Genomic DNA, 72,089 nt, shown 5'->3' on the forward strand with positions numbered 1-72,089 from the left:
CCTGTCTTTCCCTTGACCCATCCTTACCCAGCCTCAAGGATGCTGGCTCACTCATTCTTTCCTTTTTAATCAATAGTCTTTATAGCCTCTAGAGGAAAGAAAAAATTGCTCATATAGCATGCACTGACTCCAATGCATTCCACAATTTTGTTTTCACAGTAGAGGACCTCATATCTGCATACTGGGATTGAACAAATATGTGAATGTGTGCAGATGGAAAGAACTAGATTTCTCACTGTTCAAGTGAGAGGTTATAGATAAGCAGGAAAGAGCTGTTGGCCAAGAAAGAATTCACTGAAAATTTAAACAAATAGGTATTTATTTGGGCAACTAGAATTGCAATTCCAGAGACAGATTCAGGTAAAAACCTGACTTGTGTTGTGAGAAAAATTAAGAGGCTGCCAGGGAGAGTGGTAAAGGAAAAGCGTCATGAGTACAGCTGTCATTTAGGTCCTCCATGCAAAACAGGGGTTTAAAACAGGTTAACTGCAGGGTACCTGGGTGGCTCAGTCAGTTAGGCATCTGACTCCAGGTCAGGTCATGATCTCTCAGTTCTTGAGTTCGAGCCCTGCACAGGGCTCTGTGCTGACAGTTCAGAGCCTGGAGCCTGCTTTGGATTCTGTGACTCCCTCTCTCTCTTCCCCTCCCCTGCTTGCACTCTGTCTCTCTCTCTCTCAAAAAATAAATAAACATTAAACAAATGAACAAACAAACCAGGTTAACTGGGATTGGTTGGATTAATATGCAAATGAGGGATTGAAACTTGTCAAATCACATTGGCTCCTTCCCAAATGAAGAATGAAAACAATTCAGGGGCCATAGTGAGGAAGGAGTTAAGTTCAGGCTGAGCTTAACTTTTCACAGCTGGCAAAAATTTAGTTTTTCCCATAAGGATGCACATAAATTTCTCTCCTTTGGCCTCCTAGCTAGGCTTGCTTGCTCCATTTTGAAATCTCCTTTTACAAAGTCTAGAATAAACCATGGGACACTGAATTAATGTATACATCATTATGAACTCATGTTTAGCTTAGACACTGAATTAATGTAGACATCATTATGAACTCATGTTTAGCTTAATATAGATACAGAGGGATTATGACTAAAATAATTATAGGTATGTGTGTAGATGCTGGTTACTATACACACATATATTTCCAAGTACTGAGTACTGAGAAGGGATGATACCCCAGTAGTAAGGAATAAACCAGCTCTCAGATCTTGGTTTACAATCAATTTCCCAATAAAAGAAATCAGGGGTCATAATAAAAATAGCTGAATCTAGGTCTGGGTCAGAGATTATACAAAGTGAGCCTGAAGCATGTGATACATAGTGCCCTACAGTAAGGATGTGCTTTCAAAAAAGGACACAGGAGCTGACTGAGAGAGGTCCCAAAGCTGGAAGGTTATGAACAACAAAATAGAAAGCATGGCATTGGATTACAACCCAAAATATAATATAAATAGTTATCCAATATCCATGAGTCAATACTGATATTAATAAATGATGTTGGAAAGAGAGAGAGAAAGAGAGAGAGAGAGAGAAATATGACCAAGACAAATCTTCTTACAGAAAAATTCCAAATAACTTATAGATACTGTCCCTTCAAGGAGGTAGAGTGTAACTCCCTATTTCTTTCAATGGGCTACACTTAGTGACTTCCTTACAAAGAGAAGAGCATGGAAAGGGAAAGAAAAAGAGGACCTTTATATGGAAAACCTACAAACACTGCCATAGCCAGTTGGTGAGAATCAGTGTCGAACAGTGAGGTCATGTTGATAGCATGTACCCTTGATATAATAGGATGAGAATGGCTTTATTCCTGTGATTTTCCTCCCCCCAAATCCATAATCCCATTCTAAGCACTAGAAAAACACACCACACAAATCCCAGTTGAGAGACATTCTACAAAATACATAACTAGCACACCTCAAAACTCTCAAGGTCATCAAAAATAAGTAGTCTAAGCGTCTATCACAGTCAAGAGGACCCTAAGGAGACAAGACAACTGAATGTAATGTGGTGCCCTAAATGGAATCCAGGAACACAACAATGACATTTAGTAAAAATTAAGGAAACCTGAATAGAGTATGGATATGGACTTTAGTTGATAATAATACAGGGGCACCCAGGTGGCTCAGTTGATTGAGCATCCAACTCTGGCTCAGGTCATTATCTCACTGCTCGTAGGTTAAAGCCCCAAGTTGGGCTCTGTGCTGACAGCTCAGAGCCTGGAGCCTACTTCATATTCTGTGTCTCCCTCTCTCTCTGCCCCCCCTCCCCCACTTATGATCTCTCTGTCTCTCTCAAAAGTAAATAAACATTAAACATTTTTAAAATTTTTAAATAAAAAACAATATCTTAATATTAATTCTTTAATTGCAACAAACATACCATACTAATGTAAGATCCGAACCACAGAGTAAACCACATGCAGTAAACATGGGAAATTCTCTATACTATCTTTGCAACTTTCCTGTAAATCTATAACTATTCTAAATTAAAAACCTATTAAAAAATTAAGTGCATGCCAAATATAAGTTACAACTAATTGAGCTAAATATGTCAAAATGTTACCTATGACATCATATATAATCCCCTCCACAGCCTCATGAGGCTACTATTATTTTACCTAATTTTAAAAATTTTATTTTGATGTTTATTTATTTTTGACAGAGAGAGTGTGAGCAGGGGAGACACAGAATCCGAAGCAGACTCCAGGCTCTGATCTGTCAGCACAGAGCCTGACTTGAGGCTTAAACCTATGAACCATGAGATCATGACCTGAGCCAAAGTCGGACACTCAACCAACTGAGCCACCAAAGCACCCCACCTAATTTTTAGATGAGAAAACTGAGGCTTAGAAAGCCACAGAAACTTGCATAAGATCACAGGGTTTTCAAAGATTTGAAATGGGTTTCATTTGACTGGGGTCTGAACATGTACTTGTTCTGTTAAGGAAGGTTTGGCCTCGGATTCACACAGATGTGTGTAAAAATGGGATGTGATTTCATTTGTTTTTAAAATAAAGTAATACATTTACATGCAAATTAAAAATCAGGTAATCCAATAGGTTGTAATATGAAAAGAAATGTCTCATTCTAAATAATCAGCGTATGCATTTATTTCTTTGTCTCCTTCTAGACATATCTATTCACTTCCCCAATGAAGCACAATGGACCACGTTCACCATCCCATCCCACCCTCCCTTTTATTTAGACATGTTTTATTTTTCATGCTCCTATTGGCTTACCGCTATAACTTTAAATACTATAACTCAAACCCAGTTTCTTCACCTGCCAAGCTGAAGCAACATTTCCTGACTTCCCATTAAATAAGAGATCACATCAGCACAACATAGCTTCTTTTGGCTTAGGATGATTTTGTTTTCATATTTTATTTGTGGCAGCTTTACAGGAAAAAATAAAGCAACGACTTTTTATTACTATTTGTGTTATATCATGGAACACATGGTATGTAGTAACAAAGTATGGTCTGCCAGACATTGTAAAGTAAGCTGCTGAAAACACACTGGACCCAGGGCATAAGCTAGGCTAGCCTCCCTAGAGGTGACCAAGGGTCCAGGCTGGTGAGAGAACGTCTATCGCAACTGGAGACCACAGGGAGCCGGGCACTCTGAGGCAGGGCTGACCTGACCTGAGGCCACTGGGTTCAGTTCAGTTCCCAAGTGAAAATGTCCCTTCTGGAAGGCTGCTATGACTACTGGTTGGAAGAGGACAGAGCCCTGTTGAATAGCTCACCCAGGAGTCTTTCAAAGTCCCTCTGGGAACTCTTTAAAACATCACAGCTCGCTTTCTTAAAAAATTTACATGTTTTTCACTTAGCCCAATTTTTAAAAATTAGACAAAAGAACATATTAAATATCAAATACTCTGTCAAAACAAAATTACCTAATTAGAAAATGTTGAAAATGTGTAACTATTTAGCATTCATTAAAAGTGTGTAGAGTCAAAAGAAAAGTGGTTGTACTTAACTGTTTTGGATATCCCTATAAATATAAGATTTTGGATATAAGATGTTTTGCACAAAATGTGAAGTCTACATTTTTAATTATTTATTATAGAAAAAAATGTAAATGTACAATATTAAAATGAAATCTTACTGAATCCACACCAAAAAAACATTAACAATATTAACATTTTTGATGTACAGACATATTTAGAAAATGCAAAGATGTCAAATGCAGACCTTTATGATAAAAATAATGATCAAATTGGTAGATTTTTTTCAAGGTAGGAATTTCAAAATCAATTTTTGCAGACTGGACACTGTAGTATGCAATAATATATAAGTTGAACAGTTACCAAGGGGAATCCAAGTACTGACTGGGGAATTGAGGAGACCAAATATTAAGTAGTATTCTTGTCAAAGAAAATTTGTTTCAGTCAAAACTGTTGTTTGGTGAGTGTCCACCTTTGTATAGAACAAAAATAAAAATAGAAGAAAAGAGATTCTTAGATATTACACAATCAACCAAATGTTGACATTTTGCTTTTTTTCTTAGGTAAAAATGAGATTTTTCCACACAGAATTCTCTCACACAAACATAACTGAACATCTAAAATCAAGGATATTTAAAACTTATCAGCCAAATATGGAAGTGCAACCAATGGTATATCAAAATTCATAAGACACTGCTTTATACAATAAATAGCATGCTTTTTCACTTCAAAAAGAGAAGGCATCTAATCTTTTTTTTTTTTAAAGTACAGATTTCATGGCAGTACAATAGGTAGATACTTGGTAAGTTCCTCAGAAAGTATATTTTTATTTCCCCACAAAGTGGATTTTTCCTTTAGCTATAGTAATTTTTTAACATAGTACTCATTCTTGCTCTGTTTAAAAAGAAAAAATTAACATTTATTTATTATTGAGACACAGAGACAGAGCATGAGCATGGGAGGGGCAGAGAGAGGTGAAGACACATAATCTGAAGCAGGCTCCAGGCTCCAAGCTCCAAGCTGCCAGCACAGAGCCCGACACGGGACTCAAACTCACGAACCATGAGATCATGACCTGAGCCAAAGTCAGAAGCTTGACTGACTGAGCCACCCAGGCACCCCCACTCTTGCTCTTGAACAAAATAAGTCTCTTTCCCCAAAATGATTTTCTTAAATGGAGGCATTTTAATTGCCTCTAACATGCAATCTTTCTGGAGAGTCTGAAAAAAAACTTCATAGTCTTTGACAATTTTAAAATTCCAACTCTAAAGATTTATCTTAGGAAAATTACTAAGAATAATCACCAATTAGAATGTTTATTTTATTATTGTTTACGGCAAAACATGGAAGCAACATTAAGTCCCCTGAATCAGGGAACTCGTTACACAAATCATGATGCATTCATATAATGGACTATAATAGTGTTGATCAATATTTATTAGCACAGAAGAATATTGACAATTGTACTATTAATTAAAAGATCAGGTTATAAAGTATTCTGAAATTATCCCATTTTGTGACTTTCTTTAGAAAATTTGGAAATAGATCCTGAAATTATTAGCAGGAGTTATTTTTAGGCAGTAAGATTTTTGATCGGTCTTAATCATCTTCCTTATGCTTATCTACATTAATACATCTTTATATGGGTATGAATCATTTTTTTAGAGAGAAAAATTACACATTCAAAATTATAATTATATACAATTATGCTCTATCTATATACCTATATAGTGAGATATATGCTAGCAGAGGCAAAATTAGGTCACAGCAGTCAGGAGGATTGCTAAGGTTTCAAAATTGGCATCTTGTGTTTTGGGAATCATAGACAAGCTGACACTCTGCCCTGAGACTAAGCAATAGAATTCATTGGGCTGGGTACTTAGTTAAAAACATATTTTCAGTTTCCCCCAGGAAAATGGGAATCAGCTAAAAATTATCACCTGGAACTTACACTGATATGCAACTACATTGAGCCTCAAGCCTCAAGGCCCCCAGGCACCTCTACTTTATTTCAAGTCTGCCCTACCCTGGGGCAACAGACTCTAGGCATGGGCCCAGACTGTCTTCTAAGGTACAGTCCTTTGGGACCTGGGGTTTCGTACTTGGCTTATGAGTTGTTTCATATGATCATCTCACACCTGGAAGTCCAGCCAAGTTGAAGTCCATGTCATTGGCAAGTACCCCATTTGTATGTGAAAGGACCATTTCCACCTGGAAAGTTCTTCCCCTCGTTCCACACCCAGCACCAAAGTCTGCTTGTCTTTAAAAGCCCTGTTGAAAACAACTACCCCAGAGGCCTGTTCTCCCTCAAGCAGCATGCTCTGCTTCAGATTTCTCTTTCCAAGACCCAGGAAACCACTTTTGATCTGCACCATCAGAATGAGTCTCTCCCTTCTGTCCTTGACTTTTTGTACTCTTTTCCTCCTTTGAGTTCATACAAAGTGAGAAAAAAAGAAGTATGTCAATCACCTTAAAATTATATTTATTATTATACATATTTCAACCTACAACGTACATTGCTTCTCGCACTAGATTGTAAGCTTTTCTAGAACAGGAACAAACCTCCTATTACATTGAGGAACACAGAGCACAGTATAGAGTAGGTGCTCAACATATGCTTACCACACTGAAGCTGTCAGTGCGAGGATTATGCAACAACATGGGTTGACAGCTATGAGGATACAGAGACAGAAATCTCAAACCATGTGTCTTTGAATCACCAGCATCTTGAAACAGTCAGCATCTTGGGAGGAAAGAAGAAGGTGCAGTCTCCACCTCAGCCCTTACAAGGGACCTCAGGGGTTCATAGCAGCCATAGCTTCAACTCCAAGTTTTTGCTGAGATGAAGGAGTGGGTGGAAGACAGGAGCAGGAGTGCAGCTTATAGGGGCCAGGAAGTGTTTCCCAGTCCAAATGAGAAGGGGGGACCCTGAGCTTCCCAGCGGAATAAAAGCAGAAACCTGGGTAGGGAGAGAGAAACTGTATCTGTGTCCCTCTCCTTCGGGCCAGTCACCTTAGCACTCCTCCTCTTTGATGTGGTAGACTGTGGCACCACTGAGGCAGCAGGGTTTCTTGCAGTGAGCCCTCTGAGAGTGTCCCAGACTCTGATCTCCTGGCTTCTGGGAACTGGAATCACTGACCTGGACTCCTGGACGGGGGTCATAGAAAGGAGGAGAGTAGGCAGGTAGGGAGGGGTTTGGGCACTGGGGAGGGGTACATTTGGGAGCAATAGGGGGCTCCCAAGATTGCTGCTTCTGCTGTGACATCAGTGGGCTAGTGAGTGGAAGCTGGAAGGAAAAAGAGCATTGGATTAGGTCAGGGCCTTGATTCTTTTCTCCATGGGCTGGGACTGTCAAAATGAAGCTGGCATTTACAACCTTCTAAAATCCATCCCAGGAAGGACAAAAATGGGTCTGAGAGGATAAATTGGGGGAGTGAGCCATGGTGGGAACCCTCAGGGGACCCACTCACCAAAAACCAAGCTAATAACTTATTCTTCTTAAACAAAATGCAGCTGAGTTGAGCAGACCATCCACCTTCCCAGGCCAGTGTCCATCATGTTCAAGTGTGAAGGAGAAACAAATCTCTACTCTTTCTTCACTCAGTCTTACTTTGCTCCGAGTGTCCTAAGCCTGCTTGTATCTTCTTTGCCTCTTCATCCCTCTGTCTTCTGTAATTTTCTCCCATGTTAAATAATTTGAGGTCTTTTGCAGGGACCACTTCCCTTCCCTAAAGCTCTCTTACCTGGTGAGAGGAGAAATCAGGCCTGCTTTTGCAGCACCTGGGTGAGGGACATCCAAGTGTCTCCCCACCCAGAAGTAGTATCACCCTAGAGGAGGATGCGTGGACAAATCATCCAAGAAGGAGTCTGGAGGCCTTTTATACATCCTCCAGTGAAGACTTCAGGCTACATGTTATTGGAAGACAGCTGTGGGTGGACTATTTATGTGAATGTTTCACAATTCCCAGGACTGGATTCCTCAGTGGCACGCAGCAGGATGTGGGTCAAAGGAATCCCATGTGAGTGAACAACCAGAGGCTATAGCCTTCAGAGTGGCCTGAGTGGGCTGGGTACATTGGCCAAGTCTAGATGACATCTCTGGGGACCTGAGAGGGACATGATGACTGTGGAGATGTCTCTAGGATTGATAAGGAAGGACTAGGTTAAATGCCACCCAAGTGTGAGGAAGACACTTCTGGTCTACCCCTACTCTCTATCCATGCTTTCTTCCACTCAGCTCAAGGCCACCACCTCCATGAAGACTTTCCTGGTCCTCCAGACCACATCTGAGTCCTCCCTCCTCTGAATGTCAGAGATACCTCTCATAGACTTTTTAGCTGCTCATAATCAAGGTGACCTACATATTTGTCCTATCATCTTTGTTACACAGTTACTTGATGACAAGATCTTGCCTTTATCATTCTAAATTCCTAGGGCCTGATTCTGTCCTTGACATAAATGTTCATTAATACTTGTGGGATGGAATAATCTATGTGCCATTAAAATAGACTTTGCATGTGGGGAGAACCAAAAATAGGAGAAAAACATAACAAAACCCACTTGTTTTTTGTTTTGTGGGCCAAATCTCAACTTCTTGTATCCCCACCTAAGACTTCTGGGAACACCCTTTCATAAATAGTACAGAGAAATTGGTGGGTAGACCTCACCTTAAAGATCAAGCTGTGAATAGTGTGGAGAACAAAACACTCATAAACCCTGCTACCTCTTAATGCAAAGTGGAGTTGCTTATGTAATTATAGAGAGACCCCAAGGAAAAGCTTTTTACAGAGTGAAAAGTTTTCACTTATCTTCTATGAAAATTGACATCAGCACATGGTGGCTGTGCTTATGGTAGGAACATTCTCATTGAAATACAGTCTTTCACTTCTGGAGGCTTCTGTCTCAGAATAGCTGCAGACATGCCTGGCTAAGTGAAAAGATCCTGTTGAAATTTCTGGTGGTAGGGACAGTGTCTTGCCTTCCTCTGTGTTCTCAGTGCCTGACACAGTAGAGACTCAGGAAACAGGTAAGTGGAAAAGGTAAGCTATTACAAAGTATTTTCTGATTATAGGGGCTGTCCTCAAAGACTTCAAGTCATACATTGTACAAAGGTGAGCAAGGTCAGTGTGTGGGATGACAGGTAAGAACTTAACAAGACTGGAGAGTGGGACAAGGCCAGAGGAACAGCTGCTGGAGTAAATCTGCAGGACAAGACTACCAGGGCTCACCTGCTTCATCTTAGAAGGCTCCCAGGGGGAGGCAGGCTTTGGCATGTAGTTTGGCTGAAAAGAAGAGTCTATATAAGTGAAACAGAAGGTGAGATGGTAAGAAGCCTTTCTCAGCCTATTAGAACAGGACCCTGGGGAGACAGCACCTGAGTTATGGGGCCTCAGAGGACAGAACCCTTCTTCCCTAACTTCCTTCTCCCTCCTATCTCTCCTTTTCCCCCTTTCCCTCTTCTCCTCCCTGTCAGGCCTCAGAAGTAGTCCTAACTGTTCCTCAGAAAGGAGTGATGGACAGTAAGCACTGGGAGGGCAGAGTAACTCTTGTCTTACTATACAGCGGTTCCTTTTCCCCACCCAGACTCATACCACATAAGCCCACACTCTGATACCTCATGCACCACAAATGCATTTCCTTGAGGTTAACTAACAACCACCCAACCCACACCACCCCTACCCAAGGGCTGAGGACTCTTTCTGGAGGCTCTTTCCCCCTTCCTCTCCAGTTCCCCCAGACCACTCCTCATAATGCTTGCCCCTGGAGTCTCAGAGTCCAGTCATTTTCAGTACAGTGAATTCCATCACGATGTTGGGGATTGACCCCACGAGGATTGGCACATTTAGTGGAGGAGGCAGCATCTGGCTTTGTCCACTCCCTGAAGTGAGCCTTTTTGAAGTCCTTGAGCAGTCCCTCACCCTACTAGACTTCCAAGTCCAGCCAATTCCAGATCAGGACCCCAGACATGTGTCTCCCTCCAGTGCCACTCCATTTCTCCCTGGCTGAGGTGTCCATGGCATGATTCTATGATTCGGTATTTGCTAAGCACCTACTCTGTCCTGGATACAAAAAGCAGTAAGAGCCCTGCTTCATGCTTCAGAGCTTTCACTCTAGAGATAGTGCAAACACATTACACATTAATAGATAACACAAGATGATAAGTGAAAGATGGGCAAACAGAGAGGCAGGTGAATTCTGGTTATGGGTTGAAAATGGTACTAGTCCACCTGCATGTACCACATCAGAATGATAATATTTTGAATGATGTTGCTCCTACTATTATTAGCATCCCATCCTGGGCTGGGGACAGGAGCCCATCCCTGATAATTATCCATCCCTTCTCATTCCTAGTCCCAATTTGTTGTGACCCTATTGCTCTGAGTAATAGATGTCTCTTCCTTCCTTCCTCCTTCCTTCCTTCCTTCTTTCCTTCCTTCCTTCCTTCCTTCCCTTCTTTACTTCTGTCTTTTTCTTTTTTGTGCTGGTTCTTCTTCTGAGAGTATTCTCCCCCTCTTCTCTTTGTCTTTGGAAAACCTTTCAAGAACCAATCTAAATCCTCACATCTTCTGTAATGGGTTCCCTGGTAATGCCTGACCAAGAAAATCTTCCAGAGGCTTTATTGCTTGCTGCACATGTAATTTATTATTGTGCACATTTTAATGTGAGATTGTAAACATTTCAAGCATGAGGCTATGTCTCATATATATCCTATTTCTTTTCAGTGAATGCAATGGTTCATTATGCATATTAGTTATTAGGTATTGAAAAATTCTTGTCATCAACATTTGTAAAAACAGTTTACAGAATGCTTTCCATATATTATGTCTTGAATCAATTAATTTCACATGACTATGAACTCAGGCCATGACAAAATCAGAGACTTAAAGTGAGGTGGATTGCCTACATCACACTGTGGACACTTCAACTACATTTCCTGAATACTATGATATTTTTATTTAGATTGTACCAAAAAATTCAATTTGGAGTCAGTATTCAGGTACTTCTTATTTCAGAACTCATACTTGCCTTTTTTTCCTAGGAATAGATACTAAGAGATCTTCTGTCCTTAGAGTTTTCCTCCTGGTACAACTATAGCCAAACAACCATAATCCTGACTTGTACCCATGGCTACAAGTAACATCATGAGGACAAACCACTGGGTCTAAATTCTTGGTTTCTATTTCGGTAGAGGAAATTGTCACTAGCAAAGGATAGGCTTAGTGTAACTTATTCATCATCAAAAGGCTCAATCCCTTATGTTCTCTTTTTCTCCCATCCAAAGGAGAGAAGTAGAGGAGAATTTTCTGGTATTTAAAGAACAGAAATAAAACTGTGCTCAAAGTTTAAGTTATCCATACTCTTCATAAAATAATTTTTTAAAAATGTAAAATAAAATATAAAATAAATCTATACATACATAAAATCTTAAGATGTATAGTTTTCTTAAGTCTCAAAGAAAATCTAAACCAAATTGAACCAAAGATTTTACAGGATGACTTCTGGAACAACAGTATGAAGAACTCCGTCTCCCCAACAAAATAGCTCTAACTGTTGACAATTACTTTAAAAAAAAAAACTTTTAAAGTTTCTATAAATTGTCCTAGGGCAAATTAAGAAAAAATTTATTCAAGAAAATCTACTAAATGTCAGTAACAACTAAAAGCCAAAATGTCTCAAAACATCTCTAGCTCTATGTTGCAGAGGCTAAATCCCAAGATGGGGCAGCCAAGACACAAGGCTCCTGTCTTCTACCCAGCTCCCACTGAAGAGGCAGGCAGTGATCCTACCTCAGTTGCAACAGACCTAGAATCCTGGAACCCTTATCACCTTTGCCTCACCTCACTTTTAGGATAGAAAAATCCATGGTGAAGAGGCAATTTAAGAAGATTAGAGGTTGCCATCCCAGTACAATGCCCTGCTCATACAACAAGGATGTCTCTCCAAGAGAAGCAGACAAAACTGTTCCCAAACTCAGCTCCAGAGCAGTGGCTCAGAGATTTTGACCAGCGGAAGGGGTAAACCAAAAGATCAAAAACTTTGAGGTTCTTGCCAAAGGAGCTTCCTTTATTCAGAACAGAGTTTGGGAGAAGTTCAAACCTAAAACCACTCTGAAAAATAAGGGAGATTTTATTAAGAAAAGCTGCTTATCCATAGCAGCAATACGTTGAATCACAGCAGGACAGCTAGTGTACCAGAGAGAATCAAGGAAAGCAAAGTCCTTCTGGGTTCAGAGCAAACCTCAAAGATCCCCTCAAAAACTACCTGCAAAGGGCATTGGACCTAATTGGATCTGACCAATTAAGAGATTTGAGAGTTCAGAAATAAACCCATCAATGCCTGGTCAATTGATTTTTGACAATGTGTCAAGACATTTCACTGAGGAAGCAATAGTCTTTTCAACAAATGGTGCTGGGAAAGAATGTAAAAGAATGAAGTTGTTCCCTACCTACAGTATTTAAAAAAATAACTCAGAATGGATCCAAACCTAACTGATGGGCTTAAAAATATAAAACTCTTCATGTATGAAAAAATCTTCATGACCTTGTAGGGAAACATAACCTCTGTTTTCATGACAATCTAATCTGAGGTAGATATTTATAGCACCTGACATTAGGAGGTATCCAGTATAAGCGAGGAGAGACAACCCCTGACCCATTTCGAACTGGAATATTACATTCCTCAGAAATATAAAATCCTCTTGTCTGAGAATTCCTACTTAGAAAACATGGTGGTTATGTGTCACTTTGGCCAGCAATCAACTCCATACATGTTAGTATGCTAGTTGACTTTTTGGAAGAGATCCCCCAACCCGTGTAGTGTTTGAGCTTTCTTGTTAATGACATCAAAGGAATATACATCCCTCTTCTAGCTTTCTGAAATAGCCAAGGAGCAGATACACGCTGAAGATCAGCCATATGGATGAATCCTCATGAGACTTTGAATCTTGAATGATTAACTAAAGACACAGGGACATCTAGAGGTCATATTAATCACAGCAGTTGTGATGGGTTCTTACTATCTGCTCCACCAGACATTTGTGTTTTTTCATGAATTAAAATATAAATTTGAGGTATTGGCCACTTATCCAGTTTATAATAAGACTATCAAGACTATATCAAGATTATCAAAAAATGAAATCTTGCCATCTGCAAAAACATGGATGATCTAGAAGGTATTATGCTAAGTGAAATAAGTCAGACAGAGGAAGACAAATACCATATAGTTTCACTAATAAGTATAATCTAAAAAACAAAACAGGGGCGCCTGGGTGACTCAGTCGGTGAAGAGTCCGACTTCAGCTCAGGTCACGATCTCACGTGAGTTGGAGCCCCGCGTAGGGCTCTGGGCTGATGGCTCAGAACCTGGAGCCTGCTTCCGATTCTGTGTCTCCCTCTCTCTCTGCCCCTCCCCCGTTCATGCTCTGTCTCTCTCTGTCTCAAAAATAAATAAAACATTAAAAAAACAAAACAAACAAAAACAGAAACAGATTCATAAATACAGAGAACAAACTGGTGGTTGTCACAAGGGAAGGGAGTAGAAAACAGGCAAAATAGGTGAAAGGGATTAAGAAAGTACAAACTTTTGGTTATAAAATAAATAAGACAGGGATGAAAAGTACAGCATAGGGAGTATAGTCAATAATATTGTGATAACATTGTATGGTGATGGTGGTAAGCACACTTTTCTTGGGTAAGCATTATGTAATGTATAGAATTGTCAGATCACTATGTTGTACATCTGAAACTAATATAGTATGTCCACTAAATTTCAATAATAAAAAAGACTATCAAGGAAAAATAAACTCAAAATAAAATTAATTAAATATCATGTGAAGTTTTTAATTAAAAACATTTTGATAAAAAAATCAAGACTATTTTACAAAACATAGATATGAAATATTTGACTCTAAAAAACTCAGGGAGAGAAAAGAAAGAAGTGACTAATTTTTTTAAATTCCCTGATTCCTTTAGTAGGCATTTTTAATTTTTACAATCTTTGCCGCGTGCTATATGGATGTTTCTAGTTAGAATTAACCAAGATTCATGGGCTATTTGTAAAAAGTTCATGTACACTTTTCTAAACAATTTTTTTGGCTGAAGGAGAAAGAAATTCAAAGGTGAGTTGGGGCAATGTCATACAGGGGGAAGGAGGAGGAGACCAATGGAGGGATGGAATATGCATGTGTCCCTGCCTTGTCCCAAGGACTAAGCTGCACCCTGAAGAAAGCCCAAGTCCAAGCTCAGGGACAGCTTCATAGGAGTTGTCTGGGAAATGGTGTCAGAGTATGAGGCAGAGCTTTTCATAAAACAGACATGGTGAACTTCTCTGAAAGCAAAGATATAGAGGACAGCTGTATCAACAAAATTGCCTAAAGTCAGTGTCCTTTAAGTGGAGATGGTAAAATGGGCATTCACAAAGTGTGACAAGAGTCCATGCTCCACACCACTCAGAATTCTGAAAATGTCCCACCTAAGAGCCAAGTCAGAGTGATAGAGCTCTTTGCTGAGCAAGAAAAGAGTCCCCTTTTGGAGGAACTTTGCAGATAGTTTTTGAACAGATATATATTATCATCATACATCATGTATTATATATGATATACAAATAATATATAATTATCTCACAGAATTATATATATAATAAATATTTGATATGTAAATATTAATAAATACATATAAATATATAAGTATATATATGTGTGTGTATGTATTTGTGTGTGTGTGTATATATATATATATATATACATATATACATGCATATATGTATATATATATAGTAACCTAACTGCTGAAAACAAATAAGAAATTTTCTATGATTAAGAATTCAGGACACTGTCCTCTTAATTCTTCCCCAGGGAGGAGTCTGCCAGATGTCTCCCTGATTTCGGGGATAGGAAGTAGGACCCAAGTCTTACCCAGGAAATGGCAAGGAAATGAAACCAGCTGTGTCACCTAAGCAAGTTCCTCTACAAGTGTGAGTCAAATAATGTACATTAGTGCAGTTTCCTGTGACCAAATGTCCATCACAGTGGAAAGAACAACTGGTCCTGAGCCATTTCATCCTTTGTTTAAGAGAAGATTCTGGAATCAGGTGTGACCTTGCTGCCATAGGAGAGACATCATTCACATCACAGATAAAGGAAAGGAAGAGTCAGAGACTAGAATCTGCTAAGTAATTGCATCTAATAAATATCAGAAGAAAATCGCACCCCATGTAGACTGTGCCCCTTCCCCCAGTGTCCAAGCAGCAATCAGAAATGCATTTAGAAGACTAGAAGAAACAACAAACATCAGGAAGGAAATGGAGAGGCTCCCTTCTCCTGCTGTGATCACCCAGCCCACAGGACTGACAAATGTGCCATTAAACCAAGTTTGGCATTGTGACTATTTCTTACACTGAATATTTTAATTCCTAAACTGAGACTGGGTTTGCGCTTCAAAATAAATTATTTCATTTACTTGGAAAGAGCTTTAAAGTCACTAGGCCTTCCTAGGTCTTTAGGAATTAGAAGAAGATCATCCCATTGAATAAAATTTTAAAGATAGTAGCATAATATTAAAAATTTCTATTTTTATTACATCCCATAAGCTATGTTTGCTCAATCTGATGGTTATAGTCAGATTGCTTAACATCCACCTGCTTGAGGAAGTGCTTAGGTGACCAGATAAGGCTTTACAAAAGGATGATATTTGAGGTGGGCCTTCAAGGGGGAATAGAATTTAATGAGGATGTAAAATGTTCTGGATACTGAGCTACAGATGGTAAACTCTACTGCTTCCCAGGTAAAAGACATCAAGATGTATAAGTCTGAGTTATCTCTAGATAAGAGTCAATTGTTGAGTGTGGGAAAAGCATGAGTTTTCTTGGAGCACCATGAAGGGCAAACCTTGGAAATTAAGTTGGAAACACTTTCTGTTGGGTCTTAAATGCAGGATCTTAATGCACTTAAGAAGCATGTGCATTATTCTGTAGAGACCCCTGCTTCTCAGAAATGAAGTGGCAAGCTCACAAATGTGGCACAAAGGGTATGTTTGGGGGAAAAAAGGTGTAGAGGATTTAATGGAGCCAGAAGAGGAAGAAAGGTTTGCTGGGAGGTGAGTACAAGAGCAATTTTTACTCCCAAATGTTCTGGACCTAAACGTATTACAAAAGTGGTGGGTGGGAAACATGTATTTTCAAAATATGTCTATTTTTTTCTTTTTTAATTTTATTAATTTGATTTTTTCTTCTTCTTTTTGTGTATGTGTGTGTGTGTGTGTGTGTGTGTGTGGTGGGAGAGGAAGGATCTTTGGTGGGGTAGGTCAAGAGCACCAGAATGAGTACATGGAGGGAGGACAACATGGAGTTGGGGCCCTGAAAGTGACCAGAAGCTCAAGCATTTATGTTTACAAAAAGGTAACCTAACTGCTGGGAAACAAAGGGAATAAGAAATTTTCTATGATTAAGAATTCAGGACACTGTCCTCTTAATTCTTCCCCAAAGACTTGTAACCAGAGACTTGGTTACAGCAATCTGCTTCAGAGCCCAGACAACATGGTACAAAACAGAGTGGGAAGCCTTTGTCTTTCATGCTACACCTCCATTTACCACAGTTTAGGTCAGATTGCCCTCTGGCCCCTGAGGTTCCAAGGCCACTACCAACAGAGGACAGGGTGGAGGAGAACAATGATAATCCAGGAAAGAAATGGTCCTTTCAGAACAACATGCTGAGCAGATTCCTGATTTTATTGTTTTACATCAGCCAGAGAGCACTGTGGAATAAGGTACAACATGAGTTACTTTGACATGGGGATGAAATCCAAGGCCAGAAGATGGGGGAGTAGGAGACAGTTGATTTCTAAACCCCACAGAAGTCATCTTGTCTTTGCAAGTTCAGAGTCTTCTCTGGGACCTCTCAGACTCTGAGTTAGGCCTAGGAGGAGAAAGATGACCTTCTCAGCAGTTCGTTGCTTCCAAGTCTGCTCTTCTTGGCTCAGGCAGGGTCCATGTCAGCAGCAGCTTCCAGATGACTGACCGCTGCTCCCTCCACAGCAGCTGGAGCCCCCCGAGGGCTGGCTGCAGCATCCAGAGCCCCCTGAGGGCTGGCTGCAGCAGTCAGAGCTCTGGTGCCTGTGGCGGTGGGACCTGCGTCGCCTGTGGTGCCTCAGACAGCAGCCACCACCCCCAGAGCTACAGCAGCCACCACCCCCAGAGCTACAACAGCCCCTGCCCCCAGAGCTGGAGCCACAGCAGCCCCCAGAACTGACATTGCAGCAGGAAGAGAATGGGGGACACTTGGGGGGGCACTTGGGGGCAGGACACTTGGGGGGACACTTGGGAGGAGGCTGGCACTGTTGCTGGTTTTGCTGGCAGGACATCTCGGCAGGAGGGGTCAGGAGCTGAGGAAGAGTCACACAGTCAGACCCAGGACACAGAGCCCCCCACCCCACCCCTTCCTGTTCTCAGTATCATTTCTAGAGCCTTTATTTTTAACATTTTAAATGGAGTTGTTGATAATTCAACACTGGAATTTTCATTATTTCTAGTGGTTAGGCAAATGCTCTCACACTACCTCCCTTGAGTCATAATTTCTGTTTGAGGTAGGCAGGGATTATTCTGTATTTCACAAAAAAAGGAAACAGAGGCAAAAACCAGTAAGAAGAAAATCTACTATGATTAATTATCTGATAAGTGAAGGTGGTAATTTCTCCCATCTTGTCAACCAGAAGTCTCAAATTGTCCAGTCTGGAAACCAGATCAGAATGTAAATATTGTCTTGAAGAAAGCAATTAAGGATCATAACTTTATCAAAGGTTTTGTTCTGTAAGGAATTGGACATGCTGATAGAAATGATCTGGGAGGCTGACTGGTCTCACTGGCTCACTTTCTTACTGAGATAGCTAAAGAATGGTATGTTTGTGGAGGTGGGAGATTCAAACTTCGACACCCCAGCTCCAGTCTGATGCTCTGGCATTTCCATCACACCCAAGGCCTCTCACTATATCTTGGCACAGTGAGTCTCAGCTTGGTGTGTCTGACTTCTTTGAAACAGACCCCAATTTCATCTCAGATCCATAGGTATGTAGGTTTTAGAACTGCCCCAAATATCCTCTGATTAGCCCTTTCTCTGTCATTTGAGAACTACTATTCCCAGCTGAACTTTGCAAAGAGTCACAATTTAAGATTTTACTCTCAAAGGTGACATCCTCTTGTGAAAGCAATTCTAGTGGAGACTGATGGCCAGCACTTTCATTCTCTCTGACCTGACAGCCCTCCCAGCTAGAGCTCAGTTTGGTATAACACAAAGACACTGCCATCCACTCTTCTATCCAGCACTCAGTAGACACAATTCCCCATGCATGTCCTCCTTCAGTCTTCCTGAGGCTTCTCTCCCTGTTTCCACATGGCCTCCAATCCCCAAGGCCTTTTCTCACCTGCCCCTGCAGCTCTGGTCTAAGTTCCCTCCCAGGGGACACTTACCGTGTGCAAGCAGCACTAGTCTGTCAGCACCTCAGGAGAGGAGTATACGAAGGTGCTCTGAGGCCAAGGCCCTTTTATCCTGGCTTTGAGCTCTGCCCCTAAGCTGTGAGACAGGACCTGGGCATGAGGGGACCTCCTCCTGCCACCCACATTGTCCTGTCACCTGTGACCAGGTGGTGACTGCCAGTTGGTCCCAGTTAGCAATAGGGTTGCTTAGAAAAAGGATCAAGGGAGAAAAACTGCAATCATCCCCCACCTGACTCTCCCATTGTCCCTGCAGGATACCTGCCTGGCTCAGTTTTGGAGCTTGAGTTCTATTTTCTTGCCTCCCAAATCTTAATTCAATGTTTCTGGACAATCTGGTTTAATCCAAGTTTCATAGAATCCTCCAACTCTTTATTACTTTTATGTAAGTGTGTGTGTGTGTGTGTGTGTGTGTATGTGTATCCACGCGTGTGTGTGTGTGCTATAGCAACCAGGAACCTGCTTGAGGAGTGTAACCCTGGAGAGAATCTTGGTTCTGCCACCTATTAGCTGCATGACCTTGTGAAAAATACCTCATCCTCTTGTTCTCAGTTTTGTCCAACTACAGTGGAGATCATATAAAGATAACTTTCTTGGGGCGCCTGGGTGGCGCAGTCGGTTAAGCGTCCGACTTCAGCCAGGTCACGATCTCGCGGTCCGTGAGTTCGAGCCCCGCGTCAGGCTCTGGGCTGATGGCTCGGAGCCTGGAGCCTGTTTCCGATTCTGTGTCTCCCTCTCTCTCTGCCCCTCCCCCGTTCATGCTCTGTCTCTCTCTGTCCCAAAAATAAATAAAAAACGTTGAAAAAAAAATTAAAAAAAAAAAGATAACTTTCTTGTTGGAGGGGTCTGAAAGTCAGTGAGCTAATGCAAGGGAAATTTCTGATAGTTTTTAACATGCTATATTCTCTAAGAAAATGTCAACACATTCATTTTTTTAAATTACAGTTGTTTTCTAAGGAGAGTGAATCTGGTTAGAAAATACAATCCTCTTCTGTTTTGTTGAGCTTATTGGTAGGTTTTAATAAGACATTGTGAACCAGGAGTGAAGTTTTATAGAGGAAGGAGAGAGGGAAGACCTGGTCCACCAGTGAGATAAATAATTCAGATTTTCCAGGTGTCATGTCTAAGGCTAAACTGAAGTCCATATATGGCAGTGAAGAAACAGTGAGACTGTGTAAGACTGGACACTGCCCAGTGTAAAGCAGCCAGGGGAAAGACATCCTTAGTGGAGTGGAAGATGGAGTGTGTTTAAGAACAAGAGTAATTAATACATCATATAACTTTTGTCTCTTTCTGTTTTATAAGCATCTCCCAACACTCCTAGTCTCTTAGAGCCTCAATTCAGTTATATGAAAACAGGCTTTTCAAAATAATATTGGTATTTTCACATTTTTAGGAGATAAAGAAAAGAGCCAGAGTTCACATCTGGGTTGGTAGTAAGTCGGATAGCAAGACCCCCATCTATGGTGGTGCAAGGTTATTAAACAACTAAACCACTTATCAGATGAAGTAGAATCAGAGCTAGGGAGACTGTATGAAGGGAGTCTACTGCCCTCCAGGCTTGTGAAGAATTCTGGAATTTCCTAGACCCTGAATGGAATGTTGATTTGAAAATATCCTGGTTACTTGGTGTGTTACGAACCCTACTAGTATGTGGTTGAGGTATGTGTGTGCATGTGTGTGTGTCTATGTGTTCTTCTACTTAGAGATATTATAGAGACCATGAGAGACCACATATATGACTATATGTACGTGGGTGTGCACACATACACATTTGTATATCTTGCCATGTTCCTTCTAGCATCTGGTATCCCCTCATGTCCAGCCTTTCCTGAATTGTTCTGCCTCTTGCCTGCCATATGTCCCCTACATTCTGTTCCTCCTTGTGTTTCAGTTCCTCATTGATTTTTTTTTTTCCACATTGGGTTCTACCCCTCTCCCTCAGGAATAATTGCCTCAGACCATGATGAGCTCCAGTCTCTACTGGCTGATGGTTGAAGCCTGTGCAATAGGACCCTTGTTACATCTCCAGTTTAGAAATATTCTTCTTAAGCTATTTTCTCTACCTTGAATTTATCCTCCCTGTTAAACTTCCATGATTTATTTCATGATCCATGCACTCGTAAAACTGTGCTATTCACAGTTCACTGTGATTCCCTGTATGAGTTTTTTTCTTCTTCTTCTTCTCTCAAATCCACTTATAATAAACTCTCCTCGAATCCCCAGTTTGGGTCTTACATTTCTATATCCCTCATCAGCTCTAATATGCATTCAATGAATACTGAGTTTAAAAATTTATTTATTGGGGCGCCTGGGTGGCTCAGTCGGTTAGGCCTCCAACTTCAGCTCAGGTCACAATCTCGCGGTCCGCGAGTTCGAGCCCCGCGTCGGGCTCTGGGCTGATGGCTCAGAGCCTGGAGACTGCTTCCAATTCTGTGTTTCCCTCTCTCTCTGCCCCTCCCCCGTTCATGCTCTGTCTCTCTCTGTCTCAAAAATAAATAAACGTTAAAAAAAATGTATTTAATACTAGCATTAGCTTTACTTTGATTGTGACCTAAGCCATTATCATCAGAATTCTCACTCTGAGATATTCACATTATTATGTCCTAGACTTATCACCCTACAGAAATCTGCTGGTGAATTATCTGGGTGTGGCTAATATTGTTTCAAAGAATGTAACCAATGTGAGTGTAGACAAGATATTGATTACTGGCTCACATAATCCTGAATTACATGATTCAGGAGCCCAGCTCATCCATTCCAAGTGTGATGAGACTTGGAAGCTATTTTGTCCATGCCCTAACTCCACAAAGAGAAACACCCAAAATATCAACCAATCTGTTTGGGTTTAGGTGACAAGATAGCAGCATGATGTAACACTGAAGTCGGGCACTAGATCTCAAGGGCTTGGGTATCATTTTAACATAAACAATGTGCACTAGCAAAGGATGAGTTTTCTGAAAGCATATGTTTTGTTTCTTATGTTGTCAGGCTCTCATAGTCTCAGGAGATAGGAAGGAAGAATGCTGAGACCTAGTAAGAATTCAGACTCAGTGTCCCCAAGCCAGCAACTTCAAGTCTCTATAGTAGCAACAATATCAATACTCCAAAACTACTAGACTATTTACCTAATTATTCCTTTATAAGTAGTCAGGTAAAATATTTTAAGCATGGCAAAAAATATTGACAAATTTCACACATAGAAAAATAATCTGTATGGCAGAATGCATCATTTTTAAAAAAGATGGAAAAAATAACCATATTAGGAAAAATAAAACACACAGCCCAGTAGCAGAATTAAATTTATAATAAACAGTAAGTTCTTACAATTTTATAGAAAATACATAAAACTACAAAACATTCTACAAAACTATCTACAAAATCAATAGATTTTGAAATTTATTGCTTTATGTTTCTGCATACAAATAACCAAAGAATTACATACAAAACAAGGATGAATTTTCAGGGATGAGTTCTATTAGATTTATTCCTTTATACTGAACTGGAAAAGACTTAAAATGTATCACAAAACTCAGTATTGCTGAAGGTGATCGGAAATAGGTCTTGTGTTGTTGGAAATATAAATTATCATAATCATCTAGTTGAAAATTTGGTGAATTGTTATTCAACAAATAATTGTTGTATATACAAATTAAAATCTAAAATGAACATACTCTTTTATATAGCAATTGAGCTTCTAATAATGTAACCCAAGAGGAAAAAAAATATTTGATAAAGAAAATCATATGCATAGGAATGATTACTACAAGAAATTAAAATAATAGTAAGAATTAGAAAAGTTGCAAGAGGGGCGCCTGGGTGGCGCAGTCGGTTAAGCGTCCGACTTCAGCCAGGTCACGATCTCGCGGTCTGTGAGTTCGAGCCCCGCGTCGGGCTCTGGGCTGATGGCTCGGAGCCTGGAGCCTGTTTCCGATTCTGTGTCTCCCTCTCTCTCTGCCCCTCCCCCGTTCATGCTCTGTCTCTCTCTCTGTCCCAAAAATAAATAAAAAAAAACGTTGGAAAAAAAAAAAGAGAAAAGTTGCAAGATATAAGATCAGAATACAGAATAAATTAGGTATAAATTTATCAGAAATAAATAATTCAAAATTATAAAAGTTGCTATTTAAAATAGCAAAAATTGGGGCACCTGGGTGGCATACTTGGTTAAGCGTCCAACTTCGTCTCAGGTCATGATCTCACAGTTCATGAGTTAGAGCCCTGCATCGGGCTCTGTGCTGACAGCTTGGAGCCTGAAGCCTGCTTCAGACTCTGTGTCTTCCTCTCTCTCTGCCTCTCCAGCACTCTCAAAATAAAAAATATTTAAAAATATTATAATTATTTATTATAATAATTATAATTATATATAATAAATATATAATATGTAATAAATATATAAATATAAAAAATCTCTCAAAAATAAATAAATATTAAAAAATAAAATAAAATTGCAAAAATTATAATGTCTAAAATATTATTGTAAAATATTTTTGATAAAATGAGGAAACTTTACTGAAAGGCATTGCAGAATAAATACCAAAATAGAGATATACCATATTCATGGATGGCTGGAAAGGAAAATTATTTTTTTTAAAAATTGACTATCCTTCATATAGGAATGCATATACTTAGCGGTATTTCTATCAAAATTCTAAAGATATTTTGTTTTCCTTTATTTTCATTTGTAGTAAGTGGCAAGGTGCCTCTAAATTTTATACGATAGAGCAAAGCTCTAATAATCACCAAGACAATATTAAGGTGGGGAACGAAGTTATACAACTTATGTGATATCACAATTGATTACGCACCTATAGTAAATAAGGCAGCAGGATAGTCTCACGGGGATAAACAAATTGACAATGAAAAGAATGATCAGTCTAATTACAGAGCTATACAAATGTAGAAACTCAGCCATGACTGAGGAGGTATTTCAAGTTAGGGGGAGAAATAAAATATTTGATTATGATAGACAACTGATTATCCATTTGGGAAAAAAATGAAATAAATATCAAATGTACAAAAATTCCATTCCAAGTTAAAGAAAAACCTTAATTTTTAAGAGAAAATGAGTTTTTACAACTTTTTAAAGAAAGCAGAAAAGAACAGATTTCTGAGCTTATCAATGGTTGAGATTTCTTAAAGTCATGAAACGTGCAAATAGCATTGTTAATGTTGCAGAGATAGAGCTATATTAAAAATAAAACACCTGCTCATCAAATGACACCTTTAAAAAGCAAACAAGAAAACAAATTATTGAGGAAAGATGTTCACAACTCATGTAATAATAGAGGATTAGCAACCAGAATATGTGAAGAACTTACAGATCCTAACAAAAAGAGACAAATAGAAACAATGTTTTTTAAAAAGAACAGATAATTCATGGAAAAGGAAACTAAAAGGACCAACAAGCATAGAAGGATGCTGGTTATCTTTACTAAGCAGGAAACACATATCAAAAAAACAAGAGCATATGGATTCACAGGCATCAAATGGCAATCATTTAAGTTTAGCAACAATGTACAGAAAGAGTGATTCTTATAAACCATAAGTGGAAATAAATCGACAAGAACAAATCAGAGGATGTGTCTGATCTAAAATTCAACAGTTCCACTTACATATGCTTAACTTGGAGACTCTCTCCCAACAGATATGCAAACACACACACACACACACACACACACACACACATCCCTATAGCTGCAATATTTATATGGCAAATAGCGCAAACAACCTGAGTGCCATTCCAAAAGAGACAGCATATCAGAATCATGCTGTACTCACAAGATAGATACTATAAGGTTGTAAAAATGAGTAAATGACAGCTATAGTTTCAATTGTAGACTGAATTGTAAACAATTTCAATTCAAAGATCAATTTAAATAATTCACAAAAAATAATGTTTAAAGAGAGCAAGTTACATTAAATGTGATGGTGTTTATAAAGTTGAAACCACACACAGTATAACATGTAATGTGTCAGGATTACCAATATGGAATAAAACATGAAGGAATATATTAAAAACCTGGCTTAAACCAGGTTAGATGTAGTCATTAAATTAACATTTGGGAGGAAAGAAAGGAAGCTGGAGCTGGGGGGGAGGGGTTCCAAGAATGAGAGGCTAGAACCCTGAGTGGCAGATGATGGTAGGGATTCACACTCCATCCCCATTTCTAAGCAGCCCTATTCCTAGCTGGAAGCAGCTGCCCTGGGCCCCATGGAGAGGCAGGAAGGAGCTGCCAGTCACCACCTGTCACAGGACCATGTGGGTGGCAGGAGGCAGTCCCTTCATGCCCAGATCCTGTCTCACAGGCTGGGGCAGAGCCCAAGGCCAGGATAAAAGGGCCTTGGGGACTGAGGCCTTCCATACACTCCTCTCCTGAGGTGCTGACGGACCTTGTGTTGCCTGTGCACTGGTAAGTGTCCCCTGGGACAAGCAACAGAACCACCTTCCTTAGGAGGACTCCAGGACAGAGTGTGTGTGTGTGTGTGCGCATGTGTGTGTGAGTGTGTGGGTGTGTGTGCGCACATGTGTGTGAGTGTGGTGGGTGGCAGTGAGAAGACTGTGAGACTGGGTTCATATCAGCATGGAAGGAGTCTCAGAGACACTGAGGGACAGGCAAGGAGCAAGGCTGGGAACACGAGCAGGAGGAACTACATGAGAGTGACAGCACTCTTAGAGAAACCACACTGACCCATAGTTATTGGTCTCTGGTTGGAATAATTTGCAACACTGACCAACATACCAACCTGTAACTGTTGTCAAAAGGGAAGTTTCTCTTTGAAAGCATAGCTGTCCCTCCAGGAAAAGTAGAGATAAGAACAGTGACACTCAGCCAGCAGAGAGGAAACCACAACTGACTGACTTACTTTAAGTGCTCAGACTAACGGGGCTGCAGAGTTGAGTAGGAACAACTCAAATCTTGGTGCTGAGGTGTAACTTTGAGATGAGTGTCCACAAGATGCCAGAGAAGCAGACTCAGTCAGGGCCTGGTGCAGTCCCAGCTTAGAGTAACCATAGTTACCCTCAGCCAGTTCTCCCAGCCAATCTCCAACATTCTGTGCATTTGTAAACTTCTATGTCCATACAGGACAAGAATATTTAGAATATTCTCCAAGAGGGAATGACTGTTTCCCCTAAAAATGAATTCATTTATAAACTGCTACCTAGATTAATTGTTTCAATGATTATTGTGGTTTATGTCAGTAGAATATCTCCCCTAAATACTACATGTTTGATTCTGAGAACTTAACATCTTTGCCTCAGTTCTCTACTTATATAATAGGTTAAAACACTTTGTTAGAAAATTAGGTTCAAGGAGATGATATGAGAGTATTTGGACAACTATGAGAAATAATGAGATTTTCTGTGTTGAATTATTAAGGACTACATTAAATAGTTCATCAAATAAAGGCTCTAGAAATGTACTAAGAATAGGAGGTGGTGAGGCAGGGGGTCTCTGTGTCCTGGGTCTGACTGTGTGACTCTCCCTCAGCTCCTGTCCCCGCCTGCCAAGATGTCCTGCCAGAAGAACCAGCAGCAGTGCCAGCCCCCTCCCAAATGCCCCCCCAAGTGCCCCCCCAAGTGTCCTCCAGTCTCTTCCTGCTGCAGCGTCAGCTCTGGGGGCTGCTGTGGCTCCAGCTCTGGGGGCGGGGGCTGTTGTAGCTCCGGGGGTGGTGGCTGCTGTAGCTCTGGGGGTGGTGGCTGCTGTCTGAGCCACCACAGGAGACACAGGTCCCACCGCCACAGGCACCAGAACTCTGACTGCTGCAGCCAGCCCTTGGGGGGCTCTAACTGCTGTGGAGGGAGCAGTCAGTCATCTGGAGGCTGCTGCTGAAGTGGATTCTGAGCCAAGAAAAGCATATTTGGGGGCAGCCAATGCCAAATCCTTCCTCCTGCTCCTGCTCCTCCTGCTGGGCCTACCCATGTGGCTGAGGGGTCTGACCTCTGGCCCAGAGGATCGCTGTGTCTTGGTGTCCGGAAGCCAGAACTTCCCCAAACCCATTCACTCACCTTCTCGCCCAAATGTGTGGCTGCCCTGGGAACCCAGAGCACAGACCCAACGTCCTTCTTCTGCTTACCTTGTGGCAAACCCAGCCTAATGGGAAACAATAAAACTAGAACTCTTTGTTCCTTCTTTTGCCTTGATTGTTTGTTTCTTTTTATACTTATGTCATCCTTCTCATATCTGCCCTCACTCCTTCCCCTGAGTGTCTACAGAACTTACTCAGATTTGCCACTTGCATCACTACTGTCCTTAAGAGCAAAACAAATTTCTGTTGGTTCAGTATCCAATCCAGGAGCCAACATTGCCTCTAGCTACTGTGATTCCTTAGTTTCCTCCTATCTGTGGCAGTCCTTTAGGCTTTTTTGTGTTTCATGTACTGACATTTTTTGAGCCATTGGTAGAACAACTCTCCATTCACATTCATCTGATATTTCTTCTTGACTAGATTTGGTTTTGCATTTTTCAGAGATTCCACAGAAGTGGTGCTGTGTCCTTCTCTGAAACTGGTATCAAGCTTCCTAAGGTCTCTAATTGCCCTATTCTGGTAATATAACTTGACCACTTAGATGACTTTGGCTGAGTTTCTTCATTATATACTATTTCTCCTTTTTCTGTTTTTCCTTTTATTTCTTTTTTTTTTTTTTTAGAGAGAGAGAGTACATGTGGGAGAGAGAGACAGAGGGAGAGAGAGAGACAGAGAGGGAGAGAGACAGACAGAGAGAGAGAGAATCCCAAGCAGGCTCCATGCTCAGCACTGAGCCCAATGCCAGGCTCAATCCCACAAGCCCAGGATCATGACCTGAGCCAAAATCAAGAGTCGGATGCCCAGCTGACTGATTTCCTTTTAATCAATAAAAGGTGTAACACTACTTTTCCTTTTTTTTTAAATATGAAATTTATTGTCAAATTGGTTTCCATACAACACCCAGTGCTCATCCCAAAAGGTGCCCTCCTCAACACCCATCACCCACCCTCCCCTCCCTCCCACCCCCCATCAACCCTCAGTTTGTTCTGTTTTTAAGAGTCTCTTATGCTTTGGCTCTCTCCCTCTCTAACCTATTTTTTTTCTTTTCTTCTTCCCCTCCCCCATGGACTTCTGTTAAGTTTCTCAGGATCCACATAAGAGTAAAAACATATGGTATCTGTCTTTCTCTGTATGACCTATTTCACTTAGCATAACACTCTCCAGTTCCATCCACATTGCTACAAAAGGCAATATGTCAATGTTTCTCATTGCCACATAGTATTCCATTGTGTATATAAACCACAATGTCTTTATCCATTCGTCAGTTGATGGACATTTAGGCTCTTTCCATAATTTGTCTATTGTTGAAAGTGCTCCATAAACATTGGGGTACAAGTGCCCCTATGCATCAGCACTCCTGTATCCCTTGAGTAAATTCCTAGCAGTGCTATTGCTGGGTCATAGGGTAGATCTATTTTTAATTTTTTGAGGAACCTCCACACTGTTTTCCAGAGTGGCTGCACCAATTTGCATTCCCACCAACAGGGTTGGGGGAACCCACCAAGAGGGTTACCATTTCTCCACATCCTCTCCAGCATCTATAGTCTCCTGATTTGTTCATTTTAGCCACTCTGACTGGCGAGAGGTGATATCTGAGTGTGGTTTTAGTTTGTATTTCTCTGATGAGGAGCGAGGCTGAGCATCTTTTCATGTGCCTGTTGGCCATCTAAATGTCTTCTTTAGAGAAGTGTCTCTTCATGTTTTCTGCCCATTTCAACTGGATTCCTTGTTTTTTGGGTGTGGAGTTTGATGAGCTCTTTATAGATTTTGGATACTAGTCCTTTGTCGGATATGTCATTTGCAAATATCTTTTCCCATTCCGTTGGTTGCCTTTTAGTTTTGTTGATTGTTTCCTTTGCTGTGCAGAAGCTTTTTATCTTGATGAGGTCCCAATAGTTCATTTTTGCTTTTAATTGCCCTTGGGGATGTATCAAGTAAGAAATTGGTGCGGCTGAGGTCAGAGAGGTCTTTTCCTGCTTTCTCCTCTAGGGTTTTGATGGTTTCCTGTCTCACATTCAGGTCCTTCATCCATTTTGAGTTTGTTTTTGTGAAAGGTGTAAGAAAGTGGTCTAGTTTCATCCTTCTGCATGTTGCTGTCCAGTTCTCCCTGCACCATTTGCTAAAGGACTGTCTTTTTTCCATTGGATATTTTTTCCTGCTTTGTCAAAGTTTAGTTGGCCATCCTTTTGTGGGTCTAGTTCTGGGGTTTCTATTCTATTCCATTGGTCCATGTGTCTGTTTTTGTGCCAATACCATGCTGTCTTGATGATTACAGCTTTGTAGTAGAGGCTAAAGTCTGGGATTGTGATGCCTCCCGCTTTGGTCTTCTTCTTCAAAATTACTTTGACTATTCGGGGCCTTTTGTTGTTCCATACAAATTTTAGGATTGCTTGGCCTAGCTTCGAGAAGAATGCTGGTGCAATTTTGATTGGGATTGCATTGAATGTGTACATAGCTTTGGGTAGTATTGACATTTTAACAATATTTATTCTTCCAATCCATGAGCATGGAATGTTTTTCCATTTCTTTATATCTTCTTCAATTTCCTTCAGAAGCTTTCTATAGTTTTCAGCATACAGATCTTTTACATCTTTGGTTAGGTTTATTCCTAGGTATTTTATGCTTCTTGGTGCACTTGTGAATGGGATCAGTTTCTTTATTTGTCTTTCTGTTGCTTCATTATTAGTGTATAAGAATGCAACTGATTTCTATACATTGATTTTGTATCCTGCAACTTTGCTAAATTCATGTATCAGTTCTAGCAGACTTTTGGTGGAGTCTAACGGATTTTCCATGTATAATATCATGTCATCTGCAAAAAGTGAAAGCTTAACTTCATCTTTGCCAATGTTAATTCCTTTGATTTCCTTTTGTTGTCTGATTGCTGATGCTAGCACTTCCAACACTATGTTAAACAACAGCGGTGAGAGTGGACATCCCTGTCGTATTCCTGATCTCAGGGAAAAAGCTCTCAGTTTTTCCCCATTGAGGATGATGTTACTGTGGGCTTTTCATAAATGGCTTTTATGACCTTTAAGTATGTTCCTTCTATCCCGACTTTCTCAAGGGTTTTTATTAAGAAACGATGCTGAAGTTTCTCAAATGCTTTTTCTGCATCGATTGACAGGATCATATGGTTCTTATCTTTTCTCTTATTAATGTGATGTATCACATTGATTGATTTGTGAATATTGAACCAGCTCTGCATCGCAGGAATGAATCCCACTTGATCATAGTGAATAATTCTTTTTATATACTGTTGAATTTGATTTGCTAGTAACTTACTGAGAATTTTTGCACCCATTTTCATCAGGGATTTTGGCCTGTAGTTCTCTTTTTTTACTGGGTCTCTGTCTGGTTTAGGAATCAAAGTAACGCTGGCTTCATAGAATGAGTCTGGAAGTTTAACTTTTCTTTCTATGTTTTGGAATAGCTTGAGAAGGATAGGTATTATTTCTGCTTTAAATGTCTGGTAGAATTCCCCTGGGAAGCCATCTGGTCCTGGGCTCTTATTTGTTGGGAGATTTTTGATAACAGATTCAATTTCTTTGCTGGTTATGGGTCTGTTCAAGCTTTCTATTTCTTCCTGTTTGAGTTTTGGAAGTGTGTGGGTATTTAGGAATTTGTCCATTTCTTCCAGATTGTCCAGTTTTTTGGCATATAATTTTTCATAGTATTCCCTGATAATTGCTTGTATTTCTGAGGGATTGGTTGTAATAATTCCATTTTCATTCATGATTTTATCTATTTGGGTTTTCTCTCCCTTTTCTTTTTGAGAAGCCTGGCTAGAGGTTTGTCAATTTTGTTTACTTTTTCACAAAACCAACTCTTGGTTTCATTGATCTGCTCTACAGTTTTTTAGATTCTATATTGTTTATTTCTGCTCTGATCTTTATTATTTCTCTTCTTCTGCTGGGTTTGGGGTGTCTTTGCTGTTCTGCTTCTATTTCCTTTACATGTGCTGTTAGATTTTGTATTTGGGATTTTTCTTATTTCTTGAGATAGGCCTGGATTGCAATGTATTTTCCTCTCAGGACTGCCTTCACTGCAACCCAAAGCATTTGGATTGTTGTGTTTTCATTTTCATTTGTTTCCACGTATTTTTTAATTTCTTCTCTAATTGCCTGGTTGACCCATTCATCCTTTAGTAGGGTGTTCTTTAACCCCCATGCTTTTGGAGGTTTTGCAGACTTTTTCCTGTGGTTGATTTCAAGCTTCATACCATTGTGGTCTGAAAGTATTCATGGTATGATCTCAATTCTTGTATACTTATGAAGGGCTGTTTTGTGACCAGTATTGATCTATCTTGGAGAATGTTCCATGTGCACTGGTGAAGAAAGTGTATTCTGTTGCTTCGGGATGCAGAGTTCTAAATATATCTGTCAAGTCCATCTGATCCAATGTATCATTCAGGGCCCTTGTTTCTTTATTGACCATGTGTCTAGATAATCTATCCCTTGCTATAAGTGGGGTTATAAAGTCCCCTGCAATTACCACATTCTTATCAATAAGGTTGCTTATGTTTGTGAGTAATTGTTTTATATATTTGGGGCTCCCGTATATGGCACATAGACATTTATAATTGTCAGCTCTTCCTGATGGATAGACCCTGTAGTTATTATATAATGCCCTTCTTCATCTCTTGTTACAGCCTGTAATTTAAAGTCTAGTTTGTCTGATATAAGTATGGCTACTCCAGCTTTCTTTTGACTTCCAGTAGCATGATAGATAGTTCTCCATCCCCTCACATTCAATCTGAAAGTGTCCTCAGGTCTAAAATGAGTCTCTTGTATAGAGCAAATAGATGGGTCTTGTTTTTTTATCCTTTCTGATACCCTATGTCTTTTGGTTGGAGCATTTAGTCCATTTACATTCAGTGTTATTATAGAAAGATATGGGTTTAGAGTCATTGTGATGTCTGTAGGTTTCATGCTTGTAGTGATGTCTCTGGTACTTTGTCTCACAGGATCCCCCTTAGGATGTCTTGTAGGGCTGGTTTAGTGGTGACGAATTCCTTCAGTTTTTGTGTGTTTGGGAAAACCTTTATCTCTCCTTCTATTCTGAATGACAGATTTTCTGGATAAAGGATTCTCGGCTGCATATTTTTTTCTGTTCATCACATTGAAGATTTCCTGCCATTCCTTTCTGGCCTGCCAAGTTTCAGTAGATAGATCTGTCACTAGTCTTATCAGTCTCCCTTTATATGTTAGAGCATGTTTATCCCTAGCTGCTGTCAGAATTTTCTCTTTATCCTTGTATTTTGCCAGTTTGACTATGATATGTCATGCAAAAGATCGATTCAAGTTACGTCTGAAGGGAGTTCTCTGTGCCTCTTGGATTTCAGTGCCTTTTTCCTTCCCCAGATCAGGGAAGTTCTCAGCTATTATTTCTTCAAGTACACCTTCAGCACCTTTCTCTCTCTCTTTCTCCTCTGGAATCCCTATTATACGTATATTATTGCGTTTCATCGCATCACTTAGTTCTCTAATTCTCCCCTCATGTTCCTGGATTTTTTTACCTCTCTTTTTCTCAGAGTCCTCTTTTTCCATAATTTTATCTTCTAATTCACCTATTCTCTTCTCTGCCTCTTTGATCCGAGCTGTGGTCGCCTCCATTTTATTTTGCAGCTCATTTATAGCATTTTTTAGCTCCTCCTGACTGTTTCTTAGTCCCTTGATCTCTGTAGCAATAGAATCTCTGCTGTCCTCTATACTTTTTTCAAGCCCAGCAATTAATTTTATGACTATTATTTTAAATTCATTTTCTTGAAAATGAATTACATTGCTTAAATCGTTTTTTGATCATTTCGTTAGCTGTTGCTACTTCCTGGAGTTTCTTTTGAGGAGAATTCTTTCATTTTGTCATTTTGGGTAGTCCCTGGAGTGGCACAGAACTACAGGGCTCTTCCACTATGCTGTCTGAAGTAACTTGTGTTGGTGGGTGAGGCCGCATTCAGACCTGATGTCTGCCCCCAGCCCACCGCTGGGGCCACAGTCAGACTGGTGTGTACCTTATCTTCCCCTCTCCCCCCTCCCAGGGGCAGGACTCACTGTGGAGTGGGGTGGCCTCTGTCTGGGGTACTTGCACACTGCCAGGCTTGTGGTGCTGCTTCTATGAGATCTGGCATATTAACTGGGGTGGATCTGCAAGGTGCACAAGGGTAGGAGGGGCAGGCTCAGCTCGCTTTGCCTTCAGTGGTCAGCTGCGGGAGGGGCCCTGTGGCACCAGGAGGGAGGCAGACCCGTCTGTGGGATGGATCCACAGAAGCACAGTGTTGGGTGTTTGCACGGTGCAAGCAAGTTCACTGATGGGAACTGGTTCCAATTGGGATTTTGGCTGGGAGATGGGAGAGGGAGCTGGCACTGGCCAGCCCCTTGGTTCCCTGCCAAGCTGAGCTCTGTCCTCTAGGGCTCAACAACTCTCCCTCCTGTTGTCCTCTAGCCCTCCAGCTCTCCAAGCAGAGCTGTTGACTTATAACATTACAGATGTTAAGTCCTGCTGGCTGTCAGAACATACTCCATCCGGCCCCTCTGCTTTTGCAAGTCAGATTTGGGGGGCTCTGCCTTGCTAGATGGGCTGCCCCTCCACCGCCCTGGCTCCTTCCCACCAGTCCGTGTAAGGCGCACCGCCTCTAGGCCCTTCCTACCCTCTTCTGTGGGCCTCTTATCTATGCTTGGCTCTGGACAGTCTGTTCTGCTAGTCTTCTGGCAGTTTTCTTGGTTATTTAGGCAGATGTGGGTGGAATCCAAGTGATCAGCAGGATGCAGTGAGCCCAACCTCCTCCTACACCACCATCTTCCACTACTTTTCCTTTTAATAATAACCTATGGGAGATAATTTATTAGTATTTAAATACTTTTATCAAATATTTACCCAAAACGTTTTTGGCATCTGTTGATTCTTTTATGCGACAGTGTATTCCTATATGGTTGCCGGTGTCATCAAGTATAATTTGTATTTGATCCGTTGATTTTATATCCTGCTTCTTTGATGAACTCTCATACCTAATTTCCTGCAATTAACATTCCTATTGCATTTATTGCTCCCATACCATATCTTTATGTAATTATGCTAAATTCCTAGAAAAATTGTTGTGGAAAAAGATATGATCATTTAAAATTTAAATTGATTTGGGGTGCCTGGGTGGCTCAGTTGGTTGAGCCACCAATCAGCTCAGGTTATGATCTTGTCATTCACGAGTTTGAGCCCCATGTTGAGTTCTGTGCTGTCAGCTCAGAGCCTGGAGCCTGCTTCAGATTCTGTGTCTCCCTGGCTCTCTGCCCCTCCCCCACTCATGCTCTGTCTCTGTCTCTCTCTCTCTCTGTCTCTCTCAAAAATAGACATTGGAAAATTTTTTTTAAATTTAAATTCATTTCATGCAAGTAAGTACCAAATGGCTGTCCAGAATAACTATGCTAATTTATATTGCCACCCCAAAATATGAGTGTGTATTACCACAAATTCTCACATACCTTGAGTTTTGCTAACCATTATAATCATTGATATTTTGAAACAAATAAGTGAATCTCATAAACCGCATCCCAAAACACAAGATATTTCTTCATTATTTTCTTTGGTATTTTTAAAACATTAGTTTTGAAAATATTTTCAAATTTTATTTGTGTGTGTGTGTGTGTGTGTATGAGTGTTAGAGAGAGCGAACGGATTACATCTCTATCCATTAGATTTTTTAAGTTTATTTATTTTGTGAGAGACAGAGACAGTGTGAGTGGGGGAGGAGCAGAGAGAGCGAGAGGGAGATGAGAATCCCAAGCAGGCTCTGCGCTGTTAGCACCAAGCAGAACATGGGACTTGAACTCATTAAACCATGAGATCATGACCTGAGCTGAAACCAAGAGTTGCATGCTTAACCGATTGAGCCACACATGCTCCCTTAGGTTTTTCTGTATTTATATTTCCCTTTTAAGTTTTAAGATATACATTCTATTAAAATAAGGATATTAGTTGCTTACATAACCATGTGTTATATTTTTCTCTAGTTCATTATCTCTTCTTGTGCCTTGTATGGGACCTTTTTCTGACACATGAAATTAAATTTTCAGTAACTTACAAACCTTTCCCCTTATATATTATGGAATTTGTGCCATAATATAGGTTAAAAAAACCTTCCCCCACTTCATAATTAAGCCACAATCATCTATGTTTTCTATTTATTTTAGAATACTGTTTATCATTTCTATTTAAAAGGAAGATTTGCAGAGATGAAGAAACTAAAATTTGTTGAGTGCTCATTCATAGCTCTGAAGGGATGAGAGTAGGAAGGCACTGAGGGAAACTAATTCAGTCTGGATGGCTTCCCATGCAATCTCAGCAGTGCCCCCTCCAGCTCCCTGAGAGATGAGAGAATGACCATGCAAGAGACAGACCCCTTGGATGAAGAGGTGACCTCAGAAAGCCTTCAGTAATCAAACATGTTTACTGAACGGTCCCAAAGCCATTGATAGCTAATAGCCATTGATAGCCAAAGTGTCAGTCCAAGTGACATGGTTGTAACCATGCTACTGACTCATCACTGAGTCCAAGTAGATGGATAGTTTATGTGCTGCTTTGCCTGGTGGCAGAGGAAGGGACCAGATGACTTCCTAACCCCATCATTCTAGGCATCAGGAGCTGGGCTTCTGTGTGAGCCAAGGCATGGATATCCTGGCCACTTCCCCATAAGAAAGCCCACTGAACAACCTGAACAAATGTTATGGCCAGGTGAGACAGTGGCTGATCTCTGAAGAAGGTGTGGCCATCACATCTCACTGGGCCTGTCTTGCAGTGTGGTCTCTCATGAGGTTGACCAGTCATAGGGAATAGCTGTTTGCAAACTGCCAAGTCAGTGCTTATGCTAATGAAAGGATTTTTAATTTTTTTTAACGTTTATTTATTTTTGAGACAGAGAGAGACAGAGAATGAACGGGGGAGGGTCAGAGAGAGAGGGAGACACAGAATCTGAAACAGGCTCCAGGCTCTGAGCAGTCAGCACAGAGCCCGATGCGGGGCTCGAACCCACAAGCTGTGAGATCATGACCTGAGCCGAAGTCGGATGCTTAACCGACTGAGCCACCCAGGCGCCCCTGAAAGGATTTTTAAAAGTCTATTAGCCATGCACGTGTGCAGAAGCATGTACTAGCTGCTGAAGGGGGATGAGAAATATGAGGCACAGTTGTGTTGTTAAAGGGCTTATTAAAATCTCCTTTGTATGCTAATGTTACATAAAGGATACCTGAGCAAGTGAACTGCATTGTCTCAGAAAGGAAAATATCATGGAATAAAGCATAGGAGTAGGGTAGGGAGAGACATGGTTACAGTACAGCCAAGTGCCAGTTCTTCTTGGGAAGCCAACAGAAGCTGATTAGTTGTATGTGTCATACTGCACAGAGCCCTGACTGTCCCTAAAACATGCTGGCCTTGATCCTGAACACACTGGAGCCCTGGATGAGGCTTCCTTAAGGTAAGGGGTAATGATTTCTGGGGTGGGTGGTGGTGGAGAGAAGCATGCATGCATCCCAGTGAAGCATAGCATTAAGGAGAAACCATTAGAGATGAGAGATGGTGGAACAACAGGGAAGGCCATGCACCTTGAGATATCTGATGGTGAGAGTACCCAACAAGATGGATTCTGTCTTTCTCTCTCTCTCTGTAATTCTATGTAGATCTGTATCTGTGTCCACATCTACATCCATATCTGTATCTATGCTTATATCTACATCTCTATCATGTGTATATAATATGTATAATTATCTACCTATGTAATACACAAGTGTACTCACATGTGTGTATCTATCAGTTAAATGATCTAACACACCCACAATCATGTGCACGTGTACAGTTCACCAGCTATTTGTTCTCCTTGCACATTATGACCTCGGTACACATATTACTGAGTCATGTCGGCCTGATCTCAGGTCTGGAGAATTATTTTGGAAACATGTGGAGGGAGGGCTTTCTTGTCATAATTACTCAGGTTTAATTTGTCTTTATCTAATTAATTTGCTTATTTTTTAAATATGTTGCTCTTTAGACATGGAAGGAGCACCTGCTATGTGCCAAATTGACATTAGTCTTTATCTTAACTCTCCTAAAAATGTTCTCAAAAATTCCTTCAAAGAACCTTGTGTCTATGTAGAAGGAAAGCAGTGGCACTGGAGATTCCTACTAAATCCAACCCCCTTCCCCCCATTCTATAAGGTCTTCCTGCTTCCTCAGCCTGGGGGATTCTGTCTATGGGGTCTTCCCCCACATACACCCCAGCCTGGAACCCTCTTGCTGTCTCTTCCCCCTTCCCCTTCCTGCTTTCTCATACATGGACTCACCCTCCTCCTGCCTGTAAGATCCTTGGAAAACAGATTCTCATAGTCCTCCACAAGGCAGTGAGGCTTTTCTCTCAGGATCCTCGACAGGGATATTGTTACATGAAAATGTATGAAAGACCTCAGTGGAAGAAATAGTCATTTAAAAAGTCAGATGCAGCTCACCTGGGAAATAGCTGTGATCTGAAAACAATCCACTTCCTTTTAATTATTGATGGATAATTTTAATTATAGATGGATATCTAGTTGACTTCTGAGGGTCCACTGTGTTTTCCTTCCATGATCTATTGGCCCTCAAGACACCACTAAGAGCAATTTTTATCACTTGCCTTAATGTTGAGGAAACTGAGTATGAGAAAATTTCAGTGATTTTCACAAGATCGCACAGCTAATAAGTGGTAGGGCCAGGATTCTGTCCCAGGTGGGTCTCACTACTAATCCAGGCTTTTAACTGTGATGGTGTGGGCACCCACGCACACGTGTGCATGCATGGGGGCGTGTACACACACACACACACACACACAGACACACACACAGATACACAAACACAGACACACACACTGGATCTGCTAGGGCGTTAAGGACAAAAGCAGAGACATGTAGAGGTTTCTGTGGGTCTTCATTCTAGGAGTCTGGGCATAGAAGAAGGAGGGGTTGAGGGGCTAGACTCCAAGAAGGATGTGTGAGAACAGGCAGCTGTAAGGATAATGAGGTGGCCATTACCAACAGGTAACCACCTGTCACAGCAGCATATGAGTGTCAGGAGGCTGACCTTCCATGGTAAGGTCCTGCCTTACAGGTTGGGTGGACACCAAGGCCAGGATAAGAGGGCCCCTTGATTCTTTTCCTTATGAGATCCATGAAAAGCTCTCCCAACCCCATAAATAATTAATACCAAACTAGTAACAACATCTTGCTCATAACTGAGCACTATTTATGGAAGGCATTCCAAAATCCTAGTGTGAAACATAAATTTATGTTTTACCTCCAGTTTAAGTGTTTATGACTTAGCTTAGAAATATTCTGAAACTGATGGACATTGTGTCTGGACTTTGATTATGCCTCTCCCTGCATTGCATGCCATGCTTTTGCCCCATCACATTGGGGCAGCTCTAATTCCACCTGCTATTTTATCCATCATGTGACATATTACTCAAATGAGCTTGTAATAACCTCCTTGAATTTCTGGCTTGGGTCTTATATTTGTGTATCTCCATTGGTTCACACAGGGCTATGTACAGAGTGAGTAGGTAATGGTATTAGAATCCTACTACTTGTGTTAGCATTGACTTTGCAGGTTACAAATATCTATTCTTGATGAATGAGGTCATTCTCAGAGGAGACCACTCCCTGAAACAGGCTCAGTGAGGTATGTTAGTCATATTGTCCTGAGAGAGTGTCCACTGTTTCACCCGCATATGACTTTGTTCTCCTGTTAAGTTGCGGGAGGTCATAAAGAGGGTGGAACTGTTGGTTGACCCATGAGCTGGACGGACCTTAGTAACTGGGGACTTCTCACTGCTTCCCCTTCCTTGGGAATTGGGTTCTGCTTTCCTTCCCTGCTCCCAGAGGCTGCCCCAAGGACATAGCCTTGAGATAGTCATGTGGTATTGAGGCCGGGTGGATATTATATATGACTGAGCCCAGTGAAGGCCTCTGCATAAATTTTTAAGATTTGACAGGCAGGTGCAGAGATCTACCTGTCTTGCTGCTGCTCAAAGCAAGCCTCATGAGTAAATTCCCTTGTTCATCAAACCTGCTGCCTACCAAACTGGAGTGGCCTGAGGCTTTCTTTGCTCTCTCCCTGCTCTCTTCCAATATGAGCTGATTTCAGATTACCACAGGGAAGCTCCTGAGCAGATTGGAACCAACATTCAGGTTGTTCTGAAAGATTTAGTAATGGGGAAGTAGTCAGGACATGGATTCCTGCATATGATTTCTGGGATGATGGGGTTGAGATGCCATCTGGTCTATGCCTCTGCCTCTATACAAGGCAACACCCAAACTGTCAAATGACCTGACTTAAATGCAGGCAATGAGTTGGCAGCATAGTTGTACCATGAAGACAGGATTTTAAGCCTTGGCTAAAGATCTCATGGTTTTACTAACAGTACAATCAATGTATAAACATTTTGGCAAGCAAAGCATTGGCTTTCTGAGATTTGCCATTTATCAAGGTGTCTGCTGCCCCCTTCTTATTGTCAAGTGGAGTACCATGTGCACATTACCAATCCCAGGGGGGTGCTTTAAATACTTCTGCTCACTGCATCTTGGTATCAGAGTTGCCAAGAGAAACACAACACAGTCAAACACTAGATTGAATAGCACTTCACTCACATTGGAGAAGAGGCAGAGCAAGACTGGCTTCCACAGTGGGCATTGATCCCCCATGGCCAGTGGCCACTCCTCTCATGTAGCAGTAGAAGAAACTTGTCCCCTGCTCAGAGCACAGATATAACAGTGGGGCGGGGTGGGGGGGGATGTGGGTAAGCACCAGCCTCTACACTGAGGAAGTGTTCCAGGCCCAAGGCCCATTTTATGCTATATAGTGGGGGTCAAAAGACTGCACCCATGAAACTTTTCCCAGCACCTTTATGTTGTCAACTTTTCATTATCTCATGGAATGAAGGAAGCATTGCTGGGATCTGACCAGAAGCAATGCAGACTGAGAAACTTTTTTCTCTGTGCTCCAGGGCTATCATGAAGCAAATCGGCAATCTGTTTTTTCTCCATCTCTACAAACCTTTTAAATTATATTAAGTTATATTATAAATGATGAAACAATATTCTTAGAGTCTAGAAGAAAATTCAGTCACTATTTTAAACAGCATCTTTTAAAGTTATGTTTTCTGAATCTTGCTAGTGTTATAATTTTTTTTTAAGTTTATCTCATATTTACCTCAACTGTGCCGGGCTTTCTCATTACTTCTGAATTGTTGCTGTGGACATTCTTGTGAATCTTTTCTTTCATCTTTATTTTTTTAACTCATTTGACTCAACACCATAACAATGTTTATATAAAATGATACATTCATTTCAAGCTTAATTCATCTACCCCAACAAATATTTGTTGAATGAATTAATGGATTACCCAAGTCTTTATGCTAATTTGCATTATCAGTAACAAATCATAAGTGACCATTTGCACATCATCTGGTGAGTTTTGTTCCAATAGAGTTTTATGAGCCTTTTTAATTTTTGATATATATTATGAGTCTGAAAGCTCCCTCCAAAAAATGAGTTCTATTTCTTCTTTATTAGTGAGGTAGAATTGTTTTTCCAATCTAAATTCAGAGGTATTTACAAATATTTATTATTTTTCTTTCTTCTCTTTTTCTCCCTCTTTCTTTAGAATTTATCATTTATGACTTTTCCAAATCTTTTATAGAAATGTTTACTTGTTTACTCTTAATTTATATGAACCTTGTATTTATTAGGAATGTTAGTCTTATAACTGTCATTTGTAATCTATTTCCCAAGTTACTTATTGAACTTTATATTTTTTTAGGAAAGTTTTAGGTTCATAGAAAAACTGAGGGAAATGTACAGAGATTTCCCATATACCCCTGTGCCCACCTATACATAGCTTCCTCATTATCAACATCCCCCACGAGAGTGGTAAATTTGTTACAATTGAGAAACCTATAACTGACATATCATTGTCATCCAAAGTCCATAGTACACATTACTGTTTACTCTTGGAGTACATTCTATAGGTAAGGACAAATGTATAATGACATTTATCCATAATTATGGTATTATGGAGTATTTTCACTGCCCTAAAAATCCTACTCATATGTGCCATACCCTACCCTTCAATGACACGTTTATCTTAAAAAGATCAAAAAACCACTGATCTTTCACTGTCTCTAGTTTTGTCCTTTCCATGTGTTGTATAACTGGAGTCATATAGCATGTAGCATTTTCAGATCGGCTTCTTTTATTTAGTAATATATATTTATTTTTTTATTTTTTTAAGATTCTTTTTTTATTTAGAGAGAGAGAGAGAGAGAGAGAGAGAGTAGGGGAGAGGGGCAGAGGGAGAGAAAGAGAGAATCTCAAGCAAGCTCCATGTTCAGCATGGAGCCCAGTATGGAGCTTAATCCCATGACCCTGGGATCATGACCTCAGATGAAAATCAAGTTAGACACTCAACTGACTGAGCCACCCAGCCACCCCAAGTAATATTATTTATGGTTTCTCCATGTCTTTTCATTTCCTGATAGCTAATTTCTTCATATTGCCAAATAATATTTCATTGTCTAGAAGTGCCACCATTTATTTATTTTTTTACCTCCTGAAGGACATGTTGATTGTTTCTAAGATTTGGCAATTATGAATAAAAGTGCTTAAATATCTGTGTGCAGATTTTTGTGTGTACATAAGTTTTCAACTTCTTTGGTTAAATACTATAAGATTACTTGATTATATGGTAAAAGTACATTTAGTTTCATAAGAAACCACCAAACCACTTTCCAACATAGCTATACAATTTTGCATTCCTACAAGCAATAAATGAGAGAGAGTCCCTGTTGCTTCATATTTTTATCCATATTTGTTGTTGCCAGTGTTCCAGATTTTGGCCATTCTAATAGGTTTATAGTAGTATCTTGTTCTTTTAATTTGCATTCCCCTGATGACATATGATATGGAGTGTCTTTTCATATGTTTATTAGTCATTTGTAGATCTTCATTGGTGAGGTGTTTGTTAAAGTCTTTTGTCCATTTTTTATCTGAGTTGTTTGTTTTCTTATTGTTTAGTTATAAGAGTTCTTTATAGTTTTTGAATAATAGTCCTTCATCAAATGTGTCTTTTGTTAATATTTTCTCATAGTCTGTGATTTGTTTTATCACTCTCTTAACTTTGTCTTTTTGAAAGCAGAATCTTTAAATTTAATCAAGTCCAGCTTATCACTTATTTCCTTCATGTATTGTGCCTTTGGTGTTATATCTAAAAAGTCATTGCCATACCCAACTTAATCTAGGTCTTCTTCTATGTTATCTCCCAGGAAGTTTATAATGTTTCATTTTACATTTAGGTCTGTAATCCATTTTGAGTTTATTTATGTGTAAAGTATAAGGTCTGTGTCTATATTATTATTGGTTTTTCTTTCATGTGGATTTCCCTTTTTTCTAGCACCACGTTTTTGAAAAGATTATCTTTGTTTCATTGTATTATATATGCTCTTTTGTCAAAGCTCAGTTGAGTATATTTATGGGTATCTATTTCTGGGGTCTTTACTCTGTTCCATTTATCTATTATTTTGCTGATGTCAAACTGTCTTGATTATGTACCTTTATAGTCCTGAAGTTGAGTGGTGTCAGTCCTACAACTTTGTTTTTCTCCTTTGATTTGGTGATGGCTATTCTGTATCTTTTGACTCCTCATATAAATTTTATAGTCAGTTTCTTGATACCCCCAAAATAATCTGCTGAACTTTTGAGTGGATTGCATTAAATCTATAGGTCAAGTTCAGAAGAACTGATATTCTTGACAATATTGATTCTTCATATCCACGAATGTGGAATATCTCTCAATTTATTTAGTTCTTATTTGATTTTGTTCATCAGTTTTATAGTTTTCCTCATATTGAATATATTATATACATATTTTGTCAGATTTACGCCTAAGTATTTTATTGTTGGGGGTTGATAATGTAAATGGTGTTGTATTTTTAACTTCAAATTCTACTTGTTCACTGTTATACAGGAAAATGATTGACTTTTGTGGATAACCTTGTGTTAACCTTGTATCCTTCAGTCTTGCTATAATTCCTTATTGGTGCCAGGAGATTTGTTTGTTTATTTTTTCAGATTTCCTACATAGATGATTATATCATATGCAAACAAAACATTTTATTTCTTCCTTCCCAATCTGTATGCCTTTAATTAACTTTTCTTATCTTATTGTATTAGCTAGAACTTCCAATACTATTTTTAAAAGGAGTTGTGAGAGGGGACATCCTTGCCTTTTTTCTGACCATAAGGTAAAAGCTCTCAGTTTTCCCCATGGAGGATGATATTAGCTGTGGTTTGTTTGTATATGGCCTTTATGATGTTGAGGTATGCTCCTTCCATCCCTACTTTGTTGAAGACTTATCAAGAATGGATGCTATATTTTGTCAAATACTTTTTCTGCATCTACTGGGAGGATATCATTTTTATCCTTTCTTTTATTAACGTGGTGTATCACATTTGTTGATTTATGAATACTGAACCAACCCTGGAGCCTGGGAATAAATCCCACTTGATTGTGGTAATTCTTTTAACATACTGTTGAATTCACTTTTCCAGCATCTTGTTGAGAATTTTTGCATCCATCAGGGATATTGATGAAATATAATGTCCTTTTTAGTGGGGTCTTTTTCTGGTTTTGGAATAAGGGTGTGGCTGGCCTCATAAAATGCATTTGAAAGTTTTCCTTGCATTTCTATTTTTTGGAACAGTTTGAGAAGAATTTTTAAATTAAAGAACATTTATTTAAATGTTTGGTAGAAAAAAAATTTTTTTAATTTTAAAAAGGGGGTTTGCCTGGGTGGCTCTGTTGGTTAAGTGTCCAACTTCAGCTCAGGTCATGATCTCATGGTTCATGAGTTCGAGTCCCATGTTGGGCTGACAGCTCAGAGCCTGGAGTCTGCTTCAGATTCTGTGTCCTCTTTTCTCTCTGCCCTCTCCTGCTCACACTCTGTGTGTCTCTCTCTCAAAAATAAATAAACATTTTTTAATGTTTGGTAAAATTTCCCTGGGAAGCCATTTGACCTTGTATTCCTGTTTTTTGGGAGATTTTTGATTACTGATTCCGTTTCTTTGCTGTTTATGGGTATGTTCAAATTTTCTATTTCTTTATATTTCAGTTTTGGTAGTTTGCGTATTTCTAGGAATTTTCCCATTTCTTCCAGATTAACCAGTTTATTGGCATAAAATTTTTCATAATGTTCTCTTATAATTATTTGTTTTTCTGGAGTGTTGGTCATGATATCTCCCCTTCAATTTGTGATTTTATTTATTCAGGTTTTTTCTCTTTTCTTTTGATAAATCTGCCTAGGGGGTTATCAATTTTATTAATTCTTTCAAAGAATCAGCTCTTAATTTTGTTGATCTGTTCTACTGTTTTTCGTTTGTTTCCATATTGTATATTTCTGCTCTAGTCTTTATTATTTCCCTAATCTGCTGGCTCTAGGCTTTATTTGCTGTTCCTTTTCTAGCTCCTTTAGGTGTAGAGTTAGGTTGTGTATTTGAGACCTTTCTTGCTTCTTGAGGTAGGCCTGTATTGCAGTATACTTCCCTCTTAGGACTGCCTTTGCTGCTTCCCAAAGGTTTTGTACTATTGTGTTTTCATTTTTATTTGCTTCCATGTACTTTTTTATTTCTTCTTTAATTTCTTGGTACCCATTCATTCTTTAGTAGGGCATTCTTTAGCTTCCATGCATTGAGGCCTTTCTAAATTTTTTCTTGTGGTTGACTTCAAGTTTCATAGCATTGTGGTCAGAAAATATGTATGTATGGTATGATCTCAATTTTTTTGTACCTGTTGAGGGCTGATTTGTGACCCAGTATGTGATCTATTCTGGAGAATGCTCCATGTGCACTCAAAAAGAATGTGTATTCTGTTGCTTTAGGGTAGAATGTTCTGAATATATACATTAAGTCCATCTTATCAAGTATGTCATTCAAAGTCATTATTTCCTTATTGTTTTTCTGCTTAGATGATCTGTCCATTGATGTAAGTAGGTTGTTAAAGTCTCCTATTATTGTATTATTATCAGTGAGTTTCTTTATGTTTGTTAGTAATTGATTTATATATTTGGATTTCTTCAAGTTTGGGGCATAAATATTTACAATTTTTGGATCTTCTTGATAGACCACTTAATTATGATATAATGCTTTTCTTCATCTCTTGTTACAGTCTTTTTTTTTTTAAAATCTCACCTGATATAATTTTGGCTACTCTGGCTTTCTTTTGGTGTCCACTAGCATGATAGATGGTTCTCCATCCCCTTACTTTCAATCTGCTGATGTCTTCAGGTCTAAAATGAGTCTCCTGTAGGCAGTATATAGATGGGTCTTGTTTTTGTTTATCTATTCTGATACCCTATGTATCATTACATAGTCCATTACTATCATTACACAGTCAATTTACATTCAGAGTGACTACTGAAAGATATGAATTTATTGCCATTCTTTTACCTGTGAAATTAGTGTTTCTGGTGATGTTCTCTGTTCCTTTCTAGTGTTTGTTGCTTCTAGTCTACCCCCTCCTACTCCCTCTCAAAGAGTCCTCCTTAATATTTCTTGCTGGGCTGGTTTAGTGGTCATTAATTCCTTTAGTTTTTATTTGTATAGAAAATTCTTTATCTCCCCTTCTATTCTGAATGGCAGTCTTGCTGGATAAAGTATTCTTGACTCCATATTTTTCCCATACAGCACATTGAATCCTGCCATTCCCTTCTGGATTGCCAACTTTATGTGGCTAGATATGCTGTGAACCTGATCTGTCTTCCCTTATAGGTTAAGGATTATTTTTCCCTTGCTGTTTTCAGGATTTTTTCCTTGCCTGTATTTTGTGAATTTAACTATGATATGCCTTGGGGTTAGCCAGCTTTTGTTTAATTTAATGGGAGTTCCCTGTGTTTCTTAGATTTTGATGTCTGCATCCTTCCCAGATTAGGGAAGTTTTCAGCTATAATTTGCTCAAAGTCAGTGAGTTCCATAAGTCTACCTTTGTGATCCATAACTTTTGTTTCTCTATTCTTTTCAGCTTCATTATTTTCATTATTTCCCATAATTATATCTTTTATGTCACTAATTCATTCCTCTGCTTTGTGCATCCTTGCTGTCACAGCATCCATTCAGGTTTGCATCTTAGTTATAGCATTTTTAATTTTGGTCTGGCTATATTTTATCTCTTTTATCTCTGCAGTAAGGGGTTCTTTAGAGTCTTTTATGCTTTTTTCAAGTCCAGCTAGAATCCTTATAATTGTTGTTTTAAATTCTAGTTCAGATATCTCACTTATATCTGTATTGATTAAATCCCTGGCCATCATTTCTTCCTGTTCTTTGTTTTGTGGTAAATTTCTCTGTCTTGTCATTTTGGAGGAAAAAAATAATAATAAAATTAAACTCAAAGTATAAAAAATTTTAAAATAATGAAGGAAGCTAGATCATAGGTGTGTTTTGGTCTGCCTGTCAAGAGAAACTTGATAGAAAAAAGAAAATATAAAAAAATTAACAATTTTTATTTTTATTTTTATTTTATTAAAAAAATAAAATTAAAAAATAAATAAAATAAAAAATTTTGATCTTTTTGTATCCAAGCAAAGCAAAACAAACAAACAAACAAACCCAAAGGAAACGAGATCCTGTGTCTCTTAGAGCTAGAGCTTTGCAGAACTCTATGATCAGTAGACTTAGTGTGTGGAAAGGGTTTGTGCTGGTCTTCTGGGGGAGGGACCTGCTGCTCTGATTCTCAGGCTGACTTGCCCTAGTGGAGATGGAGGGTGCATGGGGCAGGGCTTGGTGTAACAGGCTCTGTTCTCCATTTGGTGGTGCAACTTACTGAGGTCAAGTCCACCAACTACGTTTTAAATGCATTAATTACATTTGTGGTTACACGACTGCATATATTTGGCAAAAGTCTTTGAATTGTATATTTAAATATTATGGAAGTTTATTCTGTGTAAATTATACAATAATAAATGATTTTGAAACTTAAATAAATAAGGGTTTATTCCATATATGCATTTGTATGTGTATGTATATGTGTACTTAAGTTGAAGGGAACTGATTAGGAGCAGGGTATAGAATGGGGAGACTGGAGTGAGGAGGTGATGGTAGGAAGGAGGATGATACCTATCTCCTGGCCATGCCTGAGGTACAGAGTTAGACATGTGAAGGTAACCAAAGGGGGAAGGAGCAATGTTCACAATTAATGCTGCTTCAGGGCCTTGATTAAAAGGGAAAGAAAAGAGTCAGTGGAGATTACAAATGTATAAAAGTATGAAAAAATTTCCCTTCTGACCCTTGACCCTGTCCTCCATCCACTAAATCCCCTGCAGCCACCAGCAGAGGCAGAGGAGAAGAGAACAGCTGTAACAAAAATGGGATATGATATCAGCCTACACCAAGGTAGTGAGCAGATTCAATTTTATTGTTCTAATTCTGGCAACAGAATGCAATAATACAAGTTGTGGAGAAACAAGGAGTTTGCACTTTGAGATTCCCAGGGCAGTCACAGATAGGGGGAAGAAAGGCAGAAAATGAATTTTAGAGAGATGTTTTGGGCTTCTGGACACCAGGGTAGAGGGATCCTCTAGCTAGAGCCTAAGCTTTTGCTCAGATCTCTCCACCATTCAGGAAGGTCAGGGGAAGAGGGTATCAAGGTCCACTTCAACAGCAACCTCCAGATGACTGATTGTTGCCCCCTCCGCAACACCCAGAGCTCCCAGATGGCTGGCCACAGCATCCGGAGCCCCCTGAGGGCTGGCTGCAGCAGGCAGAGCTCTGTCTGTGGCGATGGGACCTTTGTCGCCTGTGGTGGCTCAGACAGCAGCCACCACCCCCAAAGCTACAGCAGCCCCCGCCCCCAGAGCTGGAACCACAGCAGCCCCCAGAGCTGACACTGCAGCAGGAAGAGACTGGGGGGCACTTTGGGGGACACTTGGGAGGACATTTGGGAGGTGGCTGGCACTGCTGCTGGTTCTGCTGGCAGGACATCTTAGCAAGGAGGGTCAGGAGCTGAAGAAGAGTCACATAGTGAGTCAGACCAGGACACAGAGCCCCCTGCCCGTCTCACCCTCTTAACATATCATAGAATCATAGAAATATCACTTAGAAACATCCCATATAATCCAGAAGCTGCACAACATTCCTGTACTCTGGCATCATCTCTTTGGAACCTCAGGTGAGCCTTATAAGTCAGACACACACTTTCCTCTAGTATACAAGGTAGTAAACTAAGACCAAACCATATTACCAAACACATCCAAAAGTCTAAAGCCTTGTAGGTGAAGATGGTACTGGTTTCAACCACACCTTTCAAATCTGAAGTTGTTCAATTAATAGGCCATTTGAGGGGATACTATTTCTTTTTTTTTTTTTTTTTTAATTTTTTTTTTCAACGTTTTTTGTTTATTTTGGGGACAGAGAGAGACAGAGCATGAACGGGGGAGGGGCAGAGAGAGAGGGAGACACAGAATCGGAAACAGGCTCCAGGCTCCGAGCCGTCAGCCCAGAGCCTGACGCGGGGCTCGAACTCACGGACCGCGAGATCGTGACCTGGCTGAAGTCGGACGCTCAACCGACTGCGCCACCCAGGCGCCCCGAGGGGATACTATTTCTTAAAGGAAACCTACAGTAATTGTTGCCTCTTGTCATAACTTCCAAGATGATTTTATTCTGTGAGGTCAGCATTGCAAAGGACCTCGGAGATGCCCCACTTCGGTAAGCTCACATTATTAAAGAGACTGATAAACCTCTCAGCCAGTCCAAGCTGAGACTTGAAACCGGACCCCTGATCTCAGTCCAGAACGCAGGTCTCTTCTTTACCATTTCAAGCTGGCAGGTTGGCAAGGTGATTCTCAGGCTTGTGTTATCTTCATCAACACAGGAAGTGTACAAAAACATTCCAAGACCCATGAGTAGGCAGGTTTAACAAATCCAAAAGAGCCTAAGGTCCCTGTCTACCACCTTCCTTTGCAAGGAAGAACAGGGTTGTATTTTCAAAAGTGAGCTGTCTCCTGAAACTTGTCAGAGTGGAGCCCAGTGTCTGTGCTTCAGTGTCCCCATCCTGAGGGGCACACCAAAATGCAGATCCATTTGCTTTCTCCAGATCTCAAGGCATAGACATCTGGTTCTCCACATGTTCTCAGCTGGTGCTAGAACACTTCCTGCACTCCTTCCTCAAACCCTCCTCCTCTGCCACAATGGATCCGTTTCTCCCAAATCCCTATTCTATCTGCCTCCTTGCTCTGGTCTGAGCTCCTTCTGTGAAAGGCACTGGTCCTGGTCCCAGGGGACACTTACCGGTGCACAGGCAATACTGGGTCTGTCAGCACCTCAGGAGAGGAGTGCATGACAGGGCTCTGTCCCCAAAGCCCTTTTATCCTGGCCTTGGGCTCTGCCCCCAGCCTGTGAGACAGGACCTGGGCATGAGGGGACTGCCTCCTGCCACCCACATGCTACTGTGACAGGTGGTGACTGGCAGCTCCTTCCTGCCTCCTTCCATGGGGCCCAAAATGCAAGGGCTAGGGCTTCTTAGAAACAAGGAGTGACATGGTTGTGGACAATTTAATTTGATCTTTTGTCTCATTCTCCTTGGCAAGTGCCACCTGGAAGGTCACACAGCTCTTGTTTTGGACTTTGGGCCAGAGTCCCTTTCTTTCCTTCTTCCTGCCACATAAAATCAGTGGCTCTTGGCAGCCTGTTCTGGATTATAATTTAGAGATACCTTCACATTTCTCTACTTATGCCCAAGTCTAAGCCACCCTGCCAGGCTCCCAGAGGTCAGCAAACTGGTCTAGAGTCCAAATCTGCCCCTCTGCCTATTTTGTGTAGCCTGCAAGCTAAGAATGGTTTTACATGTTTAATGTTTGGAAATAAAAATCAAAGAAGTATACTTCATGACACATGGGAATTCTATTAAATTCAAATTTCAGTGTTTTTAACGTTTTACTTGGAACCCATTCATTAACAATGGCTATTTTCACAGTACAATGACAGAATTGAGTAGCTGAGTCAAGGACCCTATGTCTTCCACAGCCTAAAATATTTAGTCTTTAGCCCTTTATCAAAAAATTAGCTGATCTCTGGTGTATCCCACTGCTTTTAAGAGCCTGGAGTCAGACCCTAGAATGCAATTCTGGTTCTGTCACGTGGTATCTGTGCATCCTGTGAAAGTTACATACAGTGACTCCTTTTTAGTTTTGTTTGTCTGTTTCCTCTACTGTAAAGTATGAATAATGATAAAAATATCTCACAGGGATATTGCTTTAGACAGACCATGTAAAGAACAAGCCTAACAGAGGGAATGTAACATGGTGTACTCTCAAATAATAAGATACCTATGTATTCATAAATAAAGGAAAAATATGTATCCTTTGTAGGTCATATTTTACTTCAATGGAAGAAAAATCAGGACTTTTGAGGATTTTTTTCCAAATTATTTACTTTTTTTCTCTTAAGTCTCCTTTGTTTTGCTAAATATGTTTGACTATGAAACACCTCCAGGAAAAGAATTCATGGTGAGGAGTAGGGAGCTCCTCACTGCCATAGAGTGACCAATCAGGGCCGGGTGGCAAGAAAGTGCAGTCTAAGCGTGGGAAATCCGGAGGCCAAGGCCTGAGCAACGCCCAGTAGGCAATGGGAGCACCTTCTAGGGGCTTTTGAAGTCCCTTGCTGCTCCTTGGCCCTAGGTTTTTATTATTGTTTTCTCTACTCAGAAAGTTTTTCTACTATACTTCCAATACATGAAGGGCAAGGACAGGAGTTCATATCTGTTTCAAGTTGGTGTACAACACCATAGTGAGATTATCCAAGTTAATTAATTAATTAATTAGAAGAAGCCACACTAAAGCCATAAGAAGCCAGTAAAGGAAGACTCTCTTTCTGGCTAGTAGCAGAAACACTGGGGGAGAATCTGAAATTCTCCAGAACCTGAAGCAACATAATGAATAAGTCATAAGGAAAGGGTTAAGCCAGTTAACATGCAGTTGCAAGATATAAATATGTGTTTATGTCTATGCATATGGGTATACAAATAATATATAGAAGCTAAATGTGTGATTGTTTGTATAAACATATATATATATAGTTTGTATAATATATATATATATTGTTTGTATAAACATATATATATATATATATAATGGTAATGCTGTGTGTATTTTGTTGGCCGTTTTTGCCTCTCACTTCCTGGTTTTCTCCCTCTGTCTTTTCTTCATTAGAGATCTTTTAAGAAATAATTGTCTATGACCACTTAATAGGGTTACCATACACCCTTGTTTGTCAGGGACAGTTTTGGGATATGCCTTCTGTCACAGCATAAATTATGAACTTTTTTTCAGTCTCAAGTGTGCCCCAGTTTAGATGATGAATTATATAGTTACACTACCAGTAAATGAAGTCTTCTCAAGGGACTTCACTGATTCAGGATAAAACCTAAACTCCTTGTTCTTGAATTCAAATATCTAGGCTGTCTGAAGTTATTCTGTTTCTATGGTTTTCTTTTTTGCTCCCTTAATAGAAGAAATCTTTATCTGAAGTTGAATTGGACTATGAACTCTCCTTTGGACAAGATACTTTGTGTTTTATCTTCATTTTATTTGATGCCACATATCTCTGATAAGAGATTGAACTCTTCTTGAGAGCAGGGTCTGGATCTGATGTTTGCATCCCTCAACAGCATCTACAGAGAAGCATGCATGTATAATCATTTCACCAGCATTCACAGCACCTAAGAATTTGCAAACAGCTTTTCCCTGTTATGTAAGACAATAGGATATGACATGCACAGTGATGAATGCTGGCTGTGTCATCCTACAGAGATCTGCCTTTATGTTACTCATGGATGATTTTGGCCCCAGGTTGTCCCAAAATGCTCAGTTGTGGAAGGAGAGGTCAGGATACTGATTCCTTGGCTCACACAGGTAGTACTACTCAGAAGCCCAGCTCATGGATTCCTAGAATGATGGGCCTCAGATGCCACTAGATCATGCCCCTGCTTCCAGGCAGGGAGGGCAGCACCCAACTATCAATTAATCTGACTTGGGCACAGTTGATAAACCAGCAGCATGCTTGTAATATCATGCAGACTCATTTCCAGGCTGTGACTATTCTATTTCAATAGACTTATATTGATTTGTTACCCTTTCTATAGGAAAAATGTTTAGTGACAAGGGATTGGTTTTCTGAAGTCATCTACTCATCTGTCTCTATGTCCTTATAACCATAAGGGATAGGAGGAAACACTGCTGAGATCCATGGGACGTAATTAAAACAGTGTGAATTTTGCTCTGTTCCCTGTACCTTGCAGCCCTTTGCAGAGTCAGAAACTTGTACATTATCTTGTTGACTTCTAGTGTGTTTTCCCTTTCAAAAATTGATGAATGTGTCTAATTTCAAAGTTAAAATTCTATATAAAAAATGGCACCATAAGTAAGACAGAAAGAAAAGTGATCCATCGGGGGAAATTACAAGTTTGCTAGGAATATAGAAAAATAGTTCTTATAAATCAATAAAATATATGCAAGCACACCAGTAAAAGAAAAGGGACAAGAACAGACCATACACACACCAAAAAAGAAACACAAATGGCCAAAAAGTGACTGGAAATATGTTCAATGTTTCTAATCATCAAAGAATTTTTTAAAATCCTATCTTTTTATTGTATAGAGTATCTGTTAAGTTTATTAATTCATATCAGATTGGCAAAGATTGAGTGCCTAACAATTACTCGGTATTGGAGAGGATGCATGGAATTGGACACTCACGCTTCACTGATGTGAAATAAATGAGTGTAGTGGTTATGCATGACAATATGATGATTCATTGATTCAATACATACTTTATGGTATGTAAATGAATTAGAATGTAAAATGAGCACACTCTTTTACAATGTTTGAATATCTAAGAATTTAGCCTTAGGAGATAATATAACTAAACTCAAAGGGTTTGCAGCTTGAAGTACATTAAACTGAACACAACCCAAGGAAGTGTTGAAAGCAAAAAACCTTTTATTACTTGATACAAGTAAGGAGACAGGGAGATAGCTCTCAAAGCACTCTCTCCCCACCAAGTTAGTGCAAGAAGTTTTTATTCAGATTAGGAGTGGGGGCAGGGAGCTTGCACATACATTAAGGAACTTATGCATATTCTATTACTTAAGCACTTTGGTTCAACTGTGCATTGTCTAGCATGCCAACATGCTAATGCATAAATCTTATGTTCCAAAAAATGGTGGAACTCCCACCCTCTTAGGAGGAGACCTTAATACTATAATGAGCTAAAGGTAAATTCAGGACAACCCAGAGGGACTTCTGTGCAGGTACTCAATTCCCTTCTGGCTCTAAGTGGTTCATAAGGGGCTGTCAGGGGAAACACCTAGTTGAGCTTCCTGCTTGCTTTTTCCCTTGCCCCTCCTCCCTTCTGCTGATGGCTTTCAGCCATCTGGTCAGAGTAACTCCTTGTTGCATCCTAGCTAACAACAAAGGAATGATAAGAAAAGAATATATGCATAAGAATATTCCTTGTAGAGAATTACAAAAAACAAGAGTATAGCAAGCTGTCAAATCAACATTCTTATGCTTCTTTAAAAATAACAGAAGATAAAAAGATTTAAAGATGCTGTTTTAAAAAAACAGCAAAATACACAAGCTATATAATAATGAATAGTTTTAAATGACTAAGATATTTATGTGTAAAATGTTAAAATTTTATTGAAAGAAAAAAATAAGAAAACTTTATTGAAAGACACTAAAGAAGATCTAAGTAAATAAGAGAGCTATACATATGTTCATGGTGTAATAGAAAGAAAAAATAAATATAATTAAAATAAAAATTGCTCTAATGTTATTATATGTATTTAATACAATACCAGTCAAAATTCCAACATCACATTTTGCTTTGCTTTGTTTTGTCTCAGCATTGTGGAATTGACAAACCCATTCTAAAAATTGTATGGAGAAGCAAACAATGGTAGATATCATGACTGATCCATTTCCAGATGTCTCCCTTCTCTGGAGGATGCAGGGTGAGGGTGAAAATTCCAATCTACTAATCATGGCTTGGTCTTTCTGGGAACTAAAACCTATCCAGAAGCCATCCAGGAGCCCACCTAGAGTTGCCTCAGTGAAAACAGGAAATTACAAGGGCTTCAGGAGCTCCATGACAGAAACTAGGGGCAGAGAACAATATATATATTTTCTATTTTCTCACAGGCATAAAAAAAAATTATAAAGCAAAAATTTCACAAACCTGACTATATTAAAAGTATATAATTTTATTCATGAAAAGAAAACATTAAACATGTAAAAAACCAATATTGGGGAAAATATTTGCAAAATCTTTCTACAGAATAAAAGATGGAACATGTAAAGAACACTTTCAAACCAATAACAAAACAAGCAAGTGAATAAAAATATCCCTAAGGTAAAAAAGAGCAATTTACAAAAGAAGAAAACATTGTTGAACAAATATATGAATAGATCCTCAAGACCACTTGCAATCAGGGAAATGGATAACACAGCATTGTGTATATAATAATATATACACAATGAAATACAGGATGAGTTATTTCACACTAACTGAACAATTATATGAACATCTGGTATCACAAAGTGTTGCCAGAATGTAAAGCAACAGGAACTCTTTTACACTAACAGAGGGATTATAACCTGGAAACACATGTGACAATATATCAAAAATGAGCATATCTAGGGGTGCCTGGGTGGCTCAGTTGGTTGAGCGTCCGACTTCAGCTCAGGTCATGATCTCACAGCTAGTGAGTCCCAGCCCTGCATCAGGCTCTGTGCTGACAGCTCAGAGCCTGGAACCTGCTTCAGATTCTGTGCCTCCCTCTCTCTTTGCCCTAACCCACTCGCATTCTGTCTCTGTCTCTCTCAAAAATAAATAAACATTAAAAATGAGCATATCTATCTATATTCTGACCATGCAATTCCTAGATAAATGATAAATGATAGGTAGATAGATAGATAGATAGATAATAGATACAGATAGATCCTAGAGAGACTGTCTACAAATAGACAATATGTAGAGATCTTTAAATAATGAAATTGCTTAGAATTGCAAAATAATTAAAAGCAGCATGAATATTCTTTAACAAGAAATTGCTTAAATAGTGTGGTTGTAAAGTAGAGGACAATACAGCATAAAAAATAAACTAAGTGACACTGTAACATGAACATCTCACAAATAATTCTGTGATAGAAAAGCAAGTGTGCACAAGTGTATCAAATATGTAATGTTTAAGTTGAAAATATATAAATAATCCCACATATTTTAAGGAAATGATAATGAAATAGAAATATAAAGAAGTACATAGGAATACTTATGTATACCTCAAACTCAGGATATTCATTAGATCTGGAGGGAAAGAAGAAGACAGGCACCAAATGTATAACGTGTTTTTATCTCAGTGTGGATAATGGGCAAGAAATTACTCATTAAATAGATACACTCTTTAAATATCAATTTTTTGGGGCGCCTGGGTGGCTCAGTCGGTTGAGCGACTGACTTCGGCTCAGGTCATGATCTCACGGTTTGTGAGTTCAAGCTCCGCATCGGGCTTTGTGCTGCCAGCTCAGAGCCTGGAGCCTGCTTCTGATTCTGTGTCTCCCTCTCTCTCTGACCCTCCCCGACTCATGCTCTGTCTCTCTCTGCCTCAGAAATAAATAAACATTAAAACAAATTTTTTAATAAATAAATAAATATCAATTTTTCACAATAAATTTAAAATATTTTAATTTAAAATTGTTTAAATTTTAAAAAATAAAAATAAAATGATTTAAATTAAGTTTAAAATATTTTAATTCAAAATTGAAACTTAAAATTCTTTATAATTATATTTTATTATATAACAATTATATATCATATAATATTTATTATATATAAATTATATGATGTATTAAAATATATAAATACATTATATAATAAAACATAATATTTTATAGGATATTAAATTTTTTATATATAACATTAAACATATAATAAGTGCACTGAATATAAATTATATAATATATATAAGTATATATTTTATAAAATTATATAATTGTTATAATCAATAATTACATTATTTATTTATTTTAATATAATTTATTGTCAAATTGGTTTCCATACAACACCCAGTGCTCATCCCAACAAGTGCCCTCCTCCCTGCCCATCACCCACTTTCCCCTCTCCCCCACCCCTCATCTACCCTTAGTTTGTTCTCAGTCCTTAAGAGTCTCTTAGAGTTTGCCTTCCTCCCTCTCTGTAACCTTTTTTTCCCCCACTTCCCCTCCCCCATGGTCTTCTGTTAAGTTTCTCAAGATCCACATATGAGTGAAAACATATGGTATCGGTGTTTCTTTGCCTGGCTTATTTCACTTAACATAATACCCTCCAGTTCCATCCAGGTTGCTGCAAATGGCAAGATTTCATTCTTTCTCATTGGCAAGTACTATTCCATTGTATATTTAAACCACATCTTCTTTATCCATTTGTCAATTGATACACATTTAGGCTTTTTCCATAATTTGGCTATTGTTGAAAATGCTACTATAAACATTGGGGTACAAGTGACCCTATACATCAGCACTCCTGTATCCTTTGGGTATATTCCTAGCAGTGCTATTGCTGGGTCCTAGGGTAGTTCTATTTTTAATTTTTTGAGGAACTCCCACACTGTTTTCCAGAGTGGTTGCACCAGTTTGCATTCCTACCAACAGTGCAAGAGTGTTCCCGTTTCTCCACATTGTCTCCAGCACCTATAGTCTCCTGATTTGTTCATTGATTTGTCCATTGTTAATGGCCATCTAGATGCCTTCTTTAAAAAAGGGTCTATTCGGGGTGCCTGGGTGGCTCAGTCGATTGAGCGTCCGACTTCAGCTCAGGTCATGATCTCACAGCTTGTGAGTTCGAGCCCTGCATCAGGCTCTGTGCTGACAGCTCGGAGCCTGGAGCCTGCTTCAGATTCTGTGCCTTCATCTCTCTCTGCCCCAACCCACTAGCATTCTGTCTCTGTTTTTCTCAAAAATAAATAAACATTAAAAAAAATTTAGAAAAGTGTCTATTCTTGTCTTCTGCCCATTTCTTCACTGGATTATTTGTTTTTCAGGTGTGGAGTTTGGTGGGTTCTTTATAGATTTTGGATACTAGCCCTTTATCCAATATGTCATTTGCAAATATCTTTTCCCATTCCAACAGTTCCCTTTTAGTTTTGTTGATTATTTCCTTTGTAGTGCAGAAGCTTTGTATCTTGATGAGATCCCAATAGTTCATTTTTGCTTTTAATTTCCTTGACTTTGGGGATGTGTCAAGTAAGAAATTGCTATGGCTGAGGTCAAAGAGGTTTTTTTCCTGCTTTCTTCTCTAGGGTTTTGAAGGTTTTCTATCTCACATTCAGGTCCTTCATCCATTTTGAGTTTATTTTTTTGTATGGTGTAAGAAAGTGGTCTAGTTTCATTTTTATGCATGTTGCTGTCCAGTTCTCCCAGCACCATTTATTAAAGAGACTGTCTTTTTTCTCATTGGATATTCTTTCCTGCTTTGTCAAAGATTAGTTGGCCATACATTTGTGGGTCCAATTGTGGGTTCTCGATTCTATTCCATTATTCTATGTGTCTCTTTTTGTGCCAATACCATATTGCCATGATGATTATAGCTTTGTAATAGAGGCTAAAGTCTGGGATTGTGATGCTTCCCATTTTGGTTTTCTTCTTCAATATTACTTTGGCTATTCGGGGTCTTTGTGGTTCCATACAAATTTTAGGATTTTTTTTTTCTAGCTTTGAGAAGAATGCTGGTGCAATTTGATTGGTATTGCATTGAAAGTGTAGACTGTTTTGGGTAGTATTGACATTTTAAAAATATTTATTCTTCCAATCCATGAGCTGGAATGTTTTTCCATTTCTTTGTGTCTTCTTCAGTTTCCTTCATAAGCTTTCTATAGTTTTCAGCATACAGATTTTTTTTACATATTTGGTTCCTAGGTATTTTATGTTTCTTGGTGCAATTGTGAATGGGGTCAGTTTCTCTATTCTCCTTCTGTTGCTTCATTATTGGTGTATAAAAATGCAACCGATTTCTGTACATTAATTTTGTACCCTGCGACTTTGCTGAATTCAGTCTCATTTGTTTGGAGATTTTTGATGACTGATTCAATTTATTCACCAGCTAAGGGTCTGTTCAAATTTTCTATTTCTTCCCATTTGAGTTTTGGTAGTGTGTGGGTGTTTAGGAATTTGTCCATTTCTTCCCGGTTGTCCAGTTTTTTGGCATATAATTTTTCATAGTATTCCCTAATAATTTCTTGTATTTCTGAGGGATTGGTTGTAATAAATCCATTTTGATTCGTGGTTTTGTCTATTTGGGTCCTCTCTCTTTTCTTTTTGAGAAGCCTGGCTACAGGTTTATCAATTTTGTTTGTTTTTTTCAAAAAAACAACTCTCGGTTTCATTGACCTGTTCTACTGTTTTTTGGATTCTATATTGCTTATTTCTGCTCTGATCTTTATTATTTCTCTTCTTCTGCTGGGTTCTGGGTGTCTTTGCTGTTCTGCATCTAGCTCCTTTAGCTGTGCTGTTAGATTTTGTATTTGGGATTTTTCTTGTTTCTTGAGATAGGCCTGCATTGCAATGTATTTTCCTCTTAGAACTGCCTTTTCTGCAACCCAAATGGTTTGGATTGTTGTATTTTCATTTTCATTTGTTTCCATATATCTTTTAATTTTTTCTCTAATTGCCTGCTTGACCCATCCGTTCTTTAGTAAGATGTTCTTTAACCTCCATGTTTTTGGAGGTTTTCCAGACTTTTTCCTATGGTTGATTTCAAGTTTCATAGCATTGCGATCTGAAAGTGTGCATGGTATGATCTCAATTCTTTTATATTTATTGAGAGTTGTTTTGTGACCCAGTATGTGACCTATCTTGGAGAATGTTCCATGTGCACTCAGGAAGAAAGTATATTTAGCTGTTTTGGGATGTAGAGTTCTAAATATATCTGTCAATTCCATCTGGCCCAATGTATCATTCAGGGCCATTGTTTCTTTACTGATTCTGTGTCTAGATGATCTGTCCATTGTTGTAAGTGGAGTATTAAAGTCTCCTGCAATTACCACATTCTTTCAATAAGATTGCTTATGTTTGAGATTGTTTTAAATAATTTAAAATTTAATTTTATTTAAAAGGTAATGTATGATCTCAATCGTTTTGTATTTATGAGGTCTGATTTGTGACCCGGGATGTGATCTATTTTGGAGAATCTCATGTGCACTTGAAAAGAATGTATATTCTGCTGCTTTAGGATGAGACATTCTGAATATATCTGTGAAGTCCATCTGGTCCCGTGTGTCATTCAACAAGTGTTTCTTGTTGATTTTCTGCTTAGATGATCTGTCCGTTAATGTAAGTGAGGTGTTAAAGTGCCCTACTTTTATTGTATTATTGCCAATGAGTTCCTTTATGTTTGTTATTAATTGTTTTATATATTTGGGTCACTCTAAGTTGGAGGCATAAATATTAACAATTGTTAGATCTTCTTATTGGATAGATCCCTTTATTATGATATAGTACCTTTCTTCATCACTTGTTATACTCCTTGGTTTAAAATATAGTTTGTCCAAAACCATAAGATACCTAGGAATAATCCTAACCTGTACTCTGAAAACTAAAAAACACTGATGAAAGAAATTGAAAATGACAAAAAGAAATGGAAAAACATCCCATGCTCATGAATTGGAACAACAGATATTGTTAAAATGTCTATATTACCAAAGCAATCTACACATTTAATGCAATCCTTATCAAAATACCAACATTTTCCACAGAGCTAAAACAAACAATCCTAAAATTTGTATGGAACCACAAAAGACCGTGAATAGTCAAAGAAATCCTGAAAAAGAAAAGTAAAACTGGAGGTATCAAAATTCTGGACTTTACACTATATTACAAAGCTGTAGTCCTCAAGACAGTATGGTACTAGACACAAATCAGACACAGAGATCAATGAAACAGAATGGAAAGCCCAGAAATGGACCCACAACTATAAAGTCAACTAATCTTTGACAAAGGTTGAAAGAATATCCATTGGAAAAAAGACAGTCTCTTCAACAAATGGTGTTGGGAAAACTGGACAGCAATATGCAGAAGAATGGAACTGGACCACTTTTCTACACCATACACAAAAACAAATTAACAAATTCAAAATGGATAAAACACCTAAACGTGAGACAGGAAACCATCAAAATCCTAGAGAACAAAGACAGAAACCTCTTTGACAACAGCCACAGCAAGTTCTTACTAGATATATCCCCTGAGGCAAGGGAGACAAAAAAAAAAAATAAATTATTGGGACCTCATCAAGATAAAAAGCTTCTGCACAGCAAAGAAAACAATCAACAAAAACTAAATGGCAGCCTACAGAACAGAAGATATTTGCAAATGAAATATCTGATAAGGGGTTAGTTCCAAAATCTATAAAGAACTTACCAAATTTAACATCCAAAAAACAAATAACCCAGTCAAAAAATGGGCAGAAGACATGAATAGACATTTTTCCAAAGAAGACATCCAGATGGCTAACAGACACATGAAAAGATGCTCAACATCACTCATCATCAGGAAAATGCAAAACAAAACTACAATATTACCTCACACCTCTCAGAATGGCTAAAATTAACAACACAGGAAACAAAAAAATGTTAATGAGGATGTGGAGAAAGGGGAACCCTCTTACACTGTTGGTGGGAATGCAAACTGGTGCAGCCACTCTGGAAAACAGTACGGAGGTTCCTCAAAAAGTTAAAAATAGGACTACTACTCTAGGATCCAACAATTGCACTCCTAAGTATTTACCCAAGGATACAAAAATAGAGATTCAAAAGGGTTCATGCACCCTGATGTTTATAGCAGCATTATCACCAATAGCCAAACTATGGAAAGAGCCCAAGTGCCCACGGACTGATGAGTGGATAAAGAAGACATGGCATATGTACACAACAGACTATTAGTTAGCCATCCAAAAGTATAATATCTTGACATTTGCAATGACATGGAGGGAGCTAGAATATATTATGCTAAGTGAAATAAGTCAGAGAAGGACAAATATCATATGATTTCACTCATATGTGGAATTTAAGGAAGAAAACAGATGAATGTGTGGGGGAAGAATAAGAGAGGGAGGCAAACCATAAAACAGATACTTAACTATAGAGAACAAACTGAGGGTTACCAACGTGGAGGTGGGAGGGGGTGTTAAATAGGTGGTGGGTATGAACTTTTGATGAGCACAGGGTGCTGTATGTAAGTGAATTTTACCCCTAAAACTAATACTACACTGTATATTGACTAACTTGAATTTAAATAAAAACTTGAAAAAAAGAAAAAAAAGTGTAATGAAAATTTATGAATAAAAATTTTAATATCAGAGTTTTATAATACATAATGAATGTATATTTTATTACATGAAACTTCTGAAATAGTAGTCACTAAAAATCTTTCAATAAAAATAAACCTGGGGCTCCTGGGTAGCTCAGTCGGTTAGACGACCGACTTCAGTTCAGGTCATGATCTCACGGTCCGTGAGTTCGAGCCCCGCGTCGGGCTCTGTGCTGATAGCTCAGAGCCTGGAGCCTGTTTCAGATTCTGTGTCTTCCTCTCTCTCTCTCTCTGACCTTCTCCCATTCATGCTCTGTCTCTCTCTGTCTCTAAAATGAATAAACGTTAAAAAAAATAAAAAATAAATTAAAAAAAAATAAACCTGTGAGTTCAGGGATCTTTTTTCTGTTTGTTCACTAATGTATCTCGACTGCCTAAATATGTGCCTGAATGTATTAGCTACTTAATAAATATTTATTGAATATTTTACATAAGGTATGTTGGCTTTCTCTTTTGCTTTGTTTGCATGATTTTGTATTGCTGAAATTTTATTTTGATGGATTCAGTTTTATTAAAATTTCCCTTTGACATTTAAATGTTCTATTTCTTTTATATGTAAAACATTTCTCCATTATGAGTTGTACTTAGTGATTAGATTTAAAAAGTTACTCTTTAATCTACCTGAAACTCATTTTATTAAAGAACGCAATGTGGTTTTTCCCAATTCTATTTATTGAACAAGCCATCCTTTCTCTACTGAGCTATGTGCCTCGTTTAAACATATTTAAATTTTTTAATCCTTATTCATTTTTGAGAGAGACAGAGACAGAGTGTGGGCAAGGGAGGGGCAGAGAGAGAGACACACACACAGAATCTGAAGCAGGCTCCGGCTCTGAGCTGTCAGCCTAGAGCCTGATGCAGGGCTCAAATTCACAAACCATGAGATCATGACCTGAGCCAAAGTCAGAGGCTTAACTGACTGAGCCACCCAGGTGCCCCTAAACATATTTTAAATTCTTTCACACAAAAGGGTCTCTGTGCTATTTGTTTTATTTGTCTCATTAGTTATGTTTGTCCCAGTCTCTTCTTTGAACTAGAGGTTTTATTATGCAAAAAAATAAGGTTTTTTAAACACTTTTAGCAGGCTGGAACCAGTGAAGATGAGGAATTAGTCCTGAATGTGGAGAGCCAAGGGAGGGACAGGGAATTCTCAGAGGACTGTGCAGCTATGCAGTCAGGACCTTGTGTTTGTCTTTCCAGGCAAGAGTCAGGCACAACATACACCAGCAACCCCAGAATCCCACCCCACACCCCACAATTTCATCCCTGGGCCTCTGTGTACATGTAATACAACTTTGGTTTTCTCTCCTGTTAATCTGTCTCAAGTAAGTTTAATTTTTATTCCATCTGGAAGAGCTTAAAAGATATAAAAGGTTTTTCCTTCCTTCAGTTGGCATGGTTAGCAGGACACTTTAATTTGCTGGACACTGCTTGCTCCGGCTGCCAAAGCTGAGAGATTCTGGGATATCTGACCTATAGCTAGCAGAAGGTAAGGTTTCTTGCCATGTTGCCTTCCCAAATCTCCATCTGCAGGGTCCAGTGGAGCGAGAGTGGTGACTTTTTCTCTCTAAATTCAGATCAGCAGAACATGTTGTGCAACTGGTTCCTTGCGCTTAGTAATCCTTGGTAAAAAATTAGTAGAGTGATCTTTGGTTACTGATCCATTTCCTCCAAAAAATAGTCTTTTTTTTTCTTTGTGTCTTTTATGTTGTTTGTCATAAAAAGGAATTATCACAGGGCAGAGCACAGGTGTAGACCCTTTGAGCCTGCTATTCAAGCTGGTCCCACAAATTGATAAGTTCGCGGTTCTCATCAGACCAGTGTCCATTCGGACAAACTTTTATGTGTATTAATGTGCACACTTAGGCAGTTGCTAAGGAACACTTTGGAAGCCAAAACCACAAAATTGGTGGGCAAGAGTCTAGCACTTAAAAGCTGTTAGAGTGCTCGCTACCTAACCCAAAAATTCCTGGGTCAGAATAAGTTGATCAAGGAATGGATTAGATTGACACTAGGTCACCTGCCAAAACAAACTTCATGCATTGAGGTACACAAAAAACCCCACAAAATCCCCAACTCTGTGACATATCCCTCTCAGGTATCACCATGACTCCAAGACACCTAAAGCTTGGCCAACACTATTAATGTGCATATAAGAAAAAGCAGATGAGGTTTTCCCTTTCATCTTGCTCTATGTCCTAAGATGTTGGCTTTGTGACCAGTCAGAATAATCTCTCTGGTCTCTGCCATCTGGAGGGTGCACTTACCACTTATCGAGGTACACCCTGGTGGCCCTTGGAATAGATTGGGGATCCAAGACATGTCTTTACAAGCAACACTCTCTCTCTGTTGGCCATGTGAACTCTAGGGGTTTGTCATAATGGATGCCAGCCCATAAGGGTCTTTGTTGTCCCAGACTTCATTGCTTGACAGTGCAGGAAAAATCCCACTCCAGTAACACCTGACCACTGTCAGAGATTTGCAGATCTGTGACTGCAGATGTCTCCCATTTGTGGGACATCAGAGACATAGTAGACACCACATCATTCTTAACCATCTGTGCAATGGAAGTCTTTGCATTCTTAAACTTTTCTTGGAGTAAAACTTAGGTCATGGAGGCTACATCATCTATGCCCTCTTTGGACACCTCTTGCATCCATGGTAAAGCCTGAAAAGTTGCCTCTGGGTCTCTCCACAGAGAGGCTTATTGGATTGTATAGGAACAATTGTGTTGCTACTGGAAAAACAATATACTAATGCTGATCCCACTTGGCAGTGGCCAGATGGTGGATCTTTTGAATAGGAAAAACTTCTATATTTGGAAAATTTTTTAGGCAGTTCTCATTCTAAGCAGCTTCTTTATTGGTATTTATGGGAGGATCAGTTTGTAAATCGCTTGGATTCTTAACTTCTGCAAGTACAAGTACTCCTGTTGCTAATGGGCATGTAATTGCTGCCGTGTTACAAGGTGTTCCACTCCTTTCTAAAGTTGCCGGTGCTCACTGTTCAGCCCATACAGATGAAACTGACATTGTATCTTTAGGAAATGGTAGGGCTGACAGCTGCCCAATACACAGTCCCACATGAACCCCCTTATCCTTTCTCCACCCAGTTTCTAACCCGACCTATATTCCTCACTGATATTAACTATCAGGCAAATGCCCAAATCTGGAAAGGACACTTAGACACAAGAGTGCCAAACAATTATCAGATGGATTATGTGTTAGGCCAAATGAGCTTCCTCTATCCCCTTTTCTTTTAACCTTTTGGCTTGCACTTATCTCCCACCAAATGGGACATAGGTGCAAACAAAATAATGAAAGAAATAAGACAATTGGTTTTGCCCTGACATCCACAAAATTCGGACCAAATTATTTCCAAGTGCACTACTTATAAACCTCACCAACTCTCTGGAAGAAATCGGTGTGCCCAGGAAGATCTCCTAGACCCATGCTAGATTTTATAGATTTGCCCCCAGATTTGGTCTGTTCTCACTGGTTGATCATTGTCTGCATGTTTAGTGGATGGAGAGTGGTATCCAACTGGACATGCTGATGCCACAACAGTTGTAAAGAAATTAATAACTGAGATTATTCCTTATTTTGGCATTCCTTCAGTGGCTGAGTTAGACCAAGGAACTCACTTTACAGCAGAGATAAACCACGGACTTGCAAAAACTCTGGGCACTCATTAAATCACATACCTCATATCATCCTCAATCAGAGCAAGTGGAACTTAAAAATATTTACATAAAAAAGACCTTAGAGAAGATTAGTCAAAAATTGGACTTAAATGGCCAGAAGCATCGCCCTTTGCCCTTATTAATACTCCAAAAGGAGGCATGGATTGACCCCTTTTGAAATAGTGTTTGGTGGTCCAATATCTACTTGCTCCTCTGAACTTTTCATTCAGGGATGAAGTGAGAAATTTTATGATATGACTGACTATATAAGGATTAACTTGTTTACTTGAAGCATACCATCAACAGGTAAAAGAGGCATTGCCTCCACCAACTGATGGGTACTTTCAACAAGGGAAGTGTCTACATCAAGGTCTTTAGAATAAAAGACCTGCTGGTACCTTGTTGGGAAAGGCTCTATGAGGTGTTACTGACAACTTACATGCCATCAGAATATGAGAGAAATCCTGCCAAATTCATGCAAACTGTACCAAATAGACCCAGATCAACACCTGCAAGGCAACTGGGAGACCAAGTCCTACAGATGACCTGAAAATAGGGCCAAGTCCCAGGTCCCAGAAGCAACATCACCATGATGTAGACAGTTTTTCCTAAAAGCACTGATAAACTACTCTTTTACCTACCCCCTCCTTTTTTTAAACTCTTGGACTTACATATTTTTAATACTAAAAAAGTATATGTATATACTTTTTAATCCTTTCTCCTATTTTAAAGATTATTTGTTGGGAGGCTGACTGAGGAATGCTTGTCTATCCTACTTCCTCTCTTTAAGTCTCCACTATAGGGTCCTTTCTAATCTGTGTCTTGCTCTTACTAACCCTCTGTTTTTCAATAGGTCAGGCACAGACCAAACACTTCCTTATGCCAGTTTACCAAACCTTGCCACATTAACAAATCAGTCTGTTGGCTATGTCAACATCTAGATAATGGAAAAGAACCTGAGCTAGTCTTTGCTCCTGCAGATGTGAACCCCTGGTTGCCTGAGCATGGAAGATGGACAGATGACAAGGTATGGTATTCACAACCAGAAGAACATCATTCTGCTTCTTTCCCTGGTGAGCTACTTGGGCTCCAGAAAATCTCTACAGAATCTCAAGGACTATCCCTTGTCAGAGTAAAGGCAATAGCTGAAAAATTTCCCCTTTGCATTGAAAACAGACTTGTCACTGGACTTTTCCTGGGAGATACACCAAAACTTTATTGCAACCAAATCCTGTGGTTTGATACTAAAAATAGCATTTTTAAACTTAGCAAGGAAATTAAAAATAACTCTAGCATAGACATTTGCCAAATCACCAGATGTTTTATACATCAACCCTGTACAATACGGATATCTCAGCTACCCCCTTGTTAGACTACCCAATTCCACAAACTATATTTGAGTCCATCAAAACTCTGGATGCACTTGGTTAGGTGACAAAACTAAATTTATCCCTGCCAGAACTAAACTACAGGCCTCCTACATCACCTTTTTAGCAACCTGTTCTGCTCTCATAGATTTACAGGATGTGAAAAATGGAGATGTTTTGATATTCACATTATCAAAGGTCACAGAACACTCCACACTTTGAAAGTTATAGGTTCAAATCTAACTCTGTCATAAACCACACTGGTCTCTTTATGTTATGTGGCAATAAGGTCTACAAAGTTTTCCCACCTAAATGGTCAGGATGATGTGGACTTGGATACCTGGATCTTTTTGTCGCTAAGTACTCCACCCTAAATGCCAGGCAAATTATAAACTTGGGCTTCTTTGTTCATAAAATTGTGCTACATAAACATGCCCATTGTAGAAAATCCACTGTTATATCATTATTACAAGTTCTTTTCAGCATTGAGGGTCTTATTCCCAAGTTTTGGAGATTATAAATTAGAAAAAGCAATCCTAGAACTCTCTATGGTGATGTAACAAGAGTTCAGTATCACTGTGAAAACTTTGAAAATACTGCAATCAGAACTTAGCAGCGTAGCCTCTGTGGTACTCCAAAGTCATCGTGCTCTGGGCTCATGGACTGCCCTGGCACAGAGGAGCCTGGGCGACATCAGTGGACAGTGTTGCTTCTCTATAAACCCAACAGGACAGATTCATCTCACCTGAATCTGTTAAAAGAAAGGATTCATGTTCTTCATTAGACAGATGAAGCACAGACTTTCTGCTGGACCCATCTATTTCCAGGTTGAGGGGATTGGTTCAAGGGGCTGTGGGGAGGTATGCTTCCATTTGTTCTTCTCTGTTCATTCAACTTCATTCTAAACTGTGGTCTGTCTGCTGTTTGTAGATCTCTTACCTCATTTACTGCCCTGCTTTCTCCCTCCCCAGTCACCAGCTTGGCTTTAATATGTGAAACTTGCAGGGAAGTGTCAGAGGATGGGACTGTGGAGGCCCAGGGTAGGCCGCCCCCACATGTGCCACAATAGCATAATGATTACTTCCAATTAAAGCTACTTCAGAGACAGCCTGTGCAAGAAGGACACTCAGACCTTCCTCCGCCCCTCTGAGAGAAGGAATACATCTCCCATGTCAAAGGTACCCTCCCTGTAGCAGGAGAGAAGGAGACACCCTTATCACCAGAGGTGGGAAATTTAGGGCAGAGGAGGCCGTATGATAACCCTTGTTACTTTTTACTAATTTGCCACCCCGGACCAAAATCTGTTTAGAATCCCTTACGAATTGAAGCTCACAACATTAAGCTTTCTTTGTCCTGTCAATGCCTCACAGATTTATTATCTCTGTGTCTGAAAAGTATAAAACTGCCTGCCTTGGTCACTTCCTTGGGCTTCAATTTCATTATTGGGCCTCTGTGCATACTTAATAAAACTTGGGCTTTTTCTCTTGTTAATCTGTCTCGTGTTGATTGAATTATTAGTCCAACTGGAAGAACTTGAAAGTAGAGAATTTTTCCATCCCTTCAAAAACAAGCAATGCTGCTTCAGGGCCCAGATGACAAGAGGAGACAGAGCTGAGATCAGACATGCTCATCTCTCCCAGCACAGTTATAAGCAAGAGAAAAGCAAGCTAGAACAAGATGATGAGTAGATTATTTTATTGTTTTGCTTCAGGTAGGGAACTACCAAAGAAATTATCTGTGGAACGGCATAGGAATCACTATCTGGGGTTCCCAGGGCAGGCAGGCTGCAGACATGGGATCAGAGTTCAGAAAATGAGTGTTTAAGAAGGCACAGATTTCTGGATTCCAGATAAGAAGATTCTTGAGAACATGGTTTGAAGTCTTCGCTGAAATGTCTCAGCAGTGCAGGCAGACCCAAGAAAGATGACCTTGCCCCTTTCTGCCTCTATTTCTGCTCTTCTTGGCTCAGAGTCCACTTCAGCAGCAGCCTCCAGATGACTGACTGCTCCCTCCACAGCAGCTGGAGCCCCCCAAGGGCTGGCTGCAGCAGTCAGAGCTCTGGTGCCTGTGGCGGTGGGATCTGCGTCGCCTGTGGTGGCTCAGACAGCAGCCACCACCCCCAGAGCTACAGCAGCCACCACCCCCAGAGCTACAACAGTCCCTTCCCCCAGAGCTACAGCAGCTTCCACCCCCAGAGCTGGAGCCACAGCAGGAAGAGACTGGAGGGCACTTTGGGGGACACTTGGGGGGGCACTTGGGGGCAGGACACTTGGGGGGGCATTTGGGAGGGGGCTGGCACTGCTGCTGGTTCTGCTGGCAGGACATCTCTGCAGGCAGGGTCAGGAGCTGAGGGAGAGTCATACAGTCAGACCCAGGACACAGAGCCCAGAGCCCCCCACCCCACCCCACCCCTTCTTGTTTTCAGTATCATTTCTAGCACCTTATTTTGAAAGTCTTGAGATCAGACATAAAATCATCTCTGACATTTTTATCACTCTTACTGGTGTACCATGTGTCTTCTTTCACACAGTCACATTTCAAACCCCATTTGTCAACAATGTCACCTCCAAATATATAAAGAAAATTGATGCTCATTACCACTTCCTTGGTGTCAGAGAAAAAGACATGAAATAAATTGACCCCAGGCCAGCATTCATTTTCCCGTGTCACCAAGAATCTTGCAAACATCCAGTTTAGGGACCATTTTAGCACAGAAAGCCTCTTCAAGGAAAAAGCAAAAACATTCTCTCTTGGAAGGATTTCTGATATGTTTTTGGTTTTGCAGAATATAGAAAATCACAATTGCAAAGGGCCTTGGAGTTAATTTGTCCCAACCAACTCAATTTATAAATGAAGAAACTGAAAGGAAAAGAGGCAAATCCACTATCCCAGTGCTATTCACTAACTTGTCACAGTTCCATTCTCAGACTCCTCGACTCCCAACCCAGTGCTGTAATCCATGTAGTCCCCCTCCCAAGGCCTGTTTTCCAGGAACATCCCAGGGCTTCTCAGCTCCAGTGTGCCCTCAATTCCCAAGAATTCTTGTTGGAGTCTAAACAGAGCCACAGGTGTCTCTGATTCTCTCTTCTCTTAAGTACCAACATCCTCAACACACTGTTCCTGCACTTGGGCCCAGATGTATTTCCAAAACTATATTCCCACTATGTAACCCACTCTAGCATAATCTAGCCATCAATGTTTTTATTTCCTAACACCAGAGAAACACACCCAGCTACTGCTGTCTCTAAAACTCTAGCGTATAGCACACAAATCTTCCCAGTTGCTTTTGGTCTTTCTCACCCATCCCACCCTGGCCCTCCTGATTCAGATTTTCTGGGTCCTCATCCTTGTCCTTTAAACCAGAGCCCAAGCCTCTGTCCCCTGCTCTGTCTGAGCTCCCTCTGTAGAAGGCTCTGCTCTCTTTCCCAGGGGCACTTACCGGTGCACAGGCAGCACTGGGTCTGTCAGTACCTCAGGAGAGGAGTGCATGGAGGGGTCTGTTCCCAAGTCCCTTTTATCCTGGCCTTGGGCTCTGCCCCAGCCTGTGAGACAGGACCTGGGGATGACAGGACTGCCTCCTGCCACCCACATGGTCCTGTGACAGGTGATGAGTGGCAGCTCCTCCCTGCCTCACTCTAGGGACTCAGGGTAGCTCCTCCCAGCTAGGAAAGTACCTGTTTCCAATGGGGACTGTGGTAGGTAGAAATGGACATACTCATTTCTGGAGTCCTCTGCTGCCTTTTTTCTATGGAAAGCTTTTCTATTCATGCTTAAGGACCTGGTCACACAGCCTCTCCTTTCTTTCCACCTTAGATAGGAATTTTCTATCCAGACCTTTGTGGGTGGGTTTTTTAAAGTTTTTATTATAATTTCAGTTAGTTAACAAACAGTGTTATATTAGTTTGAGGTGTACAATATAGTGATTTAACACTTCCATACAACACCCACTGCTCCTTACAGCAAGTGCACTCCTTAAACCCCATCACCTATTTCACCCATTCCTCCCTTCGCCCACCATCAGTTTGTTCTCAATAGTTGAGTCTGTTTCTTGGTTTGTTTGTCTCTCTCTTCTTTTTTTTCTTCCCCTTTGCTTGTTTGTTTTGTTTCTTAAATTCCACATATGAGTGAAATCATATGGTTCCATTTGGACCTTTGGATCTACATGGCTTGTATGAAAATCTACAGGTCTAAGTTGGCGGGCGGGGGGGTGTGGTTACTGTATAGCATAATGGTTGAGGAAAGAGGCTTTAGGGACCTCACCAAAGTATTCAACTTCTTTGAACCTCACAGCTGGTGGGGAGGGGGTTGTGTTTGATACTGTCACCTAGTGGGTAGAAGCCAGAGGTGCTAGTTAACACCCTACAATGTGCTCCCATGACAGAGAATTATTCCAACCAAAATGTCACTAGTAGTAAGGGCAGGAAACCCTGCTTTACTGCAGGAGATTCAGACTCTACTCACTGGAAACACCTCCAGGATTTCTGACTGAACAAAACAAACCTCTGAAGAATGTGATGAGATGCTGTGGAAAGAAATGATTAGTTAACTGATTGCCCAATCCAGCTTTCTTATCCAGGCTGGCTCCAGTCAGAAGGCCTTTCTGTGACGAAGGGCCTAACCTCGACTCAATCCTTAAAAGTATTTCTGATTAATTGAGAGCCTCCCTTCCCTGGCACTTCCTCTTCTCCTGGCTGACCCAAGGAACCATGCTGCTGGCAAACTGGCGGGGTGGCATCAACACAGTGATGACCATTTGTGATAGCGCCTCATCTCACTACCCTGGAAGCCAACATTGGCCCTGACATCTGAGCAAACTGTCCCCAAATGCCTTCCTCCTAGAGCGTCCCACCTGAGCCTTTCCCACCACCCATCACTCCAACCTGCTCCCATCTGCCCTCCAGCATCCCTTGATTGAGGAGCATCCTCAATCCTGTTCCTCTGTGCCTCCCCTGGCTTGCCCCAGGTGACCACTTCCCCACTTTCATTCATGTTTGTGCTCTCCCTCTGCCTGTCCACCCAACCAGCCTTTGCTTGGACCTGGACTTAGCCTGGCTTTGCAACCAACCTCCCTTATCTGATAGGCCGATTGTCATCTTTTCCCTGTACTTCTCTCCTTAGGGGTGACATCTCACTGCTAAAGGCAATGTATTTGTAGTGCTTTGTAGTATACAAGGTATATATAACTTAAATGATGTATTTAATCCTCAGAGTGACACAAGCGTATTTTTCTTTTAGCCACATTTTATAAATGAAGGAACCTTGTGTCAGGGAAACTGCCAAAGCTAAGACCTCTCTACTAGTAAGTGGTGGAGCTGGGGTCCAAATCCTGTCTCAGAATGCCTCTCCTATGCCCTTTCTATTCCTGTGTGCTGGCTCACAGTTGCACACCTCCTGGGACCTTTTTTTCCACATATTGAGCTCAGTTCCCCTCCCTTTCTTACACTGTCTGGGATGCCCACCAAAACATCTCCATTGCTGAATTTGTTCTTATCTCCAGAGCTGTTTGTATATTTTAATATGTTGTATATATTTTTAAAACATGTCCATTTTTATTGTGTTTTCATCTGCTAGAATATCAGTTCCTTGAGAATAAGCATTTTTATTTCATTCAGCAGTGTGTCCCAAACACCCAGAATAATGCCTGGCACACAGTAAAAACTCAGTATTTGAATAAATGTTTATTGAATATGGGAGTAACAGTGTGTTCCATTTCCACACAGTTGTGACAATCAAATTATCCTCTTTATTTCTAGCCAGAAATGGTTTCCATCCATTGGATTTAAGCTCTTGAGTTCTACTGTTCCTGAAATAAAGCCTTATAAATAAAAGAAAGCAACATGCTACTCCTTTTAAGGGGTGCCTGGGTGGCTCAGTCAGTTGAGTGGCTAACTTTAGCTCAGGTCATGATCTCATGATTTATGAGTTTGAGCCCCACATGGGGCTCTGTTCTGGCAACGCAGAAAATGCTCCCCTCCCCCGCCCCGTCCCTCTCCTACTTGCTCGCTTGCACATGAACTCTCCTCTCTCAAAATAAATAAACTTTAACAAACAAACAAACAAACAAACAAACATTATTCTTCTTTCCACAGTAAGGGAGACCAAGTTT

General features: G+C 39.8%; 4 long non-coding RNA genes across 4 annotated transcripts; 1 reads left to right on the forward strand and 3 right to left on the reverse strand.

The window, feature by feature from the left end:
* Positions 1–5,260: 5,260 nt before the first annotated feature.
* On the reverse strand, positions 5,261–6,963 carry LOC131503912 (uncharacterized). The gene is made up of 2 exons (XR_009257693.1): positions 6,583–6,963; positions 5,261–6,384 (listed from the first exon to the last, which is right to left on the reverse strand). It is a non-coding gene; the product is annotated as an uncharacterized LOC131503912 (long non-coding RNA).
* Positions 6,964–16,665: 9,702 nt separating this feature from the next.
* On the reverse strand, positions 16,666–18,507 carry LOC131493191 (uncharacterized). The gene is made up of 2 exons (XR_009252507.1): positions 18,418–18,507; positions 16,666–17,336 (listed from the first exon to the last, which is right to left on the reverse strand). It is a non-coding gene; the product is annotated as an uncharacterized LOC131493191 (long non-coding RNA).
* Positions 18,508–24,744: 6,237 nt separating this feature from the next.
* LOC131493196 (uncharacterized) lies at positions 24,745–26,573 on the forward strand. The gene is made up of 2 exons (XR_009252512.1): positions 24,745–24,851; positions 25,932–26,573. It is a non-coding gene; the product is annotated as an uncharacterized LOC131493196 (long non-coding RNA).
* A 20,341-nt stretch (positions 26,574–46,914) lies between these two features.
* On the reverse strand, positions 46,915–48,859 carry LOC131493203 (uncharacterized). The gene is made up of 2 exons (XR_009252513.1): positions 48,810–48,859; positions 46,915–47,522 (listed from the first exon to the last, which is right to left on the reverse strand). It is a non-coding gene; the product is annotated as an uncharacterized LOC131493203 (long non-coding RNA).
* Between the last annotated feature and the right edge of the window lie 23,230 nt (positions 48,860–72,089).

Source organism: Neofelis nebulosa, chromosome 2 (assembly GCF_028018385.1).
Source record: "Neofelis nebulosa isolate mNeoNeb1 chromosome 2, mNeoNeb1.pri, whole genome shotgun sequence".
NCBI lineage: Eukaryota > Metazoa > Chordata > Mammalia > Carnivora > Felidae > Neofelis > Neofelis nebulosa.